Source organism: Acomys minous, assembly GCF_964271855.1.
Source record: "Acomys minous genome assembly, chromosome: 5".
In the NCBI taxonomy this organism is placed as follows: domain Eukaryota; kingdom Metazoa; phylum Chordata; class Mammalia; order Rodentia; family Muridae; genus Acomys; species Acomys minous.
This window is the reverse complement of record NC_140494.1, coordinates 77,809,498-77,864,278: the sequence shown is the minus strand read 5'-3', so window position 1 is coordinate 77,864,278 and position 54,781 is coordinate 77,809,498. Positions and strand designations below refer to the sequence as shown.

The window sequence follows — 54,781 nt, the reverse complement described above, 5'->3', positions numbered from 1 at the left end:
AACCACTGCCAGATTTCTCTAATCTAAACAAGCCCAGGGTTTTGTGGTGCAGCTGATCACAGTGACCTTCAATCAAGAGCGGTTCCCTTTTGTACTTAGCAGACTGCTAGGGTGTGATGCATGCTAGTCACATGATCGATGTCCATCCTCCCACCTGCCAGGGGCTCCCTCCCCCTAGCAGCTATGAGCATCACTCTGACCCCAGCCCAGGTTTTCAATGGAGGAAAAGCCTCTCTACGCTTCCTAGGAGCCTGTCAGGGAGTTTAGTGGCTAAGTCCTCACTGTCACTCTCACCAAGGAACATCTGACAGGCACATAAGGCACCAGTTGATGCTGCCAACAAACTCCGCAGTAGTCTCCACCCCACACTTCATCTCCGTTCCTGGGAGTACTTCAGGTTGAATGTGATCACTGCCTGAAGGGATTTCACAGGACCAGGCCTTCTGCTCTCGTGCTCCTTGCTGACAAGCCTATGCTCACATCAGTTACAGCGTGTGCTCTAAGCAGCTCAGGACACCATTTCTAAGACACTGTGGTATAGAGGCACCGCTGTCAGGTGCTAGGCTCCAATGCTTGGCCAGCTCCAGACAGGATTAATTTGATGGTCATCAACACTGTTTATGTCTATGAAGCACACCACGCTATTGTGCTAACAGGATGCAGAGTTTCTCAAGGAGTGTTTGAACACACTTCCTTACAGAAGGACTGGGTGAGAAAGCCTGGCCCTGACACTGGGCGGAAGCTGTACGTCAGTGTGTCAGCCTGGACTAGCCACAAGGTTAGCTGGCTGCTTGACTTAAAAAAAACCTTTTCAATACTTTTAAGAAGACAGAAAAATTCTATTAACCTTTTTTCCCTGACAAGTATAGGAGAGGAAAGAGTGTAACATAATGACACAGAGTTGAGCACGGGAACACACCCAAATCTCTGTTACAACAAAATTAAAACAAAAACAAAAATGTATTTAACAAGCCCATATACTAATTATTGCTTTCTAGTCCCTCGGTGGATGGCCCTCTAGCAAGCACTGAAATTCACACACTGCTGCTCCCTAGAAGGGTCTTGCTTTCTGGAGATCTGGGAAATAAATAATTACAACACAAAGTGGCCAAGTCTGCAAGCTTTCCATCAACTAACTCTGCTAGCTGTGCACAGGAGGTTGACAGTCTCTGGTCATGACGCAGAAATGAATAATGGAAGGTTTTTCTCTAATTTTCATTCAAGAACAGCATTTAGCAGAGCTCTTATAAGCAGGAAGCACACTGTTACGTCAGGAAATTAACATATGGCAGAACACCCCCAGGTAAGGACAACAAGCAGGCTAAACACTAAGGACAGGCAGCAACCTCCTTACCACTGGGCTAGGGAATGGCTTAGCGGAGTCACGCTCAGGAAACAACACTTTACAGCAAGCTCTACACACTTGTGTCTCGGTCAGCAACTTTTCAGACTCCTTAGCGGCACCGCTAAAACATCTTCACTGTAAGTCAGCATGTGGTACTTTGATTTCCTCCTGTATTGTGAAAATTTCTAAGTTCCATTAAAAAGATTATCTTCGGTTTCTTCTTAGAGAACTGCTGTTCATGAATGGGTCGTCGTCGTCGTCCTGAAATGACACGTGGTATGTCAGTGACCCCTCATCCTCTGCTGAGCCAATTCTTACTATTAAAATGCTATCAAGGAAATCATATTTACTTCCCCTCTTTCCTCTCTGAAATGTAAATGCCCAAGTCAATTCTTTATGCATTAGAGTAAAAAGCTACCAGGCCTTGTGTGTTGACTGCATATATCTGTAACATACAATGCACATATTTCTCCCCAGTCACAAAGGCACACAAGGTGTGGGAAAGCCAGGATAAAAAAATATTCAAGTCATTTCTATTCTGTTCCTGCAGTTTTCTCATTCTCTCTGTCTTTCTCTCTCTTTTACTATTATGTGTATGTGTGTGCACTCACACCCAGTTGCACAGTTGTGTGCCCTATTGGGACAACTTCATGGCGTCAGACTACTTCATCCAACCTCTGTGGGCAGGCTCAGACCCTGCCAGGCTTGTGCAGCAGCCCCTCCTCACACTGAGTCTCTCGCTGGCCTCACTTACACTTATCACCAGGTCTGCCCTCTTGGGATTCAGCCAACAAACAAGAAAGTCACAGGGAAAAGACCCAGTCTGAAAAACTGTGATTCCTGTCTCCTGTCACCCACTTCATGACAGAGTGGACTGCTTTCAGGCCATTGGAGGAAAGAGCGGAGTAAACTGTCTTTCAGTTTTTGCAGAGAAAGTCGATGAAGCATTTCAGGTGTTCCCAAGCCAATGGAGACTATAAGCATGGTAAGAATAAATAGAAATATCAGGTATTAACTAAGAATTTAATAAGGATGAAAACAACTAGCTAGGTCTGGTGTCACAAGTGTGCCAACCCAAGTGCTAGGGAGGCTGAGGCAGGAGGATCACAAGTTCAATGAGTTCAAAGTCTCGGTAGCCCGATGAGCCCTGTCTCAAGGGGAAGAGGAAAAAGGCTGGAGCTACAGCTCAGCAGTGGAGAGCTTCACTGGCATGTGCCAGGCCCAGAAGTCAAACTCTAGTCAAAGAGCAAAATCAACTAACAAGCCTTATATAAAGTCTGGTTATATAATCTGATGAAAGACAGCAGCATTAAATAGAATGTACTTTATAGCTACATATTTGAAAGATAAATTATGTTTATAAATTTGTTACCATTAAGATGTCAGTAAAAACAAATTATTATTTAGTATTAGACTTGACTTATGACATTAACAAATCCATGCTTTATGAAGTCTCTAGTGAGAAATGGATGTCTTGAGTAGCAAAAATTCAACTGTTTGGCTGATTCATTTTCTGTACTGTCAAAGGCAGACATATAAAATGAAAACTGATAACATGCCTTCAGTTCTTCTCTGTAGTTAAACGCAAAACAGTATATATACATTTTCTTTTTTTCTGTGCGAATACATTTTTGTACTTGGTGCATTTGCTGGAGATGTCTCCACACCCCAGTGTTGGGACTACAGACATGAGCGGCCATGCCCAGCTTTAAGTGAGTATCACACGTTAGGTCTCAGGCACTTCACGCACCCAGCCATCCTCTCACAGATGGAATACTCATTTTAAACAGTCCACAGACATCCACATGTGCGCCTGCTTCCCTACTGGCAACAGCATGGCACCACTCACTAGGCAGACTAAACTCACAGCCCGTGGTGCAGCAAGCTTGGCTAGCAATTGCAAACTCAGAGCTAAGACACAAGGACTATGACAGCGGCAGTAGATGCTCAAAACACAGAGTCCAGGCACGTGTAGCACAGATGAACACTAAGGGCATATTACAAGAGGGATAAGCCTATCACACACACACACAAAAATCACTGGGAAATTCCATTGTATATGCTATCCAGCAGACAAAGTCATAGAAGAGCAAGCACAGTGGTGCGGGTCAGAGGCTGTGGACAGAGGTAGGGACACTGGGATGTGTTTAGGAAATATACATATGGTTTTGCAAGACAAAAGTGCTTGAGTTTTTTTTTTTCTCTCTTGCATATTACATCCTGACTACAGTTTCCCCCTCCCTCCCCTCTCAGATTTAGACACACACACACACACACACACACACACACACACACACACACACACACACACTTCACCTCCCCTTAGAAAAGAGAAAGCCTGGGGCTGGACAGATAGCTCAGAGGTTTAGAGCACTGACTGCTTGCTCTTCTAGAGGTGCTGAGTTCAATTCCCAGCGACCACATGGTGGCTCTCAACCATCTATAATGTGATCTAATGCCCTCTCCTGGCATGCAGGCATATATGCAAGGCAGAACACTATATAAATAATAAATAATTTTTTAAAAGAAAGAAAGAAAAAAAGAAAAGTCCAGGGACACCAACCAAATATGGCATAACAAGTTACAATAAAACCAAGCACATAGTCTCACATCAAGGCAACCCAGTAGAAGGAAAAAAGTTCCCAAAGGCAGGCAAAAGAGTCAGAGGCAGCCTCTGCTCCCACTGTTGGGATTCCCACAAGAAGATCTAGCTACACAGCCATAACATATATGCAGAGAGCCTAGGTCAGACCCATACAGGCTCCCCGATCTGTGTGAACCACTTGAATCCTGGTCAGTTTATTCTGTAGGACATGTTCATGTTTCCCTGACCTCTCTGGCTTCTCCAATCCTTCCTCCCCTCTTCCGCAGGACTCCATGATTCTGCCTAATGATTGGCTGTTGGATTCTGCATCTGCTCCCATCAATTGCTGGATGGAGTCTCTGGTCTCTCTGATGACAATTATGCTAGGCTCCGGACACAGCACACCATGTAGGTATGACAAATTTTAGGTCAGAGGTTTTGTAGCTAAGTTGTGTCTCAATCCCTCCGCTCGAGGCTTTGCTTGGTTATAGAGGGTGGCAGGTGCAGGCTCCAAGTCCCCCATTACTTGGAGTCTTTGTTAGTGTCACCCTCCTAGAGTCCACGGAGTTTTCATTGCACTGGGTTTTTCTACCTCATTCCTGAAATGCCCCAACTCCAGTAGTCTCTCCCAGTCATCTCTCCCTCCATCCCCCACACCACTTGCCCACAGGCACCTGCAAAATCTATTTATTTCCCCTTCCCAGAGAGATTCATGCATCCCCTTGAGCCTGCCTTGTTACTTAGCCTGTCTGCGTCTGTGGCTTCCAGCATGATTACCCTTTACTTTACAGCTAATAAATACCTATAAGTGAGAACATAACATGTCTATATTTTGGGGTCTGGGTTACCTCACTTCAAGTTTGCTATACAGTACAAACATATTTAATACTACCAAGCTACATTTAAAATGGTTTAGACCCCAGGCAGTGGTGGTGCATGTCTTTAATCCTAGAACTCAGGAGGCAGAGACAGGTGGATCTCTGAGTTAGAGGCCAGCCTGGTCTACAGAGTGAGTTGTAGGACAGCTGGGGCTTACATAGACACTATCTTGAAATACAAAACAAAACAAAAATAGGGCTGGAGAGATGGTTCAGCAGTTAAGAGCACTGGTTCCTCTTCCAGAGGTCCTGAGTTCAATTCCCGCAACCACATGGTAGTTTACAACCATCTATAATGTGATCTGATGCCCTCTTCTAGCACGAAGGTGAACATGAACATAGAGTACTCATTTACATAAAATAAGTAAATAAAAAATAATAAAACAAAAAAATTAGAGATTTTTGTTATGTGCTCTCACTTTTTTTTTTTTTAAATAAAAACTAAGTAAGAGTGAAGACAGGCCTAACCATCTTCTACAAAGCTTGCAGAGGTCCATGTGGCAGCTGCACGCAAACAGGAAAGGCCAGGGTCCTGTGTCTCATGGTTCTGTCTCCTTCATTAAACATCAGATGAGCACGAGAGAGGCGAGCCCTGTCTACACTCCCTCCCACTCCTTCAGAGTTAGAGACCGTGACAGTTCAGAGCAGACCACCACTCTGTGCCCAGCATGTACCAGCGCTGAGGGTACTCTGTCCATGGTCAGGGAACATTTTACTAAGGTAACCTTAAAAGGCCCGACACCAGCATCACTCCACTCTCCAAATATGAACGGCAGAAACCAAGAAAAAAAAAAAAAGGAAAAACAAAAAACAAAACAACCCCAGCTCTGATAGCATTAATGGGGCAAATGAGAGCAGAGTGCACATTGTGCTTTAGAAACCCGCAGGCCTTTATAGGCAATTACACTGATGGGCACTTACCTACTCTTAGCATTACAGGTCACAGCAAGGTTAGCAGGGAGCCTAAAAATGTAACTTGCAGTGCTTAGCCAGTGGTCTCCACTTATATTTCATAGACAGTTAAGGTAAGAAACAGCCAATGACACGATGATTACCTCTTCTGATTCAAAGTCCACTCCTTTGGCTGTCTGGCTCTGGGACATCCGTTTGCTAGACGCTGTGCCTGACAACCTAAGGAAGAGAGAAAAACCAAAGACAGTGAATGAGAACAATGCACAAGCTTTCAATCCCACAGCAACTACTGAGTACAAACCATCTGTAGTTCCCTTTAACTATATATATATACTAATTTTATGTATCTATGTGCATTAGGAGATAGTATACTACATATACAGTGTGCATCCTATGAGCTCTATTTTCTGAGCAGCCCTAGGAACAGCACTATCTGTTTCCCAAATTTTAAATGTTTTTATAGTAAATAGTTTCTAATAAAAAAACAAAACCAGAACATTAATGCTTCCTTTGCACCTAAATTTCTTCATCTGTCAATGGGAAATGTTTGTCTTATAAACATGCTAATATGCTTAATCGCCAGGCTATGGTCTGACATGTTAGCACCTGACTCATGTCTGATTCATGTCACTACTGTAGGACCAGCTCCTCCCTAACTCCCACAGTTACAATATTATAGTACATTCCCTTCAGACTACAGCTGCAAGGGATCTTGGGACTGGCTCACCACTCTGCAGGGCATTTCCTGCTATATCCCACACTTGTTCTTTTCTGTGAGCACGCACAATCAAGGGCCTGAATCACAACACTCTACATAAAACTATAATCTAATTAATCATCCTTAATGCAGTTGCATGTGCTCAACCCCTTCCAGGGCAATTTAAGTCACCTAAGTCTGCAGCCTTCACAAAATCTAATAGAATATAAAAACAAAGTTTTAAAAAAGAAAAGGGGCCTGTTGTAGTAAATAAATAAAATATCTAATAATGTTTATTATAAAATAGCCTATAATTATTACGGTGATATTATCTAACCCACTAACAATCAATAAAAGACAAAGACACCTATCCTATTTTAGAATAAGCCTAATTTTATCTGGAGCTGGGCAGATGTTAACCCCCTAAACTACCTTCCATTATTTCCCAGTTTCTGTCCCAGGCTCTGTGCTTTAATCAGTCCTCTCTGGGCTATTCCCATGTGGAACTTCAGAGTCCCTCCTCCCGGCCGGCATGGTGGCTCTTTCCTATCCTGTGGCAAACCTGCCCCTTCCTCCTCCTTCAGTCCCTGTCTCCTACCCAAGATCCTTCTCTCCCAGAAGCCTGTGAACTTCAACCACACCGTCTCACGCTGCCCTTGCCCATGTGCGTAGGCATTTATTCGGCCAATCAGGGACAATTTGGAGGCAAGGTTACAAACATCATTTTGGGGTATGTGATTGTCCCTCAGGGGAAAATAATTAGCAATCAAATACAAAGCACCAGACCATGTTTCAATAGGGGTTATAGCCGATTTTCTTTGTAAAATGATTTTTATTTCATGTTTATGAACGTTTTATCTATATGCTCCAGGTACAGACAATGCCCAGAGGCAAGATGGATCCCTTTGGAACTGAAGCTACAAATGGCTGTGAGCCATCATGTAGGTACTAGGAAGCAAACCCAGGTTATCTACTGGAATACCAAGAGCACTCAGCTGCTGGGCCATCTTTCCAGCCCCCTTGATTATTTTCTTAAGTAAATTAAAACTTTTCATTAATTATGTTTTAAGTAAACAGTATCTGCCTGAAATGTTAATACATAAAAGAAAACAGTGATTTTAAATAAAGGTTAGTAAGTGTTCCAAAGTAACTCAATTAAGTACTCCGGAATAGGTCCATGTCAGCACATAAATACTCCAAAGTCAGTCCACATTAGCCATGAAAGTACTAAAGGAAGTCCAGACAGACACATAAATACTCCAGAGAAAATATAGACAGACACATAAGTACTCCAGAGGAAGTCCAGTCAGACACATAAGTACTCCAGAGGAAGTCCAGTCAGACACATAAGTACTCCAGAGGAAGTCCAGTCAGACACATAAGTACTCTAAAGGAAGTCCAGTTAAGACTCACAAGTACTCTAGAGGAAGTCCAGTCAGACACATATAAGTACTCCAGAGGAAGTCCAGTGATGATGACTCATAAGTACTCTAGAGGAAGTCCGGTGATGACTCATAAATACTCTAAAGGAAGTATTCTAGAGGAAGTCCAGTCAGACATATAAGTACTCTAGAGGAAGTCCAGTCAGACTCATAAGTACTCTAGAGGAAGTCCAGTCAGACATAAATCACAGAAGAAATTATATAGTTAAAAAATAAAGCTTAAGTCCAGAATTAACAAAGCATTCTCTACTACTGGGGTGATAACTGGGTAATAAAGACAAGAGGACATGAATCACAGGCTATTTTTCAGAGGAAATGCACAGCAATGCTGATTCATACCTGTTTTTCATTTCTCTACATACTCTGCTAGATGGAAAGAAGCCTATTTATCCTCTCTGCAACAGAAAGACACATGGCCATGAAATTCTGATGGAGGACCTCGGCTTACCTTTGATCAGCCTTAGAACTAGTAGGAAAAAAGTCGTCTTCATCAGATTCATCCACCTCGATGGTCTACAGAAGGGAGGAAAACAACAGGTTCATCGCAACAGATGAATCAACAGCAGAATATCAAGACGCCCATGCAGTGTGTGTATAGACAAGCCTTGTGACTGACAGAGAGCCCAGCTGTGTGTGTGGCTCAGCGGCAGAGTACCTGTCTAGCAGCGAGGCCCACGGTTCGATCTGTGCAACCAACGCAACCTATCAGCTCCAATTTTTTTTATTATCCCCAATTTTAAATAAGGTATCACATCACATGAGAAGCAGCAGACACTTAGTGCTAAGAAGCAACCGAGAGATATATGATCCCATCATGCTCTGTTTCTGCTATCTTGACCCTTGACAGGTACGTACTGTTTTCACCTAACTAAAATGCTGACGAGAAAGAAGCCAAGGACAAAATTCCTAAAGAGCAACGTGCAAGGTCAAAGGATGTGCTACACATCCCGCAGTGCACAGATGTGCCCTCCCCAGGAGGACCGCCTGGCACAGGAAGAAGAGTCCTGGCCCTGGGCTTAAGACACACAGACTCTGACAGTGAGGCAGCAGGTCAACCTATCCTGAACTCACTTTCAGAGCCCCGGGGGCAAAAGTGCTAAATCTGTAACGGGACACAAGGATCCTAAGGCTCTGGTCCTCTACTCAGTCTTAGTGCACACCAGTATGTAAAGAGCACCTGCACATGAGGAACACACCCTCTGTGTCTGGGTTTAAAAGCAGGACGTTTAGGTCCGTACTGCTGTCCTTTTAAATGCTACTAGTGAACATGCAATATGAAGCACTGGGTTTTGTCGCTGGCTTTTAAAGATTCTAAATAACCATAAAGTTCTCACCAGTGCTGATGTTCATATTTTATCCCTGTTAGGAAGTCCTAACGCAGAAAACATGATTAAAAATCAAACTATAGCAAGCTTCTTACCTCTGAGTAATTCTTAGTGGCAACGTTTCTGGAAGGCTGCTGTCGGGTGGCTCTGAAAGCTAGTATGAAAAAGATGAAATGCCTGTTACATAGTTCTCAAAACCACTAAAAAAAATGTACTCCCTTCCTCGGCTTAAGGATTTTAAAGTCCTACCTGAGAAATGACCAGTTGAGAAACTATTTATATCCTCTGCAATCTGAAAAGATGTAAGACACTTGAAGTACAGAGTCTGCCTATCAGTCTCACATTTTCCCAGCTTGATCAAATATAGTCGTGGAACTCTAGCCATTGTGACTCCATCTTGTTGCTAGATGTCATCTTAGGCCTGCCCTTAGGCCCGTCCTCAAGGTCACCCCAGTTACTGTAAGAAACAGAAACTACAGAACCCCTGGGCCCAGATCTGCCCGTCATAATGTTCTTCTTGTAGGTTTCTAGGACCCTCTGGACCCTTCTATTTCCCTATTCTCCCATGCTTCTCTCACTTAGAGTCCCAATAAGATGTCCTCCCCTCTGTCCCACTTTCCTGATAAGTGAAGACATTCATGGGAAATGCCCCTTGGGCTAGTGTCCAGATAGAAATGAGTATATACCATTTGACTCTTTCTGTTCAAACTATGGCACCAGCCAAAGACAATACATGCAGTAAACTTTGAACCCCTACTCAGATCTAGCCAATGGACAGGACATTTTCCACAGTTGAGTGGAGAGTGGGGTCTGACTCTCACATGAACTCTGGTGCCCCATATTTGACCACGTCCCCTGGATGGGGAGGCCTGGTGGCACTCAGAGGAAGGATAGCAGGCTACCAAGAAGAGACTTGATACCCTATGAGCATATACAGGGGGAGGAGGTCCCCGTCAGTCAGTCATAGGGGAAGGGAATAAGGGGAAAATGGGAGGAAGGAATGGGAGGATACAAGGGATGGGATAACAATTGAGATGTAATATGAACATTAATAAAATATATTTTAAAAAAACAAACAGAAACTGCTCCAGGAAAAGAGCCACCCTAGGCCTGAGCCAATCAGGGAACAGTGGGAAAGCACCTAACCCCCAGATGTTAAACATTTTGAGGTCAGGAGGTCAGGCTTTACCAAGCCCCTAGTGCCAACCCAACCTTGCTAAATGTCAACCAATCCTGTAACTGCCGAACTGGAAACTCTTGTTCTTTGCCGAAACCACAATAAGAACTCAGGGCTTTCCTACTGATTCGCTACTTCAGTGAGGTTCAAGAGCCCTCAGGCCTCAGTTTAAATGAAGACCCCTAGCTTTTGCACATGGCTTCAAACTCCTGGTGGTCTTGGGAATCTAGCGATCTGAATATAACATAGTAACAAGCATAATTCATAAATATGCTCACACTAAAACACCTTGTAAAACACACCTGAAAGGTGAAAAAGTCCTGTCACTCAGCCAAATGAACTCCAGTGGCCCTCCAGCCCTCCCAGCTGATGCAGGTGTCCGGAGGCCTCACCAGCTCTCACTCCCCTCCCTTGTAGCCACACTGAGCACATGAGAACATACCACAGGGGAATTCTAGGACTCATTCATCCTTGACTCCCTGAGAAAGCTTTCCTTAAATCCTTCCATTTTGCTTTATAGAAACTTGATGTTTGGCTAACTCCATCTCTTTCTTGTCATTTGATATCAAAACCTTTGCAACACATCCAAATACCTGCCTGGTCTGTCTGTTTTCTCCTAAGTGTGGTCGTTTGCTAACACCAAACATAACTTCTCCCAAGACAACCTGTCCTCTAAACAGGGCAAAGGAAGGTATTAAAAAAGCAAGTATCCTTCAGAGACTCAAAGTCTCCGAGTCAGGGAACTTCAGCCATCTTCCTCCCAACCCACGTGATTACTGCTCAAGCTTCCCACCTCAGACTTCTGCGTCAGATTTTATGATAGCTGAGAGGAAGATGAAAGGCAGAAGCCCAGGACCCATCTGCTCTCTCACTCTCTCGCCTCACCCTACTTTCTAAAATGGAGAAACAGGGTAAATGAACAGAAAGCCAGCACAGTGCCTTCAGAGCATGCTGTCAGTACATTACCCAGATCCTGAGGTTCTAGAAACCAAAATAACTTTCTTTTGCTCCCTAGAGAATAGCAAGCAATGAAGGGCTGTTATGAAAGCAGGTAACTTTTATCAGGAGACACTCTGCTTTGTCAGGAAGGCCACTGGTCTGGTTTGGGAACTGGATCCACTCTGACTTTCTAGCTAGCAGCCACTGCCAAGTTACTGGGCTTATTCAAGTCTCAATTTCCTCACCTGTAAAAGAGTGCCAATATTTCACACAGAAAATTGTTGAAAGGATAAAAGAGGTACTTAATGCAAATCGCTTTGGCAAGTGCCTGGCTGGAACCAGGCATTCATACACACAGAGCTATTAGCATGAAAATGAATTGAGCGACTCAGCATAGTAAGTTAGCAGGGAAGGCAGTGGCCACAGGGTGTCTTTAGTCTGATAAGCCACCATCCTCTGCTGAATAACTTTAGTGGAAAAAATCTGGGCCACCAAGTCTTATTTACAGCAGCTGTCGGCTATGCATGTAATCTCTACCGTTCCCAACAGTAAACAATCTTGTGTACTGTGGCGCCCCCCTAACCTTGTTCCCATGTCCCATGCACCTGCAGTGCACATCTACACATACAGCTTCTATGCGGCACCCTCCTGGGGTGCTGGCAGCCAGCAGCTCCGGGGTGAAAACACCATACACATATATACGTGCAACAACTCATGAAAAAGGAAACTGAAAGAACATGGAGGGGTACAGGGCAAGGCTTGAAGGGAGGAAGGCGAAGGGTGAAATGGTGTAATTACTGTAGCTCAAAAAACAAAAGATGTAATTGAAAAAAAGAAAAGATAGAAATATGAAAAAAAAAAACCTCACCAAACTTCGTGTGATAAAAATGTTTTGTGTATCCACGATAAAAAAAAAAAAATCAGTCCACATCTAGAGAACAAAGGAGACAAATAGGAGTGAGGGGGTGACAAAGGGATGGACGGTGGGTGAATATGCTAAACACTCAGACAGGAGCATGTTTGGGTAGCAGAAGGGATGACCGCTTTTGTAGACACAACAAAACACACCAACTCACACACCTCTCTGAAGCCCAATGAATCCTAAACAGGTAAAGAAAAACACCACAGAGATTTACCATGGCCCAACTGTGTAAGATCACAGATCACAAGCAGAGGGAGGAGGTTGCTTTTTTTTTTTAAAGGTAAAAGCTGATACCTTAATAGCAACAGAAACAGGAAGAGTCTCTTTAATTAATTAAGTTGATTATACACATTGGCATCAAAGAATGTTCCACACAAAACCATGAGCCCTGAATGAGAAAGGGCAGCTTGGGCAGAGGTGCTGGTGTACCCAGAGCCGGGCCTAGCAGCATGCTGACCACACTGTGGTACTTTGGCAGGGAAGCCCACACGCTTAAGTGCTCTTTTTTTTTTGTATGCCAGTTTCCTTTATGTATTTGTTTGTTTGTTTCTTAATATAGCAATAGGTTTCTAAGTGCCTACAGATACATGGCACATTGGGATCCAGTTGTTTTATCGCTGGATTAGTTAGCTCAGCTCAGTCCCTCCTGCACACTGAGGAACACTCCCAGGTATCAGGTAGTGACTTCTGCCCCAAGCTTCTCCTACCTCACTCACCCTCACTGCTCATTCCTCTGTTTGAGATCTCTGTCAGAAGGTAACTACAGAAGTTAACATTCCACTAAAAAAATCTTAGAGAGTTCCAGTAACCCTGATGCCTGGCAAAGATTTTTCAGTTTTTTATTTTGTTTCCTCAGTGACGTGGGGAGGTGGGGAGAGGGGGTTAAACCTAGGGCTTGACACGTGCACCGCTGCCATCTCCAGCCCTAAATGTCTCTAAAGAGTAATTTGCCCTGTCATCTCAATGGCGGCTGACTACAGTGAGTGCAATACAAGGGAGTTACTAAGGAGGCACCTTCAGCCGTCTTGTGCTGCAGTTCAGAAGCCATGGCGATGTGGTCACTGCCGTCGATACTCACCATCAATAATGGACATGTTTCTAGATACTGATGCAGTGGCCTTTGAACTCCTGCCCCGAGGAGCCATCTCCAGCCCAGTGTCTGTAAGCAGAATTGTAAGTGGTCAGTAACAATCCCTTGGCAGCTAAATTCAGTGAGCACAGTGCAGAAGTGAAAGCTCAGTAAACAAAGCTCACAGAGAGAGCCAGCAGCACGTGTAAAAACCACCCCGAGTCTCAGGGTCAGATGTCACACTTTCCTTAGGTTGTCCCTGGTTACAGCTGAAGGACACGAACTATAAATGTAAAGATGGGAAAAGCAACCATGTTCTTCAAAGCTCCTTTTTTGGCTTCTTTCTTTCTTTTTCTGAGACAGGGTCTCATAATGCAGCCCTGGCTGTCCTGGAACCTACAGAGATCCTCCTGCCTCTGCCTCCCATGTGCTGGAATTAAAGGTGTAGCCTAACCCCTGACTCTTCAGAGCTTTTATATTAAGTCACAATGTATGTTACCAGCTCAAGTTCCCATGGATAAAACACTTTTTTTTTTAAATTATTTATTTATATTCGTATGTGTGTGTTCTTATGTAAGTTTATGGCCCCACATGTATGCAGGATCCTGTAGAACACAGAGAGCATGGGATCCCCTGGGACTGAAGTCACAGAGTTGCAAGCTGCCACGTAGGTACTGGGAATTCATCTGGAAGAGCACCAGTGAACTTACCCCTGAGCCACCTCTCCAGCCTTCCTCCCATGGATAAATATTCAGTGATGAGACTGAGAACTGTTCCCAGGGACAGATTGATGGACTACCCCAGGATGCCACTGGATGGCCTTGTTATGTCATCTGGCCATTTCAGGACAACAGTGGCAGCGATGACAGCTAAGCTGTGACTGCCTCTACAAGTCAAGTTGTTTAGAGTAGTTCTCCGTTTTAAACAAGCTCACAGAGACTATAAACATGTAGGTATTTTGTCTTCTGACAGTAGCGATGTTTCTGTGATCTGGAATTGCGACTCGATAGCCATTTTCCTTCATTCACATTTGTGTCACTCATTACTCTTCTATACATGGGAGAATACACACACACACACACACACACACACACACACACACACACACACACAAGAGAAGCACATAATGAGCCTCTTAATTACAGCTTAAAAGCAACTATAACCCTAATGTAATGTGGCCAGTTACAATTCATCCAAGCTGTACTATAAGCACAGATGACAAAAGTGAGTGAGGAACTGTTTTAGAAACAACCTCATACTTCAATTCTGACATGATTTGGCGTTTCTCTTGTAGCTTGCAAGTCTGAAGTGTTGAACGGCAAAAATGAGTGCTCACCTCGGCCTCTCTGGGACCCTCCTCTGGGTGCGGCGCTCTGCCCTCTGCCTCCTCTTCGCCCTCGGCCTCGCCCTCGGCCTCTGCTAGGCACTGCTGGCAGGCTGTCATCAGAGTCATTTGCTGTCTGCTCCGTTATGTCAAAACTCAGGTCATCAGGGCTAAAGGCTGAGGTGGAGTTCTCTGACTGCGATCTGAGGGCCCGGGCCCTGCTCATGGCCTGTGCAGCAGGGACAGCACATCACCTTACCCACCACTCAGCTAGTCACGTGGATATCTATCAAGCTACAAGACCGCCATGCACACTAAGTGTGCTATACACGTGTGAAAGAGGACCGCACTATCCATCACATTCAGTACCTGCACCTGTGCACAGCCTGCAGGAGACCTCTTACAAGGGTCACCGAGAAGCTTGCTCTGTACTCTCAGCACATTTAGGACCAGAAGGAAGCAATGTCAACCTCATCCTCACCCTACACAATGTCTGTAAAAGACCATCAGGAGCTTCTTTTTAAAAATAAGCTCTTAATTTAAAAGAAAAAAGAAAAATAAACATGAAATGTAGGGTGCATTTATTTTCCTTATTTTTGAATATGACATTTTCTCCTAAAATAATACTTTTATACTTAGAAAAACACAAACAGTAAATTATCTTATATACATTGTTATAAAAGACTGAGAACGAATTACCATCTTAGGACCAAGCATGTCCACTTCCTTCATTTTGTAAGAAATCATTTAGAAAAGACAAATCTGAACTTTAGCCAAAGATTCTAACTCTAAAATGAACAGGTTTCTTTCATTAAAAATAGAATGAAAGCAATTATGTTCTGACCTCTTCACTGAGAGCAGTCAAAACATCACTAACAGAGCAAACCCAAAACAGGTTTGCAATAAAACTGGAACATAATTCACCACCACCACCACCCCATACACACACTGCTTCTGAAGAGGAAATTACGGGCATCCAAAGGAAAGCTGAGAAGTGAGAAGTCGCACGTGCTCCCACAGAGGTGACAATAGTCTTTTTCATCAAAAGAGCCACATTGTGAGTCTGAGTAGGAGACCAGGGAATCCTTTTTTTTTTTTTTTTTTTAAGTTTTCTTTATTATGTATACAGTGTTTTGCCTGCATGTACAGCTGCATACCAGAAGAGGACACCAGATCTCATTATAGATGGCTGTGAACCACCATGTGGTTGCTGGGAATTGAACTCAGGACCTCTGGAAGAGCAGCCAGTGCTCTTAACCACTGAGCCATCTCTCCAGCCTGACCAAGCAATTCCAACAGGACACCCACAGTCAGGGCGAGAGAGGGAAGGCTAAATGAGACGGGCAGAAAGCCGGCAGGATAGAGTTGGCTGAGAGGTGCAGCTGCAGGATCTGAGGCAGGAAGGAGGTTAGTTCAGTTTCTAAAGAGTTAGAAAAGGGATCAGGAGATGGTGCAGTGGACAAAGTGCTTGTCTTGCAAGGATAAGGATCTGAGTTCAAGCCCCAGTAAGCACGTGAAAGCCATGCACAGTGATGCCCACTCACAGTTCAGCACTAGCCAGGCCAAGAAGGAAGGATCACTGGGCACAAGGCCAGCCCAGACTACTTGGTGAGCTTCAGGCCAGCAAGAAAGGCATGCTGTCTCGGGGGAAAGGTAGTGGTGGGGAGACAGACGTCTCACTGGGTGCCTGCTGTACAAGCATGAGGGCCTGAGTTTGTATCTCCAGAACCCACAAAAAAGGTGGGTGACATTGCATGGGTCTAGTATCACGGCTCTGGGAAAGAGGCAGACAGTCTCTGCAGCGTTTATTCAGTACAGTGAGAGACCCTGTCTCAGAGAGACACGAGGTAGAGAGCCACAGAGGAAGACATGCTATGCTGACCTCTGGCCTCCACATGCACAAATACATACATAAGAGGTAGCAGCACCTAGGAAAATCATTCAAGACTGTCCTCTGCCCTCTGCGCCATGTCCGTCCCCCCGGCCCCACACACAAAATGTTAGAATAAATAAATGTCTTGCAATGTAAATCTTGAAGACAACCTAGAGATCCAAGAAAAAAAAAACAGATGCCATCAATGGTCTAATTATCCAAGAATTTTTTGAGAAAATTGTTTAAAATCCCATGCAGGAGCTGAAAAGATGCTCAGAGGTAAGGGCACTAGCAGTTGCTGCAGAGGACCTAGGTTAAATTCCAGCACCCACAAAGCAGCTCAAAACCATCAGTAGCTCAAATTTTCAGAAATTTCAACTTCCTCTTCTGGCCTATTTGGATACCAGGTAATGTGGTTTATAGACATACATGCAGGCAAAATACCCATACACATAAAGTTAAACAAAACAAAACACCCAAAGCACCATCCAGATGCCGTCTGTTTTACAGGTGAGCTAAGCCAGTTTTCCAAAAAGCAGAGCCCACTGCTATTTCAGCAGGGCTAGAGCACAGAACAATTAAGTGCCCAGTTCTCCCAAAGCCAGCCCAGCAGCACACAGACACAGCATTGAACACACCAGGAGCACCTGCAAGACTGGTGCTGGGCATGGTCTGGTGCTCTGTATCGACTGCTAATCATTTCCCCCGCTGAGGCCTGTGTGCTGCCTTTTACAAGCATGCACACACACACCTTGGGAGTCCCCTCCCCCTGTCCCACTCCATCCCTAGGACTGAATAACACAGCATCACATACAGATGAAATGTTAATTTGCCCATCTGAATGTGGCTCATTCCCATTCAGTGCGCATTCAGATTCCACGCACTCTGAGCATGTGTTAGACTAATGACTCGGTAACATTCCCTCGCAGGACATTTTGCTTATTCAATGGCCTGTTGATAGGAACCTGGCTGTGTTTAACTTGGCTACTGTCAATCATACTGTAAGAGCACTGGCATATGAGTATTCACTTGAGACTCTACCTCCGATCCCCCTGGCTGTATACTTAAGGCAGAGTGTGAGGGGACCACACGGCAATCCTGTGTTTCATCTTTCTCAGGAGAGGCCACACTGCTTCCCACTCCAGTGGCACCAGGTCCTCTCAGGCTCTCCACATCGTGCCAGCACTGGTCCTTGTTCTTTTCTCACTCTCTCTCCTTGGGTCTCACTCTTCTCCTCTAATGCTGGTGGTGTCAAGTCTCTCCGCATTTTGTCCTTAAGTGCTGATGAAGCACTTGAAAGATGTCTAGCCAAGGCTGTTGTCCGTTTTTAAGTTGCTGTTACTGTTAGATTTTCTAAGCCGTTTTGGATGCAACATGGGCAGCGAATCCTTGAATGCGTGATTCATGAGTACCCCTCCATCCTGTGAATCGCCCACTTCACCTGGGTAAGGCTCAGCACCACACTCGGAAAGGTGTACCAACCCCATTGAAATTCAGACAGGAACAAAGAATTTATAGGCCAGAAAACCAAGGACTGTGTGCAGACTAAGACTAGCACTCTATTTGTATAGGGCTGCGAGAGACAGCAGTGCAGAGGGTGGAGACCATGGCAATCTACAAAACCCAATCTTTACTGTCTAGTCCTGGTCCTATGTTTCCAAGTCAACTTGTGCCTTAAAAAAAATCTGAGTTTTCCCCATGAGACTAAGAAGCTCTACAGTATCTATTTTTCCATCTAAGTGAAAAGAGTAATACTTTCATTCATCTGTTTAACTAAAGCTCGGGAATAGGATTCATATTCTGAGCTCAAAGCTTCTGACAAAGTGTGAATTACATCCTGGGAAAGTGTCAACTCTATTACTCCAGTCCCAACAGCACGCTGGGGCTGAAAGCCCTGTCAGCACCCCACAGCAGCAGAGGTGCGATTGCTGTGGTTTAATATGTGTTTCAGACTTCTTGCGCTGTAAGCTTTATCCACAAAGCCACACCTACCAGTAGCGTGGAGTGGTCACTGCATGAGGTCAGGCCTCATGAATGCAATAATCTATTCATGGATTAACTAACGGACTCATGAGTTATGAAGGCAGTGGCTCTGTTATGAAAGAAAACTAGCGCACTTGCCGAGTCACCATGTCATGTGATCTGACATGTCAGAACTCTGCAGGAAGACTCCCATTAGTTGCTGGCACCATGTTCTCTAGCCTACCCAGTGTCTGCTACTGTGAGCTCAAAAAATTTCTATGCTTTAGGAATTATGTGGTCTCATGCATTTTGATATAGCAACAGAAAACGGACTAAAAATATAGCTAAGCTTTAAGCTTCCTTTACTCCTCTGAAGGGCTCCCACTTGACATCTGTAATATTTCCGTATAAAGTAGTCACAATTCCTTTGTTTTGTTTTGTTTTTTGGTGGTGATAGTGACAGATCCCAGGTACATACTCGGTAGGCATCTGGCCACTGAGCTACACCCTCAGCCCCAGCTCTTATCCTTTTAAAAGACTAGTAAGAAACTGAGGTTAGTGATTCACTCCCAAAGGACTCAGTGTAAAAGGTATTTCTGTTGTATGTCCAGTTAAAAGGACTAAGCAAGATTAACCAGATAATCCAAGAACCAGGAAATACTTCTTTCTAGCAGTCTACTGTAAGAGAACACAAATGGAGCAGATACCAGTGACCAACCCTAATCGGTTGGCTTTTCCCCTTAGGATTCAGAACACAACCTACAGAAAGCACAGCATGTGTGTCTAGGCACATCACTAACGCTGGTTTTGATGGGCTCAGAAGCTTTCAGTTCCAGCCAGTCGTTGGCCATGCGAAAATACTATGACCACCTGGAGCCCTGAAAAGACATTGGCTGGCACAAAGTCAAGGTTGTGGGGCAGACACGTGTTCAAATTCCAGTACCAGCATGTGACCGTGAATTCAGTCCCAGTCTCCTCATTTGTAACATAGGAGATGATAATGAAAGCACAGAATCTATCAAAAATAAACACAGCCCTCACATACTGCACAGAATGTAAGGACCAGACTACTCACCACAAGAGCCACAAAACTGTCCACTGAAATTACAAGTGGTTCAGACAAACCTCAGCAGTCAGTAGTGTGTGAGAGAACCACACAACAGTGACAGTAATCAAAATCCAAAGATCACACAACCAGAAAACAGAAGTGGACACCTCAGTCAGGGCTCCACCAAGCACAGTAAGTCAGAGGCCAGAGCTTCCGTAAGCAGTTTCAAATCTACTTTCCAGGAGACTGAGGAGGATTTCAGCATTCTAACTGAGAAATGTGTCTAGGTGTGATTTTCATCAGCGAGGCTCTCTTTGAATCTGGCCCTACCACATGTATAAATACATTTCAACAGGAGCAGAAGAGATCAGCAATGACAGCCACACAATTGTCGCTGCTGTGAACTGAGCTCGAATCAACCAAGGGCGGCCAGAGCTCACTCCTAGACACACAGCCTTGGGCCACCTGTCCAAATGCCCCCACTGGTGCTTCGGGTTCACACAGCAACCTACGGACACGGCATGCTGCAGCTGGAAAATTACCTCTCGAACTTCATCGTCTTCTTCGTTGGTATTTCTCTGTCTGCTCTCTCTGAAACGTCGTACCTGGAACATAACAAAAGAGAGTCAGACACTACGTGCTAACAGCAGAACCCACCAGAACGCAGGTGACCGAAGGACACAGACAGGGTTTCCGGTCTGTGCTAGACAAAGACTAGTGTCCACTAGAAGTCTACTGGACGAGCAGGACAGAGAATGGGAGACCTGTTCCTCAGATACAAGGAGCAGGCTGTGAGCTGTGCAAGTCTGGAGCTGAGAGGAAAGGCTTGGGGCAAACTTGTGAGAGTCACCACCAAAGCTAAGACGCTGGATGAAATGGGAAAGTGGGTATACAGATAAAGGACTCCAAGGACTGAGCTCTGGGGAGGCCAGTAAATTAAAAATGTGCCAAGAAGAGGCTTGGCAGCAGTCAAAGCAGGTCCCTGACAGGGGTGCTGGCAAAAGGAGTCACGGGAAACCTTGACAAGAGCAGCTTCACTGAAACCATGGATCAAAAGCCAGTATGGGAGCCAGGCATGGTGGTACACATCTTTAATGTCAGCACTCAGGAGGCAGAAGCAAGTGGATCCCTGTGAGCCTACAGCTCGGGAGTCAGTGTGAAGAGAAACCACTGACTCTCCCCATCTAGAATCATGGAGTAAGTGAGGTGAGTACAGACCTGCTCGGACTTGAATAGCACTTGGCACTGAATGATACTACTTACACATACCACTGCAAGGCTTTAAGAGGCCGTGCTAGACACACTAAGATGAAGGCAAGGGACTGCACTCATGACATAGTGTTTTGTTCGACCATGAAGATAATCTCACTCAATCCAAGTCCTTCCCAGTGTGTTTGGAACCTTAAAGTATCTACTCACACTCATCACATGATGAAGATGAGTGGCCGGTGTGTCAGCTCTGCATCCCTACAGTCTTGTTTGCCTGGAACATTATACTGAAAATACTTTTCCATGCCTTCTAAACACACACTTTTTGTTTATTTGAGACAGGGTCTCATATAGCCCAAGCTGGCCTGAAAGTCATTGCGTAGTGAGGATGACCTTAAACTCCTGATCCTCTGGAGCTATGGGTGTGCCACTGCACCTGGCCAAGATCATAATACTTAAAAGCCATCAAGACTAGTCAAATGTCTGTGTGACAGAGCTCAATGAAACCAAGCTCCCCACTCTTCCCTGCTGAGCACAGCACGAGCAGTGGTTATGCTGTGTACTACTCTCTGTCTTACTGTTTCTGCAGGACAATTCCCCAGGGCCACCCTAAGGGAGGGACTCCCCAGCCTCCCGAAATGTCCGCAGCCTCGCTACCGCCTTCAGGAGGCGGTTCCAGAATATCCCTCCAACAGTGCACTTACTGCCAGTTTTTTCAAGTCCAATTTGGCAAATAAAATCCATTTAATATTAATGGTCTTGGTTAACTGTGGTTAAATACCGCTTTCTGGAGTTTGTTAGCCATTTATACTTCCCGTGAACCCACTTTTTTATGTCTTTTGTTCATGGCTCTACTGAAATGTTTAAGATTTTTCTATAGCTTTATATGAGCCTTTTAATATTCTACTGAAAATGTTAGCCTTCTGCACGCTTACAAGTATTTTCTCTATGTTAATACCCTTTAATTTTGCTTTTTGACATGTCAATATTTAAATTTCAACATAGTCCAACAGAAGTTTTCCTCTGCCGCTCCGTGAGATGGAAAGGGCAAGCATGCTCCAGGTGAGATTCCAAAGCCCAATCAAAGCTAATGAGAAAAGTGACAGCATCAGTTCTTACAGGCACCCCCGGAAAGCACTCTCAGGAGCTCCGCAACACGCTCTCCAGAACAGACTCAACCTTTCCTCAGCACCAGCCACATGTCCAACCCTGCTGCCTTCTGCCTGGACAATGTCTAATTTCTTGCTCACTATCCCCTAAACTTTACAGACAAGGAAACCAAACAAACCAGAGACTTAAACGGTGGCTGATCCAAAATAAAAGCATGGCCCCTGAGAGCCTGTCGACCCGCAGCTCACCTCTTCATCTATCTTGTCCTCCAGGGCATCGATGTGGCGCTCCTTAAGAAACCGCTGTGTTTTCTCCAGCTGGTACTTCACTAATTCCTCGATGGCATCTTTCTCCTCTTTGTCCACAAACTCTTGAACTGCTTCACCCATCCCTCTTTCTGTCAGCAGTGAGAGCTGAACATTCTGGGTAAGAAAACACAAGTTGTTGATGCACGAGTCCTATCTGTTCCTCATCCAATAACTGCCCAAGAATGAAAACACAATCTGCTACAGGAGAAGATAAGGGGTGTGTGTGTGTGTGTGTGTGTGTGTGTGTGTGTGTGTGTGTGTGTGTGTGTGTGTGTGTGTGTGTGTGTGTGTGCGCGTGTGTGTGCGCGCGCGCACTTAAGCCAATGGGCCAGAAAATATTAAAAGGCCAGAAAAAAATGGGAGAGGAGTCAAGGACAGGTGCAGCTGCAGAGGCCTGAATGGCTGTGACAACCCCAGAGAGGACACCAGTGACTGCTGTAGAGGTTAAGCCACTGGGGTAGGCAAGGTGATGGTTGTGAAGATTGTCCCCACCTCACTCTGGGACCTGTGACTATGTTACATGGTAAAGAAGCCAGAGGCTGCAGATGGCGCTGAGGCTGTTCATCATCCAGCTGTAAACTAAAGGACTGAGGTTGTCAGGGGCTTTCCAGGTAGCCCACACAATCACAGGGTCGCAGATAGAGCAAGCGGGAGGCAGGGGAAGACAGAACTGGGAAAATGGTCAGAGAAGCAACACTGCTGGCTGTGCACACGGACAAAAGAGACCAAGGCAGCCACATAGGCTTGCTAGTAGCATGGGCCTGCTGATACCTCAGTTTCAGCCCAGAGAGACCAGGGCCACGTCTGACTCACACAATTGCCAGGAAACACATCTCTATTTTTTAAAAAATAAATACAACCAGAGAAGTTCAAGTAGCTTTGCTATCATATGGCTATAACAATAAAATAACTAACTAAAAAGACTACAAACGTAAGATAAATTTCTTAGATCAAGACTTTTACAGCAGAGATAGAAGAGCAATGCAACGCCAACAATGAGTCCTGCCAATTACATTAGCCATGTTCACTGAACACTTGGATACCAACTACCTCACACTGGTTACCTCACAGACCCACCAAGGAGTCTTTTGCCTTTTTTTTTTCCCCCAGACAGGGTTTCTCTGTGTAGCCTTGGCTGTCCTAGACTCACGTTGTAGACCAGGATGGCGTCGAACTCACAGCGATCCACCTGTCTCTGCCTCTTGAGTGCTGGGATTAAAAGTGTGTGCCACCACCGCCCGGAGTCATTTGACTTACGAATTATACACACTCTGTGCTAAAATCTGCAGTGTCAGCCATTCTTAACACATATGAGTGTGGTGGTTTGAATAGTATGACCCCCCCCCCCCCAAAGACTCATGCGTTTGAAGGCTGGGCCCAGACGGGCTACTAGGAGGTGTGGCCTTGTTGAAGGAAGTGAGTCGCTGTGAGGATGCGCTTGGAGGCCCCTACGCTCTGCCCAGTGTGGCACAAAGTCCTCTTCTGCAGTCTGAGGATCAAGAAATAGAACTTGGCTCCTCCAGCACCATGTCCGCTTGCATACTGCCATGCTTCCTGCTATGAATTATGTGTTTTCCTTTGTAAGAGTTGCCGCGGTCATGGCGCCTCCTCACAGCGACAGGACTCTGACTCTGGCAGTGAGCTCTAAGGAGTTACCTTCTCTGCAGTCTGGAAATACTGCTTCACCAGGTCTTCCACTCTGAGGGTCACCCCTTCTGAAGCAGGTTTGGGGATGAGCTTCCCAAAGTTGATCTCTTCTCCTACAGAAAGGGGATCAGCAAAAAATAAATAAATAAATAAATAATTAAAAAAATAGCAGCTTCTATAACACATTAAAATAGTCATACACTCACCAGCTCCTCAGTGGTACCATATAAATTTTATCTTATTTCTATTAATCTAATGTATATGAATGTTTGCCTGAATATATGTCTATACGCTGTGTATAAGCCCAGAGGACAGCGTTGGATCTTCTGGAATTACAGATGTAAGCCACCATGTGGGTGCTGGGAATTGAAACTGGGTCCTCTGGAGCGTAGCCAGTGCTCTGTCACTAAGCCATCATTCCCAACCCCATTATTCTTAATTTAAACCATGGATGAAAATTCTCTTAGTAACTATAAAGGGAAGGGCTCTTTATAATCTATATGATGGATATTTCTTATTAAAAAAAACATTATTTTAGGTGATGACTTTTGTTTTATAGTTAACAGTGCACTAAATGTTTATAAAATTTAACTGGAAATGAACTACTCACACATCAAAAATACCAAACTACAGGACATTTTTGAGTTCAAGTTTGAAGTCTTCCTAATGCTCTGTACACACTAAACCAAAATACTTAAAAATACTAAAGTTGGAAGCATGTACTCTGCCTGTTAACCCACAGTAGGAAAAGAAGCGTGGACTGTGAACACCCGGTGCCTCAAGTCACTCAGCAGCACTACTGGAAAACCTGTGTGTGCACACAACACACAGCCTCCCTCCACGCCTTCACCAACAGCCACAACTACCCGAGTGTATACACAACACACAGCCTCCTTCCACACCTCCACCAACAGCCACAACTAGCCATGTGTGCACACACAGCCTTCCTCCACACCTCCACCAACAGCCACAACTACCCGAGTGTATACACAACACACAGCCTCCTTCCACACCTCCACCAACAGCCACAGCTACCCAAGTGTGCACACAACACACAACCTCCTTCCACACCTCCACCAACAGCCACAACTACCCGTGTGTGCACACACAGCCTCCTTCCACGCCTCCACCAACAGCCACAACTACCCATGTGTGCACACACAGCCTCCTTCCACACCTCCACCAACAGCCACAACTACCCATGTGTGCACACACAGCCTCCTTCCACGCCTCCACCAACAGCCACAACTAGCCATGTGTGCATACATAGCCTTCCTCCACGCCTCCACCAACAGCCACAACTACCCGAGTGTGCACACACAGCCTCCCTCCACGCCTCCACTAACAGGCACACCTGTAAAGCAGAACAGGGCTGGGTGGGACAGTGCAAAACTGCAGACCCAGCAGTCGGGCCACTGAGGAAGGATCCAGAATATGAGGCCAGGCTAGGCTACACAGCAAGACCTTGCCTCCAAAAGCAAGTAAACAAAAGAAAATACCCCCAAGTGTTCATTTTCAGAAGATAAAATATTCAGTTAGCATTTCAGTCTAACATTATGACTACTAAAATCTCTACTACTATTTTGTCTTTATTTTACCAAAGACTGACTTACACAAATCCTGCCAGAGCACTCTTACACTTTATAAAATAACCAGTTTACCTGTCTTTTCCTTTTGTTCCCTGTGCCTGAAAAAGTGGACGATATCTTTTGGGTTGGCAACTCGATCCACAAACTTCTGGCTAAAACGAAGGACGTTGAAAGGTTCAAAGCCTCCACTGTAGTCTACCTGGAAAGACAGAATAAACCATTAACCAGGAAATAGTGCACCGATTTTTGAGAAAATACACTTTTTTTTTTTTTTTTTTTGCATCTAGAGTTTGGTATCTATAGCATTTATATCAATTTAAATGCTCCATACCTTTACATTTCTAAACCCATGTTCTATGTTTAATAATCATGAAGATGCTACAGGGTGCTTGGCCTACTCTGACCACCGAAGCACCGGTCTCCTGGGCTGAGCACAATCAGGCTCTCAGCCCTCGGGCGACTTCCAAGACAGTAATGTGCAGAAAAGTCTCTTGGGGATCTTGTCAGAAGGCAACAGGGTCACTGTGGGATGGGGATTCCACACTGTAAACACTGGAGATGCCAAGGCCACTGACTTAAGGCTCCTGAGCATCAGGACTTAAAAATAAATAAGGGGTCACCACTACCAAATGCTGTTAGAGCCACGGGCCTGGACTGGAAACTGGCTAGAGACAGGAGGAGCTGGAAACACATAGCTTAGAGACCGCCTGAGAGGAATTCAGCAGCAAACCTGAGGTGAGCTCAAAATTAAAGGTCACCTGCTCCATCAGAGCTTGAGGGACTGAAGGGACAGAATGTAGGCCTCAGGGTAGGCCTCAGGGCATGGACGATACCGAGAAAGACACTGTAGGGGCTGGTGGAAAGGGAGCCGCCCTGGGGCAGACAAAAGGCCTGCTCTGCCCCGTTTATGTCAGAGTGGAAAGACAGAAGGTGCAGCTCACACAGTAACCAAAATAGGTACACCCACACAGTAGGTACACGAATAGTAATGAAAACTAAGTGACAACCCGAGTGGACCAGCAATGCAGGCCACGGGCTGCAGGCATGGGAGCAGACTGAGGGAGAGTGTGGATGGATGTGATTCCTCCCAGGAGCTTCATCAAGGTCATGGCGCCCAGAGCGGAGCGAGAGAGCAGAGCAAAGACAGATCAGAAACAGAGCACTTGGGAAATGACAGAAGTATGAATAAAGTACCAAATCTATCAAACTGACCGGAGACTCAGTCAAGCCTCAAGGCTTCTGGCTTCCCGTTTTGCCTCTGGGGTAACTCTTCTCATTACTCTAAGAGCTTAACTTACTGATTTTTCAGAAAAGCATGGTAAGTGTGTATTATTATGAACACTAATACGGTTTCATTCACACCCAGGACTTACCCGCAGTCGTATAAGAGGCTTCTCTGGCTGTTGAGAATTCCCCAGCCGTTCCCGCTCAGCATTTTCAAGCATTTCTTCAATCTCAAGATAAAAACAGCAAAGTATTCAACTCTGGGTAAATGGATTAATATAGGTTCTATTACTGACAGCCTCCTCAGCCACCTTGATTTCCCACCTTGCTGACAGCATCTTTTAAACACACCTTCTTAACCTTTTTCTTTTGCAAACATTCTCAGTAATGTACTTCCCATCCCTAATGTAACTAACTCCTCTACAAGAAAACCTACAACACTGACTCTGTTCCAATTTTCTACTCATGTTTTGACATGGGTTCCCTCACCTTAACTTTAAACCAAATAAGTAGAGTTTTTCAGTGGCATCATGCAGACTCTGCAGGAAATCTATAGGATCTTGGATTGTTTGCCTTGGGAAAGTTCAACTAAACAAGATGAGTGTGTCTCATATCTGAAGTTGCCTCATTGTGTACCAGGTCAGACACATAAAATCTCAGAGAGACCCCAGAACAAAAGCATTCATCCTACATTGCTCCTGAGAAAGCTAAGGTCCGAGAGTAGATTTTATTTCCAATACACTTTTCTAATGGCTGTAGCTATTTGCCGATCTGAGCTCTTTTCCAATGTGAGATTTTATAATGCTGCCCTCCCTGCCTCCACCGGCCAAGTATTGGGGTTACAGGTGTGTAGCACCATGCCCGGCTCCTCAGAAATAATATTATACCTCTGCAGTATCTGGTGCTATTACCATAAGCACGTGTAGATACAGGACTGGAAATATGGTTGGCACAGTCAAGTACATGAACTGTGAACGTGCCGCATCTACAGTCACCTGTGCTAGTGACTAATGGACGGCAGAGAGCTTCAAGAATGAGATCTGCTCGGCCAACTCTCTATCAACCAGCACGCATGAAGCACCCACGAGTCAGGAAGGCAGGAACCTGAGCATGGTGGCACACATCTGGAACCCCACATTCCAGAGGCAGAAAGAAGACAGAGTTTGAGGTTCCATAGTAAGCTCCACGCCAACTTTAGCAACAGAACAAGACTCTGTTTCAAAGAACAGAAAAGGTTTCAAGTCCAAAAAAAATAAAACCTCAACGATGGGCCTTGTTGCCACAGGTATGAAGATAACAAAAATAATTAAGGACCATATAAAAAAGACATCAGAAACTATCAAGTTGTGCACAGCTTAATTCACTGCTGCCAATAACCACTCTCCCTAGTTGGATTATTATGATTTTTCTAAGGGTGGGGCATGCCAGTAACTTCAGAGGTACAGGCAGGAAATTCACAGCAAACTCAAGTTTCAGGCTAGGCAGGGGCTCATGCCAAGACCTGTCTCCAAAAGAAAAGGAAGGAAGGGAGGGAGGGGGAAAAAAGAAAAAGAAAAAATATGCAAGAAAAGACTGGAATTCAGGTACAGGGTGGCAGTGGAGCTCAAGCATAGGTGATTTCAACCATCAGGGAAATTTCAGTCTGTTTTATCTTGACTGTAGAGAAAGGGACTGTGCTGGCTGGTTTTACATCAACTTGACACAGCTAGAGTCATCTAAGAGGAAGGAACCTCAAATGAGAAAAATGACTACATCAGATCTGGGCTGTAGAGTATTTTCTTAATTAGCAATTGGTGGGGAGGGCCCAGGCCATGGTGGATAGTTCCAAACCCAGGGCTGCACAGATGGTCCTCTTTAAACTCAGTAAGTCACAAAACAAAAAGACAAGACTGTGGAAAAGACTCCTTGGGGGTGCATCAAGGGGTAGAAGAGAGAGAAGGGGGACATTATACACACGTATAAAATTGTCAAAGAACAAGTTTAAATAATTCTATTTTTTAAAAAAAAGACTTTTAATTCATTTCCTGAGCACCAGTGGTGTTGCAGCTTCCTGCGGGTAATAAACACAGCCGGCTTCCCCCTGCTGTGTAACCAAAAGTCAGTGAGTTTTCAACCAAAACCTCACTGCCATTCTTGGAAACATTTACCTTCTCCAAACAGAAGCTCTGGATGGCCTGGGTCACCCTAGGATTGTCTGGGTTGAACAGGTTTGGGTGGTTAGCCAGAACCACGTCCTCCATGAAGAACTGCCGCACCGTGCACAGTGGCAGCTTCTGCATGTTCATCTTCCTCCCTTTGATGCGCAGCAAGCCCACGTGTCTACACAGAGGAACCAAGAGCTCAGACAGACAGTAGGCATCCTCAGGGAGAGGACCGAAAGCACCAACGCTGTCACCCAGGCTCGGGGCACATGTTCAACCCCAGCCCCCAAGAGATTGGGGCAGGATGGAGGGCAGCTGAGACCCTGTCTTAAGTAAAAGGCTCCATATTTTCTTAGTTCTTACAAGATATTTTCTTATAAAGCAGCACCCTTAAAAATAGATGTCTCTGTCAGCTGAATTTTAATTTTTTAACAGTAAAAAATGGCAAACATTCTTCCTAAGAATAAAATGAACCCTCCTCCATCATCTCCTGTCGGAGCAAATAGTTTCACAAAGGAGCAAACCTGACTCAGAATAATAAAATGCTAACCCAGATCACGACAGAGGCACAGAGGAAACCACACAAGCACCGCCCCCACTGCCAAGCTCCTCCCACAAGCATTCCCATGACCAACAGGACCTGAGCAGATCCATGGGCTCCTACAGAAGCCCAGTTCATGAAATGTCAACAGCTTAAGTTGAATTAGAAAGCTAGGCTTGGAAGCACACTGTAATCCGAGCACTTGGGGGCCAAGGTAGGAGGACCATGAATTCAAGGCCAGCCTGGGCTACACCATGAGACACTATCTTAAAAGCCACCTCTCGACATGGGCATAAAAGAAAGAAATTAGATGTGTTACAACAGTACATTTATAACCAAAAAAGGCTCAAATAAGTGACTATGGGAATCTGCTTATAGAGACTTTGTAAAATTTGTAAATGTCTACTTAGTATCTAATTTGGAATTTATTTTTAAATGTTGGTCTTGAATTTTCCTACAAGGCAGCAAAATCACCAACAACCACCACCAAACATTCTCAGTAAAAAAGCTTGATCGTGTTAGTATAACCATGGCCTCACTACACTGCCAAGACAGGAGGAGCAAGTCAAGCCAGATCTTTAGTGCATGGCACCTCTAAAGGATCTTGTCATCCATAATTTAAGCTGTCCCAATCTGAATCTAACCACATCTACGTGGAAATTCTAGTAGTAACCCTTCAAGGCTGCAGAACTAACTATAGGCTAGAGAGAAGCAAAAACTCAGGCGCATCACCCCTAGGAGGACCCCCGTGAGCCGAGCCCGACCTGGATGTTTTACCCCAAATGGCTACAACCAGTCATTAGTAGAGTGGCTTCCATGACTGCTCTCTATGGAGGTCACCCTTGCGTTCTCTGTCACAGAGGGAGAGAGAATGAGCGAGCCTAGGGGCTAGATGGGTCCTTAGCAATTAACTAGCTCAACCCCTGCTCTTACTTAGTGACTGAGTAAGACCATGTCCAGGCAAGCTAACTAGATCACAGAACTTAAAGAAAAAACTGCCCCCCCCCCATTTTATTGTGAAAAAAAAAAATGAGTGCATAGCAAAGTTAGAGCCCATTTTACTCAATTCTTGGGCACTACTATGAGGTATTTTATTAACTTATCTTCCCAGAAACCTACCTACCCTTCCCTATTATCTTCCACTTTATTTTTTGGATGTCTTTCAAAGTGAATTATAGATATCTGTACTCCTCTTAAAATGCAAACATTTGTATCATTTTTATTTTTTATTTACCTAAGAATAAATGAGACAATTAAAGAGGTAAAAAACAAGCAACAACAACAAAAACCTGAAGAACCCTTGAAAAATCTTAAAACCAAAAAAAACAGTGCCACTACAACAACCAATGTGACCTTCAGGGTAGGTGGGTTGGGTGAAGTGGAAAAGGAGAACTGATTCCAGAGTTGTCCTCTGACCTCATCACAACACACACACACACACACACACACACACACACACACACACACACAATCACACACACGGTAGTAAGTGAACTCCAACAAATGAACAAGCTGCGCTCTGCTGCCAGCGCCATGGCTGTGGGGGTCAGACTCCGGCGAGGGTTTCGTAAGGGCTGACTTAGAATATGAGAGCACTCACTTCTTCACGGCTTCTCCAGGGGAAAGGGAGGTCACCACCGAGCTTCCAGGCTGGGACACGTAGAAGAGCTGCTGCTCGTTTTTGGTTGGACCAATTTTACACTCGTGTTCATGGCCCCAGATGACGAGGTCAATGAAGTCGTCCAAAAACTGCTCTGGGATGAAGTTGGTGTTTCCGTGCTTACTCCTACAGCAAGATTTAAACGCAGGGCCTAAGTTCACAACAGTAAGGGAAAGTCCATCTTAAGTCTACATAGATCTTTTCTCCATCCTTGTCAGACACTGCCCAAGGGATGGTGACTGTGTCAAAATCAAAGCAGAGCTTTACAAACTTGCAGGACACAATCAAGCCAGACGCCTGATGGGAAGCAGGTCTGCACTGCAAGGAGATAGCAGAGTTCATAGACAGAATGCTGTACTTTGGTCAAGTCAGGAAACCGAGAGCTCTGTCCACCCCAAATCCACAAGTGGACATGATTATGCAGCCCAAAGAGAAGACAAGAAAAAAAATGAGTTAAATCTAAACTTCATGATAAAATAACAAACTCCTAAATGTATCCAGGGACTTTAACATCTATTTCTTCTATTAATTATTTAAAAAATGCACAGAATGACACTTTAATCAAGACTTTTCAGTACACTGAAATGCGATGACTTTGAAGGCTGTGCTTTTAGAATTAGCAGGCCTCATGAGGAGGGATCCACAGGAGAGGATGCGTGCTCTGCAGGCAAGGGCAGGTGGGAAGGTGCTACAGTGAGAACAAGCTCCGTGGATTCACACCAAGCTCCGTGGATTCACACAACAGCGAGACGTGGAGCTAAACTGAAGAGCTCGGGGAAGACGGAAGGTGAGCTCAGGAGAGCAGCAGGCCTGCGCGTTTCTTATGTCTTTGTGTGAATCCAGTATGTCGGGTGTGAGGAAAAGCAGGCCACACTCCAGCACAGCGCGATGCCACTGTGCCTCCACAGGGCACACAATCTTCTCTGGGAGAAAGGGATAATGGTGCTGGCAGCCTGCTGAGAGACGGCAAGCAGTCGCTCCTCCCTTCAGTCTCCCTCTCTCTGCAACAAAGCAAAGCTGGCCATCGTAAAGAAGTGGAAATAAGTAAAAATGCAAAGGCTGAGGGACACACAGCCAACTAAGCAACCCTGTGTCCCAGAACCCTACCAGGCGTGGTATCGGCAGATGAGTGTGAGGATGAGAAGGGAAGAAAGCGCTGTCTGTAAGGACCACACCCCCAGCAGTGGGAGGCAGGGAGGGATGGAGCAGAATAGCTTTGAACCTGGCATGCTGGCTACATGTGGCAGGCCATGGACTCTAGAGGAAGTGTGGTCCCCACAGAGATGCAGGTGAGGAGGAACGAAGGTTTTCTGTGCACTTTACATAAACAACAGCAGCAAATAGGGTAATGGACGGACCTCAGTGGCTGATCCCTTGGCCAGCATGTACAAGCGCCTGGGTTTGGTCCTCAGACATACACATACACGTGCACATGCACTTGCAATCCAGATGTCCAAAATATGTGACAGAAGGCAAAAAAGGTCCATGTAGATTTGTTTTCTGTACACACACATACAGCTCAGCTACTTAGGTGTGTTTACACATGTTACCATACATTAACTCTGTTCACCGAGAGGCTGAGGGATCCAGCGTCAACAAGCTATCTCGAGCTCACAATATGTTGGTTCTGAGTACTAGCAATAAACACAGTCAGACTTTCTGGAGAAGTGGCTGATTCAAGGTAAGAGTGAAAGGGAAAATTTTTAATTAGCATTAAGGCAACCAGAACAGCAGAGCTCTGTAACTCATAAGTGCAGGTCGACAGGTATGCTAGCCCAAGGTCCCAGATGATAAGTCACAAAGAATGCGGAGATAGGAGACAAAGGCCTATTGAGTGTTCCAGGGACCGGCTGGCCATAAAAGATAGGGAGGATACACAAGGACAAATTCCTGAGAGAAGCAGGTACTGGACATGGTTGAGTGAGTAATGAGCCAAGCCCCCCTTATCCAATCTTATGGTATCTGCTTAATCCCCCCTTGAGGCCCGCACACAATGTTCCAGGTTTGAGTTTAACCAGATGTGTTGTTAGCTCAGAGAAACATCTACCCTCGGGTTCCAAGAAAAACAGGAACGTTCCCATGTGATTAAGTCTGAGCTTACCCCAGATCTGCCTACGCAATTTGCTGATGTTCAAATGTTTGAAACAATCAATCGTGTGTGGCCGCGCCAAAACTTCCCACTCCCCTCCCCCACCCTTGCCCATATAAACCCCAAACCCCTGGGCTTCTGGGTGGACCCCTCTGTCTCCTGCGTGAGATACGTGTCGACCTGGAGCTCGGCCAATAAACTGCCTCATGTGTTTACAGCAAGACGGTCGTTTGTGTGTCTTTGGGTGCGCGCCATCCTGAGGCTTGAGTGAGGGTCTCCCTTCGGGGATCTTTCAAGAGCAGGAAAACACAAGACTGGGCTGCAGCACCTTGTGAGGTCAATAGTCTAGGCCACACTCAACAAATGAATTAATAAACAGCATAAACACACGGACGCTCGCTCTCTTCCTATCCCTCCTTTCGCCTGCCCCAAGTCCTTCAAGAGACATAAACAGGTAAAGAACGAGAAAAGTTGTGCTCTCTCTTCCCTACAAGGAATCCCAGTGACTGAATACCGGAAGCATAAAGGCCAACTGGCAGCACAAGTCTTATAGCACACCTATGGACACAAACACCCTGCCAGGATCCAGCTCGTGCTCCAAAATATGGGAAACAAGGTATTCACACACTTACAAAGTATCTTCCCCAAATAGTAATTTCAAAATAGGAACCAGGAAAAGCACTGAGAAGCAACTGCACGGCTTGATCTGACATGAGCATCACCATCTTCTGCAGGGAGAGGTCACACGCCAGCACGCTCAGTGTGGGGAGCGATGCCAAATTCTGCCATGTCAGAAATCCTGTGCTTAGGCTGCAGGCTGTGACCTTCCGGTTGCTGAGCTCTGCTGAGGAGGTCTTTGTGTTCCAGGCCATCCTTGGGCTATTTACCTTTGAAAGAAGTAGGGACTTCCCTACTGAGAAACACCTGGAGGGTTAAGGAATTCCTTTCAGAAGGCTACTCAGCAAAAGGAAGTTCTTACAGAGAGCTATTCAGGCTATTGTGTTCTTCTTGCCTTGGGAGCTAGGGAGAGAGGGATCAGAATCGATCCTACTGACCTTACTATATAAAGTCTTACTTGTCCGCATTAAAGAGAATCTTGATCGGAAATTTCCTGACTTGATTCATAATTTCTCGCATCTCTGTATCCTACTTTCAACCCTCACTCCCTCTTTCAGGTGAACCCTGATTCAATTTTTCCCGTGGGCCAGGACACGACACCTCAGCAGGGTCAATTTGCACTAGGGTTTAACCTTTGGGAATGGTGGTGTTCCCTCCACCTTTCGCTTCATGGTGTAGGCAAGGCGGAAATGTAAGTAAGTGCTCAGTGGGGTGTAAAGGTTGTGGCATCCACACATACCAAAACGCACCCGACACAGCTTCACACTCAGCAGTCTGCCTCCTGAAGACCCACCACTTAACCTCAGTCTGGACTCAGATACAGCACGCAGTCAGGCCCAAAGCCCTGTCTGTGTCCCCGCCAGCTTCTACCACCTCCCCTCACCTCTTCAACTGGAGGGATCACAGGACACGTCATGCTTACTGTTTCCGTTCCTCTCAATCTACCGTGGACTCTACCAACAAGATAAGCTGCCTTCAACTATTAGCAAAAGACAGCTGATCTAGCTGTGCTTCTGGAAAGGCATTTGCACAATACACACACATACACACACACACATATTTGTGTGTGTGGAGGAAGTGCTCACTGCATCAAATTTTATAAAAGCAAAAGATTGAAAATAAAATGGTCACTGACAAGAGAAAAATACAACTATAGATCAGTAAAAGCCAATGACACCTCTAAGCACCAGGAAGGATAAAATTCAGTACCATAATATCAAACACTTGCAGTGCTTCCTAATATGGATTCTCTTCTATGGATAATACAAACAGTAAAGCACATGGGATGACTAACTCACACCCCAATACTGTTTCCTAAGGGACACGAGGAGGCAGGTGGATGGCAATGGTCCACTCTCAGCTCCATCAGTGTCTGTTTCCTAAGGGACACGAGGAGGCAGGTGGGTGGCAATGGTCCACTCTCGGCTCCATCAGTGTCTGTTCGGTTCCTCTCATGTCTCACCCATTCCAGGCAAACATTCTTTCCCGGGTACTGATACTTGTCAACTGGCTTCAGCCTGAAGTCACACAGAGAACAGCCCCGCCTGACCCGTCCTGGTGACAGGGAAGGCACCAGGCTTTACTAAAGGCCTGTGCATACAGGTCTTGGAAACCTCAGTGCTTCTCTTAAAAATCTTTCACACAGCCTTTTTACCTGTTCTGATGAATCACAAATAAGTTAAACCAGGAGTTCTCATCTTCCTTTGGTCTCAGCATTGTTACTTTTTTATTGACAAACATCCGATAGAGCCTTTCATCTGGAATGGACCCTGTGGAAGGACACAACGCTATTTTAAAATTGTTTTCCTACTGTGGATATAAAGGGTGAATAGGTGTTACTTCTAAATTATGCATTTCTCAAAAGTACTATATTTTCCTGCTCACATACATATCTGAATTCTGGAATCACACGTGTAAATGGAATCCACCAACAAATGTCCCCAGCTCACACACAACAGCACTCATTTGCATTCAAAGAACACTCTCCACTCCGGAAACCAGGATAATGTGTGAAGAGAAATAAAGGAACTTCCTATGCGTCCGTTCCCACCAGACTGTCTAGTGACAGCATCTCTCCTCCCTTGACTACGAATGCTAAGTTAATGTGCTTTCAACTATGGTACACCAGTAATATGCACAGGAGTGGACACTTAAATAGGCTGAGAATCCTAAAATGTATTTTAAAGTATAAGACTATATATATACTGAGTTTGTGCTTTTCAGTAATTTGATGATTTTAAGTAACTCTTCCTATATTAAAGCTTGTCTTAGTCCAGTAGAAGATACCAAGAAAACATGTAACAAAATAGTAACAACTTGTCATCATTACGTTAGAAGGAAAGGCCAAGACACTAATTACTGTAGAGCGGGAGACGGTTTGCTCCTTCACATGCTGACCATGGAAGAAAAGCCAGAGACTGGACACATAGAGACATCTGGGTGGATGGAGCGAACAGTGAGGCGAACATGGGCGAGGCGGCCCCAGCACACACGGCCCAGAGTACTGCTGGGAAAGCCTGCAAGCTAAAGCACTCCAGGAGTTGGTAAAATCTGAAGGCAGAGGCTGAGGGCAGAGGCAACCCGCAGCGGATATGTGGAGCCCGCCGCCTGCGGGTGTGAGCGGACAGGGACTCTCACTTCCACCCCAGTACACACAGGTGTGAGAACTGTGGGGGACACAGGGACAGTCGGCTCCAGACAGATATCACTGAAGGGAGAAGGTGAAAGTGGGGTGACAGGAAGAGTCTAAGGTGCTGAGAACCTGAGGATCATAAAACATATGCTCTGGGTTTAGCATGGAGTGAGACCAGTTAAGGAGGGCAGCACCGGATGGGAGGAAAAGATCCCTAAGAGGGGCGCACAGAACAGACACACCACTCAAGCATAAGCAAGCAAGCAAGCCATTTTTCTGGACACACAATGTTCAATACTGCAAACACTGAAACTGCCAATGGCCTTTTAAAGTCTGTCCTCTTCCTGTTCTAACTCAGATTCAGACATAAAAGCACAACAAATGGGCTTTGCACATTATTTCTAGCCTCAAAAATACTTGATACAGAGCCAGGTGGTGGTGCACACCTTTAATCCTAGCACTTAGGAGGAAGAGGCGGGTGGGTCTCTGTGAGTTTGAAGCCAGTCTGGTCTACACAGCAAGTTCCAGGAAAGCCAAGGCTACACAGAGAAACCTTGTCTCAAAAAACAAAACAAAACTTGATACAATACACAAAATGTGTTCTTTATAAATAATGTTTAGCTTTTCATTCATATAGAATAAAGCCTAGTAAAAAAACGCTTTCCTACAGAACACAAGAGAAGTAGTGAACAGAAGCCAGGCAAATTGGCGCACGCCTTTAACCCCACTCGGGAGGCGGAGGCAGGGGGATCTCTGAGTTTGAGGCCAGGCTGGTCTACATAGTGAGTTCCATAATAGCTAGAGCTACATAGTGAGACCCTGTCTTGAAGAAACCAAAAACAAACAAACAAACAAAACAAAAAGAAATAGAAAATAGTGAAATCAATACGGTGAAGTATAGGGAAGCAGGAGGTGGAGGGAGAGAGCAAAGGTCACCTTTTTTTTTTTTTTTGAAGACAGAACCTCCCACTGGCCACAGCTTGCTGATTGGCTATGCTGGCTGCCCAGGGAGCCCCCAGGCCTCTCCCCTCTTCACTTCCCCAGTGCTGAGATTACAAGCACAAAATAACACAGCCAGGATAGAGCACATTTCTGAGTCAGCTTTAATAATAAGATGTCAGTTGTAGAGCAGGGACATAATGTGAAGCACTAATGGACCAGATACGTAAGTGATTTTCTTCTGGTCACACTGAAACAAGCAAAGCAAAACATTAATAATAACATATGTAATATGTTAATAATGGGACTTCCTCCGTCTCTTATGCCTAGTGTGTCACAGCTCACAGCAGGCAGATTCAGTCTCACAGCTTACAGAGCCCAGGGGTGTTGCACTGTACTGGATGGGATGCTCTGACCTCTCACAGACGCTACACAAAAGTCTAAATAATAGAAACTGAGGCAAGGTTGTGTTTGTTTGTTGCTTCCACCAAAACTACCACTGAATACAAAAAGCTATTGGTCCTTAGAAATACTAACAACATTTTTGCCAGAACATTCCACCATCCTTTACAGATATGAGTAAGAAATAATCAAATCTGTCCAACGTTTCCCCCTCTGGAAGCCCCTTGGGTCCACACTACCTCAAAGAATATAGCTGCCAAGCGCTCACACAATCCTGCACCGCCATGGACAACGGCATCCCATCTGACTACGTCATCACCCACCTAAGCCGTACAGAGCGAGCTTTGTGCTTCCCTTCTGCAGCAGAACCGGACTAATGTCAATCTTCTCCACAGACATTGACCGTCCAAAGTGATTGACAAACCCAGCAGCGCTTAAAATATCCAAGGCACAGAGGGCGTCCGCCTGTGGGAGAGTTTCAAAGAACGTGAGTGCATCCATCAAAGTGCATGGCCTGGATGAGCATCATGCTCCTGCAGACCACAAGCTACGTGGGCCTTACTCACAAAACTGGGGGTCAAAGTGTTTTGAGATTTTTGGGTTTTCTTGGCTTTAGAATGTCTGTGCAGAACTTACCAGGTGAGAACCTCAAGGTGAAAACCCAAAACTAAAATGATCTAAAAGCAGAAGCTTCTGAGTCTCACCTTTGAGATTTTATAGCACTTTTGGTTTAATTTTTGGATTAAGAATATTCAACTTGTATTTACAAAAACAGACTGTGACAGTGTCTTCTCAAAACCAAATCCCAGTGTTGAAGCGCAGCTGCCTTCTTCCAGCTACAAACCAGCTGCACAGCTGAGAGCACAAAGCCAGTTCTCATCACTAACAGGAAGCCCGGGCAAAATCAGCTGCGAAGTAAGTGCCTTGTAATATGAAGTTAGCCTCTTATTAAAAAAACAAAAACAAAACAAAAAACTGAGATGTGGTGGCGCACACCTGTATTCCCAGCACTGGGGAGGCAGAGGCAGGTGGATCACTCTGAGTTCCAGGCCAGCCTGGTCTACAAAGTGAGTCCAGGACAGCCAAGGCTACACAGAGAAACCCTGTCTTGAAAAACCAAAAAAAACAAAATAAAACAAAACTTAAGCCGGGCATGGCTTTTAATCCCAGTGCTCAGGGAGACAGAAACAAGACTGCTGAGTTCAAGGCCAGCCTGGTCTACAAAGCAAGTCCTGGACAGCCAAGGCTATACAGAGAAACCCTATCTCAAGAAGATACAAACAAACAAAAAAGAGGCTGGAAAGTAAATTTTTTTTAAAAAGTTGTTTTTGTTTTTTCTTGGGGGGTGGGGGGGTTGTACACATGACTATAAACTAAACTAACGGCTGAAGTGACAGAAGACACAAAGGCACTTTATATTAGGACTGCCAGTCTTACTTCCATATCAAATAGGGAATAAAATAATTAAATCCAGATTTAATATACTAAAAAAAAAAAAAATCAGTTTTTACGGTGAGAATCTAGGAGCTCTATGTGGGCTCCTGCTCCTAGCAACTCACTCTCAGCAGAATTTGAAAGACACAAAGGCAAGACTCTAGCAGGCCCTGCAACTCCAGGTATTTACAGGCAGAGGCAGGGTCACAGGCTCAAGGACACTTGTCTCAGAATAAAGTGTAAAGAGAGAGCTGAGGATGGCAGAGTGGTCGCCTGGCACATTTCAGGCTCTGGTTTCCACACTCAGTATCATGAAGATAAAGAAACAGCACAGCTGTCTTGTACAACAACTCTTACTCTATAGTTTAAAAAAAAAAAAGAAATATAAAAGCATCATAAATGATAATAAATTAACTTGAACTCGTGGCTCAATTTTTAAGATTGCAGTAAAATTTGTAATTACCCCTGTGGGATCGTCATGGTTGCCGTGGATACTGAACACTGGAATGGAAATGTTGAGATTACCATCCTGGTAGTTCACCCATGGAAACCTTAAAAGAAAACAGAGGGACAGTTTTGTAAGGGGTAAAAGCTGTTTCCCCAAAACTTCCTCTCCAAGAGAGGAACACTAGGCAACTACAAATCCCCATCTGTGGACAGCCCCAGCTCAGTGCTGGAAATAAACTCAGTTACTTTTAAAAGGTTGAAAGTATCTTAAGGCATATGAATGATACAAAAACAAATCACAACTGATAACTGGCAAGTTATCAATTACAGGCCACTGAAAAATTTAACTCCTTGTTTAAGGCTTCTTCTTATAGTTCAGGGGAGGGGAGAACACAATCTATGCATGTAGGAATCCAAGCATCACCAGCTCCACCACCCACCCATGTGCATGTCCTGCCCATTCCTTCCCCAGCCATCGGGCCTCTTCTGACGGTAGGGGAGCAATTTCTATTATATATTGCCAAATTTCATCTATACATGTAAAAAAGAACACATTTTTTTCCTTCTTACATATGTTAGAACAGTATGGCTCTCTGCCGAGGGGAGAGACCTTGCATAGTAATATAAGACCAAGAGCAACAATCCTAAAGAAACAGAATACTACATTTGACTAAACTAAAACTGTATCTGGCAATAACAACAAACCATAAGCTAAAGGCAACTGATTAGGGAAAATACACCTGCCTAAAAAAGTGGCTTAGTAGCTGGACTATATAAGTAACCTGAACAAATCATGTCAAAAAAGATTTGTAAAAAAACAAAGTTTTAAAATAGAAAAAAAAAACAAATAAACAGAAGGCACCAAAGAGGATGAGAGATCCAAGAATAAACTTAATGCCAACATTAGCGCAGAAATACAAATTAATGAAATGATACACAAAAAACTCAACGAACTCCATTTACTGGGAAAACTGCCTAGAATGAAGGCAATCGAGCTGGTAGATAAGGTACTGGCTTTATCAAGATGACGTAATATAGAATCTCCTTGGAAGAGTCTCAGAGGAGGAGTGTCTACTGGCCCGTGAGCACATCTGTGGGAAATGGCCTTGTTTACAATAACTGAAAGGGGAAGCCACAGCCCACTGTGAGCAGCAACATCCCCTAAGTTTTAGTCCTAGATTGCAGGAGACCAGAGAAAGTGTGCTGAGCCGTAGGCATGCATGTTTTCACTATCTTTGTATTCTTGACTGTGGATGAAACTAGCTTGTTTTCCCAAATGATGGACTCTCACTTGGAACTGTAAACCTCTTAAAGTTGCATTGTCAGAGTATTTTGTCAGCAACAACACAGATGTATATATTATACAGCAATCATACCCAAGACAACCGTCCCTCAAACATAAGTGTACTTACTTACTAAAACCAAAGTTGACTGACTGGTCACTGATGATCTCAAATTGCACAGGGCGGTCACCCATGCAGTACTTTCTAAGCAACTCCAAGCAACTGTGCAGGGTTTTCCTCGAGGGCTTGTTTTCATGGAAAAGATCACCGCCTAACAAAATAAAATCTACCTAATCAACAGAAAACAGTGTTAGAGTTAGTAAGCTTACGGTAAAAATTGCCTAAAGTATAGATAAGATAGAGAAAAGATTTCACAGCCTCATGTGATCACTTAAGCCTTCTACTTTGAGACCAGAGTCAGCAACAGAGTGAGACCACTGGATCAGCATGCATGACACCCCCGGCTGTGGTTCAATCACAGCATGAAGGAGTGGCCTATTGGTCTTTAATTATTCAGACGACACAGAAACATAGCTGTCTACGGCTGCACCCCAGGTTCATCTTCCAGCCTCCACATACACACATAAACACATGTGCTCACATATCAATGTGCAGCATGTGTAGGCAGATCTCTGAGTTCAAGGCCAGCCTGGTCTACAGAGTGAGTTCCAGGACAGCCAGGGCTAGAGAGAGAAACCTTTTCTCAAGAGGGGGAAAAAAAATCAAGGAACAAAGGAATAAAACAAGAATAGTTGGATGGCAAGGGTCCATATACAAGAGACCTGAAAAGTCAAGAATTTAGATTTTAAAAATAAATAGTAAATAAAAACCGCTGAAGGACAAATATAATAGGCACTTGGGAGATTCAGTGTGGGGTGTGCAGAGAAGGGAAACAAGAGGTAGGACTGGACAAAGCAGTAACTGCCAGGCTCTGAGGGAGAGGGGCTCTCAGACCCAAAGAGTTAGAAGAGAGCATGCTCAGAGTTCTGTGGAAGGGAAACAGGCTTCCTGTGGCTTTAAGTTTCTCTCCTCAGGGGAAAGAGCCCAGCTTGAAAGAACATAAAACCAGCACACTCAACAAACTCCTACGCTTCCCCACAGCTTCCTACAGCCTTCTCAAGGCGCAGGTTACAGAGCTTAAGTCTGCTGGGAAGGACCAAAGCCTTAAGCCACATTTAGATTAAAATCAAATGAACTTTGAACTGCTAGCAGAAGGATAACAGCCTTAGAACCGAATCAGGGGCAAGTTAAGCCCTAGAGGGCTAGAGGAAGGATATCTAAAGGTAGGCGTTACAACCAGCTTGCTTCTGTGGAACCTGCAGCTGTGTGGGGAAATCGCTTTACTCCCTTTCACTGTTTCTCACAGAGATAGAGAGCACTGCTTTGTCCCCTTTCCCACAACAATAAGTGGTTTACAAAAGCCAAAGCAAGCAGTTCACTATTTCACAGCGGGGACACCACTTTCTTTTTTTTTTCTTTTTTTTTTTTGGGAGGGGGTGAGGAGGGTGAGGGGCTAAGACAGGGTTTCTCTGTATATAGCCCTGGCTGTCCTGGAACTCCCTCTGAGAACTTTGAACAGACAGAGATCTGCCTGTTTCTGCCTCCCAAGTGCTGGGATTACAGGTGTGAGCCCCCAACTGCCCAGCACCATTCTTTCATTCTTATCTCACAGCAGTAACACCATTCTGGGGGGGGTGGGGGAGTGGGGGGCTGGGGGGGTCACAGTCTGCTTAGAGACCATGGGAATTTTAGAGCAAAGATCTAAAGATTGCAAAGATTACTGATATAGATGCCAAGACCAACAATTCTTACGTGGGTACCTGGTACAGAGTTAGGGTTTCTTGGGCATCAAGAATACATTGCTAAGCAGCCGAAAGACTTCACTGTTGTAGCATTTTCCCACAGGGGAACACAGATAATCAATAAACAACTTAATACACGAGCCATGAAAGAAAAGCTGCAGAATGTCACAGAGTACCCAGAGGTATAAGGGGAAAAGAATCTCTTCAGAAAAAGGTAAATATGGCTGTGCATGGTGACAGGTGCCTTTAAGAAGCCCAGAATTTCTATTTTGTCCATAGCTACATTATGAGTTTGAAGGCAGCGTAGGCTATGAATCCACCTCAATAAACTCCCTATCCCACCCCCTGAAAAATGAAATGTGAAGTGAGACGTCACCCTGCTCAAAGCCAGGTGATAATCAGAAGAGTTAGGTGTAAGATCTCAGAGAAGAAGCCACTGGTGTGGCCCAGGCAGAGCCAGAGGCCAGGCCAGACCAAGGTCATGGCACAGTCTGGTATGTGAGTTCGAATCTAGAGTCAAAGCAAGGCTGCTGAGCTGAGTTTCAGCACACTGACAGGACCTGCTGTCAGCAACTGTGTCAACAGTTTGTTTTGGCTGTGATGCTGAATACACAGAAAGGCGAGACGTGTGAAGTAGAAAGGCCCCACTAGAGCTACAACAGAGCAGGACAAGCCAGGCAGAAGCTAGACAGTACTGTTACCGGCCTGGCCAAGACAGTGTAAGGGCACTGGAGGTCTGACACAGAGGCTGGAGGGCTACACACCCCACCACAATCCCCAACTCTGTCTTGGTGTTAAGTCAGAGTTGAACACCTTCCCACATCCTGAAAATGACCGTGTGCATAGCGTCTCTTTGTAACTTCTCTCATCTTCACTTTCTCTTTTCCATCCCAGCAGCACCAGTTTGAAAAGCATGACTGTGGTCTCCAATTCCTGCTGCACTCAACAGCAGGCTGCTAGAGGACTGTCTCCTGCGCTGAGCACACACCGAGTCTGGCGAGTACAGTGCACTAATACAACTCAAACCCTTTCAGGTCTAGCCATTCCAAAAAATAAAAGTAAAAATAAATGGGGTCTCAAACATGTAGGTCAAGCTGGCCTCAAAGTCACTATGGGAATTGAGGATGACCTTGAACTTCCAGCCTCCCCAGGGCGTTGTGATTGGTACACAAGCAGTCTACCAACTGAGCTGCATTCTCAGCCCTCCCTTAGCATATACATGTCCACAGGATACCAAATCAGTCACCTAACAGCGGCCATGTTGCCTTATACTTTACACCTTCCTTTCGGCTTCACAGTGAGTGTACAATCTGTCACCCAGCATGACAGGCTGTTTCTCCTCCAACACACATTAAACGTCACCTCCTGAACTAGTCTCATCTAAACACCAATCTCCTCTACTTCCAAAGGCCCAGGGAATCGTGCTTCTATGGGCCTTGCCACTAATGACCTTGTACTTGAGCGTCTGTAAACTTTTGTCGCACATTCTGGTTACCTATATGGTTTTTTTGGTATGTGTTTGTATGTTTGTTTGTTCGTTGTTGTTGGTTTTGTTTTGTTTTAGGTTTGGTTTTTCGAGATAGAGTTTCTCTGTGTTAGCCTTGGCTGTCCTGGACGCACTTTGTAGACCAGGCTGGACTGGAACTCACAGCAATCCACCTGCCTCTGCCTCTCGATTGCTGGGATTAAAGGCATGCGCCACCATGCCCAACTACCTATATGGTTTTTAAAAAACTAACTGGCATCTTTTTATTTCAGGTAGAAGTCACAACAGGTTGGCGCATCGTTAAATACCCTGTGTTTCTAAATTTGAAGGTTATTTGTCAAAGCAGTTTCCTCTCTAATTGTGAACACAGAGCACCTAAAATTGTAACCAGGCTTTTAGTATATTGCATTTAGCCAGAAAATGTGAGTGTATGAGGTTATATGAATAACTGTAACTTAATGGAAAAGAGCCTGTTACCCAAGGAGGTACATTAGAGCACACACAAATGTAACCAAAACTCACTTCATTTTCCAGGGCAAGTCTTAAAATTTCATCAAATGTTACAAATGTATCATTTCCTCTAACTGCATCTTTCTCCATAAATCCGAGATGAATATCGGTGGCGACCAGGATTTTAAATGTGTCCTCATCGTCACTGAATAAAAAAGAAGACAAAATTCAATGCAATTCATTACAAGGATATTCAAGCAAATGGAGACCTAAAGACAAAATAAACAATAGCAAATATAAAGTAAAATCATTTGTCTAGCCTCAGACCTGGCATGAAAGATTGCAATACTCAACAGATCTTACACAGCATAGCTTTCCAATCACAAATCCAATACAGAGCAATGTGAGAGACGTAAGGGTTCCCTGTCTGCACTGAAATTCACAGCCTTGTTATAAGCAGTTTTACACACTCACATCTCTCCACAGAAATCCAAAAGGCTTCGTTTGCTTCCTTGTTATCTGACTGTACACTTTTCCAGGAAAGTCGTGTGCAAGTCTTCCTTTACGTGGAAGAGCAGATTTTATCTAACATTTGGAACTCTGAAAACATCTGCCTGTCTCTGCTCTTTACACAGTTTTTCAACAATAAATTTGGCCAAATAACAAAACAGAATTGTTTTGATAAAGGTACTTTCAGGTGAACGAGCAGCTTAACAGTTATTAACCCTCAGTTAAACTTAGCATTACATTTAGATCTTTAAGATATCTCAGTCCCCCGCAGGGAAAGGGGCAGGCATAGTCACTATCTCTGAAAAATAAGGCGGCCATACAGAGAGAAGGCAATTCATTTACCACACAACTAGCAGCAGAAAAAAGACTAAAGGGCATTTTTTTTTTAAAAAAAATCAGGCTATTTCACTAAACTATAACGAATTCAATTTTGTATATAACTCCACAACTCAGAAACTTCAACAGCTGTATGCATGAAGTCGTGGCTGTTGCACAAACTTCTCAGCCACACCCTTCCAGAGTATGTATTTTCACACGAATACTCTCATTTAGACCTCAGAGTTAACCAGAAAGGAGCATTATCATTCGACTTAAACAAATGAAAGCAGCACAAGGTGAGCCCAGAGGGTTGCTGACCTTCTTAACACGGCCCAGATGGTTTTGATCAAGAACTTGAAACAAGACTCCATCCACGTTGGGGGATTGCTCCCCCTCCCCCCTTAACGTCCACCGTCCTTTTGTTTATTTCCATTTCGTTCAAATCAATCAGCACAACTTGCTCTAAAAGACTATTTATGGACACAGCACTTTAAGACAAGGCCTAAGAGCGAGCATGAGCGTCCCCACACCGCCATATAATAAGTTATTGCGACACACCCTTCTATTCCTCCACATTAGCTTTTTGCTAATAAGCATACAGCATGCGTTTTTTAAGCATGCCAGACACGGTTTGGGTGATACTCTTTCCACTATTAGGTTTTGTTGTTGCCTTTTGATGAAGTGTGGTTTTCTCCTAAGGTCATCACAGTTAATAAGTCAGGCTTACAGCGGTTCTGTGGGGCTCATCTTTATGGTAGAGCTCCTCTGGGACCAGGTTCCTCTCTGAGTACCCTGGGGCTCAGTGTTCAGGTGTGTCAGGAAAGCCACCCGATTCCAAATTCTAAAAAAAAAAAAAAAAAAATACACATTTTACAAAGGTTGCGGGGTAGACTTCTTGAATTAGGACTAGCAACTCTTAAGATAGGTCTCGTTTTTATTTTCAGCCTTTACTATAATTGTTTCATGACCTAAGAATAGATAGTCACACTCTTAAGTGAGGCCCTAATTGCACTATCACGACCACTCCCATATTTTCTCCTTGAGATTGGTGTGTGGTAACCTCCTTGACAGAAAGGATCAAATGTAACTCTTTAACGTGCATAAATTTAAGCCGCACCACACAGGGCTTTGGAATAGAGGGCCACCCCATTCAGTTAACACTAACTGGGCTTTTATGCGGCAGCCCACATTTAAAGCTAGAATAAATAACCAAACACGTGGTCTACGTGGGACACCTCTCAGATCTAAGGTGGCAGAGGTCACTCTGCTTAGGCAACGCTGCCACTACCGACAACCCTCTACCCGCCGCACTCCGATCCGGAACGCAGAGCCCGCATCCCTCCCAGCCCACCCGGCCCTTCTTCCCCGACGGCCCCACGCACTCGGGGCTTCCGCCTAGCACCTGCACGCCGCAAGACTGGAACAAGGCCTAAGTTACCCCAACCTGGACTCGTCAGAGGCCTTCAGCAAGACCGCGGGCCATCTCCATCTCGGGAAAAGGAGGGGCGGGAGAACCCAGAACAAGAACGACACCGCAAACAGAAACCTGAATTAGGCGCGGCAGAGTGGCATCCTTCCGTCTCGCGAGAATCCATTGATGACATCGGCGCCACAAAGGTGTCCTCGATTCTCATTGGCCACAGCATGGCTCCTTCCCTTCGCAGAAGCCAATCCTGGACAGCGAAGGGGCGAACCCGGAAACGGTGCTCTCGGAGGCTCTTTCTGTGAAAGGTGAGGCGCGTGTCCGGAGCGGCGGGGCGGGCGACTGTGGGTGACAGGCCACGGCGTAGGTGGCTACTTCTTCGCTTTAGGATTCGGAAGGGCTCACCTGCTAGCCCGAAGGCCTTTCTCCCCGCTTCCCTTGACAATCGCCCAGAATCCCCGGCTCACCACATCTGCCTTGCTTTGTGTGCTGAGAAAACCTTGAAGAGAGTGTAGTAAAAATAAGTTAGAACTTTGAACTGGATCAGACGCCTCAGGACCCTAGAAAGTTCTGAAGTACTGCATCTTAATCTGTCAGAACCTCAGCTCAGTCCTCTGACATGGGGTGTGGGCCTCCACCTCCCTGAGATAAAAATTGGAACAGTTCGCATCTCTCTCAAAATGGAGTGTTCCCTTTAAGTTAGGAAACACACCCTATTCCTCCATATTATGCGTCAAGTTTTATACCCTGAGCCAAGGAAATACATTTGTTTATATGTATCTTACACCTGGAACGATAAATTCAGAATTAATATGAAAGAGTTTTCACGTATGGGAAGGGGGTTGAGATCTGTGCTGTGATATTTTGGTTATTGACATCTGTTAAGCGTTTAAAAAAATAGTTTGAGATGAAAGGAAAAATTGAAAAGAGCAGTCTGATAGCTTTTTTTTTTTTTTAATGACAATCTGGCCAAGACTATACACACCGCTTAGTGAAGTTTTACATTTTTCAATGCAGTTATAGGCCCTCAGTTGTTACTGGTCCTGATTATGGTGCTCTTGTCACTAGTGATGAAGCTTAATAGGACAACAGAATGTTAAACGTGTGACATTAAGTTGAGCAAAACTATGAGGAGTATGTATGTATAACTACCTGACTTCCTCTTAGAGGTCATCATTCACAGCAAAAGTAAATAAGTCTCAAATTTAATGATACAAATAGTTGGTGATGCAGCTTACATACAAGTGTATTTAAGTCTGACTTAAATACTTAAAAGGTTAACAACAGAGCAGTGTAAGACAAAGCACCTGAAATAATAAAGGTTAGAATCTGATGGGATCAACAGAGAATGGAAGTGGTAACATTTGAAAATAGCAAAAGACTGCCAAGTTGAACAAATAGAGTTAGATGGATAGTTTTCAAAGTAGCTTCTTGGTTTCTTTTTGGGGGGTGGGGGTGGGGGGTTGAGACAAGGTTTCTCTGTGTTAGCTGTGCCTGTCCTGGACTTACCTTGTAGACCAGGCTGGCCTGCAACTCACAGTGATCTGCCGGCTCTGCCTCCCAAGTGCTGGGATTAAAGGCATGCACCACCAAACCTGGCTCATTTTCTTTAAATAAGGTTTATATGCTGGGTAACTCTTTAAGCTGATGTCAGTCTAGCAGAGTCCTTATCTCTGCCCACAGGAAACTGAATGTTATGGGACTGAGTGAATTATGGCCCTCCTGGGTACTCACTAACTGGACTTAACTAGTCTTAGTAGTCTAACTTAATCAGTCTTAACTAGTGTAATAGATCAAAAGATAAGACAATTGATCATACATACATAGCAGAAATCTCTGGTCTGGTATTTAGTAAATTTAATGGGTATTAGGAGAAAACACCAAAGACTTTATGATGTAGAATTTATCTGGCATCTTTGGGGTTTTGGTTGGTTTGGTTTGGTTTTTTTGGTTGCTTTGTTGGTTGGTTGGTTTTTTCAAGTAGACCTGGCTATCCTGGCTATCACATCATCTGCCTGCCTCTGCTGGGATTAAAGGCGTGTGCCACCATGCCCGGCTTATCTGGCATATTTGTAAGGTTGGTATCCATGCTACTGATGAAGCCTAGTTACTGCTGTACTAACAGTTGTTGTGTTTGTGTTTTCAGATTGGAACGAATCAAACAACAATGCAGACATAATTCGTCTCTTGAAAGATTGTCCCCTAGTTCTTGAAATGCTTCATATTTAGAATAGTAGTAAAAATGGAAAAAGAAAAAGTAAAGGATAATGAAAATCCAGACCCAGAAAACTCATTGGACTTTTCTGAACAGTTTAATCAGCTTGAATTATTGGAAACCCACGGACACCTGATTCCCACTGGTACTCAGAGTCTCTGGGTAGGCAATTCTGATGATGAGGAGGAGCAAGAGGAAAAAAACGAAGAGTGGTATCAATTGCAAGAAAAAAAAATGGAAAAAGATCCAAGCAAGTTGCTTCTTTGGGCTGCTGAAAAAAATCGGGTAAAAAACAAAACAATTACATAGTTGGAAAAGCATTTATTTGGTTTGGAGCCCAAAGACCTGCCCCTGAGGCTCTTTGGGCATATTCCACCATTTCTGACCCTTTAATTTCTTATCTTTAAAAATGGCAGCTTAATATATATAAGTATGTCAAATGAAATAGTGTACATTATTAAAGTGTACATAAACTGGCTCTAGGTGTCTGGGGGTAATTATAAACAACCCTCTAATTAAATCACTAAGGATTGTTCTCTAGATAAGTATCACTAAAGATAGGTAAGACAGAAATTCACTTAGATGCTAACTCTACTAAGTGTCTTACAGCACTTATTTATTCCTCACAGAATCCTACAAGAAAGGCAAAGCAGACTTTCCTAGAGTCATCCAAAAGCAGTACCCAAAAGCAGTTCTTCCCACTTAACCATTTGTTCTTATTTTTTCTAAGTTCTCCCATGTCTCTGTTAGTAAACTGAAAACTGAAAAAGTTTTATACTTTATATTAGCTTTTCAATCCCAGAGTACAATGTATTCTGTCGGGTCCATAGCCCAAACCCAGACTTGAACATGATGCCCAGCAACATGACATGTCTCTAGGCAGAAATGAGTTCTTTAGTCTTTAGATTGCTTTGGCATCACTTTGTTCTACTGTTGATAGAAGTTTCATTTTTATTTTTTGGTTAGTATACCATGTATACTGATAAAATGTCATTGGAAACTTAGGCTTGCTTCACAGGTGAAACATACAGATTAACCCTTTTGTTCATCTAGGGCATCTAGGCATCTTGTAGGTTGAGGAGATAGTGTATGTGATGGTCAGAGAATCGGATTCTTGAGTTGCACCTGAGTGTAATGAGTGTAACTTGTTCAGCATTAATCAGTTACCTCCCCCCACCCCAAAAACAGTTTTAAGTTCTCTCTTTTTCCCTTAGCTTGCTACAGTGCAGAGGCTGCTTTCTGAGAAGGCCGCTGAGGTGAACACTAGGGATGAGGACGAGTACACCCCGCTCCACCGAGCAGCCTACAGTGGACATTTAGATGTTGTTCGTGAGCTGGTGGCTCAGGGGGCAGACGTTCACGCAGTGACTGTGGACGGCTGGACACCACTGCACAGCGCCTGCAAGTGGAACAACACCAGGGTGGCCTCCTTCTTACTTCAGCACGATGCAGACATCAACGCCCAAACCAAAGGCCTCTTGACCCCTCTGCACCTTGCCGCTGGGAACAGAGACAGCAGAGACACCCTGGAGCTCCTCCTGATGAATCGCTACATCAAGCCAGGCCTGAAGAACAAATCACAAGAAACGGCTTCCGACATTGCCAGGAGGACAAGTGTCTACCACTACCTCTTTGAAATTGTGGAAGGCTGTACAAACTCTTCACCTCCGTCTTAATGACTCTAGTAATTTTCTTACACTTCAAAGTACCAGTGCCTCCCATGTATGAGATGTAAAATATTCCCATATACAGAAAACAGATGCCTCACTACAGAAATTCTGTTGTCTGCATCACAGTTTTCTTCCAAGTGACCTGCCCAACCTTGATGTCAAAATGTATTTGAGAGGTATTGGATGCGTTGTGGTGATTCCTGCAGTTTGTGATTTTTATCAGAAGTAATTTTAAGTGGACACGGGTAATACAGAAACTAAGGATATTTTTTGGTGCTGATCCAAGAGAAAAGTATTTTTAAATATCCCATACCCTGGGTCTTTGTTCAGTGTTTAGCATATTGACTTGTATTTTTATAAGCTAACTCCAAATTTTCATCTTCAACATACTGGTGCAGTTCAGCTCTCTTCTCTGCATCTCCAGTTGCTTTCATTCTAAACAAGAAACACTAACAAATTAGCGACTTACATCTTTGTAAGTTTAAAAAAATCATGGAACGTTTAAATGTTTTGTGTTTTATGATGTAGACCACTGTGAGGAAAGCAGTTAGGGAGATGTTTAATCCTTGAACATTTTACACTGCCTCCCCCACCACGCTCATGATCCTGTGGGCAGTCCTACCTCACCCTGGTCAACCCTGTGATCCTTATTGCTATGGCCAGTCAGTGTCTCCACTCAGACATGCACAAAACTGTACCTTGGTCCAGAAGATTAAAACTGCCCTCACAAGGGCTCACCGTCTCCCCATGCTGGACTGGGCACTACTTTAGACTCCTGAGTCTCAGGAAATGTCTGCCCCTGCCCCCATGGCCCTCGTTTTGTACAAGCCATGACAGAAGGAAAGGGACAAGGAATTCTAACAGTGAGGAATGATTGTCATATGGGACCAGGGCACCAAGTGGCTCAGGCTTCTTACAAAACAAAACCCATAGTATGGCTAGTGACAGAGTGTAAATACAAATAGAGTATACGTTTTGGCAGTGCAAAAAACAACTTGCATATAACCTCCCTTAATCTATGGCACATTTGTTCAAACTCCATTAACTTTTATCCTCTTGGTGCCTGCTATGTAGCTTTTGATGGACTCCCTAGCCCCTCTGTGTTTCCTAGGGGTCTTCTCAGCACAAGAATCTGAGTCCTAGGGAAAGGACCTGAGTGCTTATCCTGTCAACTTAGCATCACCAAGGAGATACGCCTCTAGCATGTCGAAGGGAGTTTCTAGAAGTCTAACTGAAGAAAGGGTCCATATCCAGATGTGAGTGGCACCATCACATGGACCCAAATCCCAGATTAAATAAAAAGGAGAAATCAAGCTAAGAACCAGCGTCTGTCTCTGCTTCCTCACTGCGTACAACTTTGGTCCTTAAGGTGATTTATTTTGTTGTTTGTCCATTTAAGTGTTTGGTCAAGCCGGACTTGGTGATGCATACTTTTAATCCCAGCACCCAGGGAGGTAGAGGCAAACAGATCACTGTCTCCAAGAACAGCCAATGCTACACAGAGAAACCCTATCTGGAAAAACAAAAACAACAACAACAACAAAAAAGTTTGGTCACAGCAAGAGAAAAAAGGAACTAAAACAGTTGTTCTTTTCAGTGTTTTTAATTGGTCTACCTAGTTTTGCCTTTTGGGCCAGCCCATATAATTCGGCTACCTTACATTAAATAGCAGTTGTTTAATCGAATGTATATGGAGCTAAAGGGTAGAGCATCACCAGCTGTTCTAGAGAACCCGTATTCAGTTTCCAGCACACATGGAGGCTCACCAGAGGATTCCAAGCCCTGTTCTGGTTTCCATAGGCATTGCGTGTGCCATGTGATGCACAGACATGCAGACACAACCCACATAGGTAAAACAATTCTCTCGAAATGTGTGTGACGCTGGGCGTAGTGTCACACGCCTTTAATTCCAACACTCGGGAGGCAGAGGCAGGTGGATTGCTGTGAGTCCAAGGCCAGCCTAGACTACAAAGTGAGTCCAGGACAGCCAAGGCTACACAGAGAAACCCTGTCTTGAAAAACCTAAAGAAAGAAATGTATGTGACGGTTTTTATCAGAACAATATTGGTTTATCTCTTGAAAACTAAATGAATTGGATTGCATGGCAGCCTCAGAAATAGGATACCTGCAAATGATCTGCGGCTTTGTGTGCCTCTCTTCCTACGTATATCTAATAGAGGGGCTTTGGCAGGAAGTGGGAGTCCGAGAGAGAGTAATAGAAATGACTGCACACGTCTCAGGAGACTGCTGAGCAAGGCTCCATAGCTACCTGACAGACAAGGAGCATTTGGCTCTGTTCTGTTTGTGGCTGTGTCCCTGCCTTTATGTTACCTCTATACTTAAAATGTTTAATTTTGGCTTTTTAAGATATGATTCCATGTAACCCAAATTGGCTGTCTAGGCAAGGATGATGAACTGGTCCTACATCTACACGTTCCTTGTTCCTAATAGGGAGCTGACCTGACTACTCCAGAGAACGATGAGCATATAGAATTCCATTTGCTCAGAAGTCCATTTTGCCTTGTTGCTTCCTTCCATTCTAACATTTATGAGACTCCTGTCTGCAAAAGGCCCTTGCTTAGGGTTGTTAGCATACCTCTACTTTCCTGCTTGTTCAGATTAAGTCGCTCAGTTTATAAGCAAAGTTTTCTTTAATTTTGGGGACTATTCCAAAGAAGTTTTGAAGTCTTTCATAACTAAAGACTTAGTTTTGATTTACATGCTTGAGGAAGAAGTAACTTATTATTCTCAATGAGATCCGTAGGCCCCTAGTAAAACTAAAGTCTGACGCATTTCTCCAGGGAGCCTTCTGGCCCACGGCCTGTCACAGTCATGTGATTTGTGGAATCTTTATTCTAGAGACCCGAGAGCATTATTTCTATGTTATAGAAATAATAACATTCCATGGTAAAAATCGGACCAGAAGAGGCCCAGAGGCCGCCAGAGACTTAGGTCTCCTATCAAAATCAACTCTCAGATCGACTATCATCACACACACACTCAGATGGATGATCGACAGACTTACAGGTAGATTATTACAGGTCATCTTCACCCAGCTGAAGTGGCTCTGGGGACTATGGAGCTGGCTCTTCTGTAATATGACTCCCCAACCCACCTGTAGTGCTTTTCCTCTAGCTAGGGGATGGCGTGATCCTGCAGGATTCCTAGATGCACGTCTAAGATGGAGCACTTTCTCTAAATCAACTTGAGCTCTGTGAAGCCCAGAAAACAGAAAGGATCCAGTGTAGACAACTGATGGTTTTAATTCCGGAAACTTTCCTTAAAAACCTCAAAATTTTACTTCTGAGAACTTAAGTAGAATTAGTCAACACTATTTGCATAGAAACATAAGCCACATAAGTAGTTTTATGATAATTTCCCTAACAGCAACAATAAACCAATATGACATTAATTTAAAAGAATACATATATATATATATCATATATATCAATACATTTAAAAATGCTCATTTGAACATGAGGTGCATATTTAAAAGTGGAGGGCTGGAGAGATGGCTCAGTCGATTAGGGGCTTGCCACCACGCCTGAGAACGTAAGTTTGATTCCTGGGACAAATATGGTGCCATGAGAAAATTAATTCCCACAAGCTATCCACTACCCTCCCACACATGCACATAGCAGGCACACATAAATGAATAACTATTATTTTAAATTTGAAATATATTGCTCTTCATAGTACATTTTTGAAGTATAGTGTTTGACAGCACATCTGGATTCACACTAGCCACATTTCAAGTTCCAGTCAGCCATACTGAGGTGCTGGCTACTGCACAGAATGAACAGACAGGTGTAGGCGCCTGACATACTCCCTAAAGCAGTGCCTCTCAACCTGTGCGTCATGACCCCCACAGAGGTCACATCAGAGAGCCTACGTAGCAACAGTAGCAACATTACAGTTATATATTAGCAGCAAAATAATGGTTGGGGGTCCCCACAACATGAGGAGCTGTGTTAAAGGGTGGAAACATTAGGAAGGTTGAGAACCACTGCCCTCCAGGCTTTTCAGGCTGTGTAAATGGAGCAGTAAGCAAAGTTAGACAAACCTGAGTTTAAGTCCTGATTGCTATTTATGTGTGACTTCAGACAAATAAGCTCAGGTCTTTAGCTGCCAGTATGC

At 44.5% G+C, this 54,781-nt stretch overlaps 2 protein-coding genes across 6 annotated transcripts; one reads left to right on the top strand and one right to left on the bottom strand.

Annotated features, from left to right (window-relative positions):
• Positions 1-1,196: 1,196 nt before the first annotated feature.
• MRE11 (MRE11 homolog, double strand break repair nuclease) lies at positions 1,197-46,944 on the bottom strand. Of its 5 annotated transcripts, none has more exons than XM_084781306.1 (20): positions 46,883-46,944; positions 46,064-46,177; positions 44,581-44,713; positions 40,900-41,060; positions 39,504-39,591; positions 37,930-38,071; positions 35,288-35,402; positions 30,867-31,052; positions 28,732-28,903; positions 26,734-26,814; positions 25,433-25,559; positions 23,781-23,884; positions 22,065-22,238; positions 20,040-20,102; positions 14,627-14,843; positions 13,300-13,380; positions 9,279-9,337; positions 8,307-8,371; positions 5,863-5,938; positions 1,197-1,606 (listed from the first exon to the last, which is right to left on the bottom strand). In XM_084781306.1, exons 2-20 carry the CDS (start codon positions 46,081-46,083, stop codon positions 1,550-1,552), a joined length of 2,121 nt encoding a protein of 706 aa, XP_084637432.1. In that variant the 5' UTR covers positions 46,084-46,177; positions 46,883-46,944; the 3' UTR covers positions 1,197-1,549. The 5 variants fall into 5 exon arrangements, with proteins under 5 accessions (XP_084637432.1, XP_084637429.1, XP_084637433.1 ...); XM_084781303.1 differs by having other exon boundaries at positions 46,781-46,922; XM_084781307.1 differs by having other exon boundaries at positions 46,775-46,898.
• ANKRD49 (ankyrin repeat domain 49) lies at positions 46,939-51,965 on the top strand. Its single transcript, XM_084781316.1, has 3 exons — positions 46,939-47,067; positions 48,906-49,259; positions 50,189-51,965. Exons 2-3 carry the CDS (start codon positions 49,002-49,004, stop codon positions 50,648-50,650), a joined length of 720 nt encoding a protein of 239 aa, XP_084637442.1. The 5' UTR covers positions 46,939-47,067; positions 48,906-49,001; the 3' UTR covers positions 50,651-51,965.
• The last annotated feature ends 2,816 nt before the right edge of the window (positions 51,966-54,781 follow it).

What these genes read in the sequence shown, in the direction of transcription:
- MRE11 (XM_084781306.1), bottom strand. Translation starts at nt 46,083, where the DNA reads ATGAGCCCCACAGAACCGCT. An exon ending in TTTGTGATTCATCAGAACAG is followed by an intron (nt 31,053 to 35,287) that starts GTAAAAAGGCTG and finishes ATCTTGCTGTAG; the next exon opens with GAGTAAGCACGGAAACACCA. An exon ending in AGCCTCTTATACGACTGCGG is followed by an intron (nt 25,560 to 26,733) that starts GTAAGTCCTGGG and finishes CTGTCTTTCCAG; the next exon opens with GTAGACTACAGTGGAGGCTT.
- ANKRD49 (XM_084781316.1), top strand. Translation starts at nt 49,002, where the DNA reads ATGGAAAAAGAAAAAGTAAAGGATAATGAAAATCCAGACCCAGAAAAC. An exon ending in GGGCTGCTGAAAAAAATCGG is followed by an intron (nt 49,260 to 50,188) that starts GTAAAAAACAAA and finishes TTTTTCCCTTAG; the next exon opens with CTTGCTACAGTGCAGAGGCT.